General features: G+C 43.9%; 1 protein-coding gene across 1 annotated transcript; it reads right to left on the minus strand.

Moving 5' to 3' along the window:
* Nucleotides 1-44647: 44647 nt before the first annotated feature.
* Nucleotides 44648-49797, minus strand: aqp3b (aquaporin 3b; the record flags this gene model as incomplete). The annotated part of the gene is made up of 6 exons (XM_084457195.1): nt 44648-44843; nt 45555-45772; nt 45967-46085; nt 46239-46376; nt 47961-48087; nt 49690-49797. The coding sequence occupies 6 exons, from the start codon at nt 49795-49797 to the stop codon at nt 44648-44650; spliced, it is 906 nt and encodes a 301-aa protein (XP_084313321.1).
* Between the last annotated feature and the right edge of the window lie 22292 nt (nt 49798-72089).

Here is a 72089-nt window from a genome sequence, read left to right on the forward strand (position 1 = left end):
TCCCTACTACCCAGCGCGGCTGAGGCCACCCTCTGGGCTGGAATGCTGTTGATTCTTGCGTGTGCCCGGAACAGAAAGTGTGAATGAGGAGGCTTAGTGTAATGAGGAGGCTTATTGTACTCACCCTTCCTCGCCGAGCGCCTTCTGACTCGGCCGACTTCTGTCCGGAGCGCTGTCGGCTTGGTGTATTTCCAGCTTTAGATTGTCTGTGTTCCTTTGTAAGACCCATTTTACTATGTTAGTCTATGAGGCGGCAGTGAGATTAACCTTGTTGGCTCAACCTTTTGTGAGCTGGTTATTTAAGATACTGCTGCAAACCTCTCAATGCACAGATAAACATACTGTCTCTTTGAAGTGTCGCCTACACAGGCTGCAGGCCAGCCTACCGAGCTAGTTCAACAGGCCTACCCAGTCATGTCATCAGAGGCTAGTCTCCACCAAGGGGTCAATCAGGCCAAATATATAATACTATGGCACCATTGTTATATAAGTCAGTCACTAAAATGACCAAATAGACCTACTTTGATGCATCTGATTATGAAGGGCCCAGTAACTTGTAGTATAGACAGTAAATGGTAAATGGAGTGCACATAATAGCGCTTTTATCCAAAGTGCTTTACAAAGGCCTCTCTCATTCACCCATTCGCACACACATTCACACACCAATGGTAGCCAGCTGGTGTTAGCTTGGTCATTGGGAGCAATTTGGGGCTTAATGTCTTGCTCAAAGTCATTTTGACAAAACAGAGGAGGTAGCTGGAATCGAACAGGAGGCCTTCTGATTCCCAGATGGCTACTCTACCTCCCAAGCTACTTCTACCCCACATACACACACACACAGTGCAGAGCAGAGGCCTCATTTATAAAACCGTATGGATAATTCACGTTACTAAGGTTGTGTACTTCAGCAAGTTTGAAAAAAAAAAGCCAAAGATATTGCTTGCTAAGAGCCACCCCATTTTCCCTCCAACACGCCACAGACCCCACAACTCAGCCCTTGAGCGGGCTAGATAGTCATCACTGGTGGGTGCATGAAGATTGCCCAGAGGTCACTCTACTGTCCCCGACTGGCTGTGACCCAAGGGGGCGGAGTCTCACCACCATGCCACTATCCACGCCACAGACCCCACAACTAAGCCCCTGAGTGAGCTAGAGACACACAGTCTTCACCGGTGGGTGCATAGAGATTGCCCGGAGGTCACTGCACTACCCCCGACCTGCTCTGACCTGAGGGGGCGGAGTCTCGCCACCACACCACTATGCATGCCACAGACCCCAAAACTCAGGCTCTGAGTGGGCTAGAGACCCACGGTCTTCATTGGTGGGTGTATGGAGATTGCCCGGAGGTCACTGCATTACCCCCGACTTGCTCTGACCTAAGGGGGCGGAGTCTCGCCAACGCGCCACAGACCCTTCAACTCAGCGCCTGAGAGAGCTAGAGACACACTGTCTCTACTGGTGGGGGCAGGTGAGTAGCCCAGAGAGGAGTCCACCGCCTCCGACCCAATGGGTTGTGGTTAAGGCAGAAGGGTGGCAATTGCCGTAGGCTATATAAGACATCCCACAGACGACAGGACAGTGTGTCTTCTCGAAAGCCACCGATTTTACTGCTGTATTCGTTGAAGAAGCAATAAAATCACTTGCATCGGACTCTGCGTGCCTCAACTTGCCTTTCAGATTTGTACTTTGATTATTTTGACTACTGACCAAGAATATAGTGAATTATTTTACACAACAGTAGGCCGACAGGAATCCAATGATGTCCACCACTGGACATATGCTCAATTTTACTGACCGCTTGACCAATGAGAAAATTGAATTCAACAACTGTACATGATGACAGCATACGTCATGGGGTGGGGGACGACTGCTTCACACTGTGCACTTGTTTGCACTCTGTCGCATAGCTCTTCTGAAAAACAAAGTGCCAGTGAGATTGATAATGTGAGAAGAAGGGAAACAGCCTGTCCTGGTGATTAGTCTATTTCTATAGGTAACTGTGTTCTTAAACTCCTAACGTCTTAGCACGGCGGAGCCACAGCCCAATATATGAATGTAGAGTAAGTCACCTCATACAACACACTCATTGTATTCCTCAGGCAGACTGGGAGAACTTGGCTGAGTCATCAGGACAACTTGTGTCTATAGCCATGTCTGAATGTTGAGGCCTGAGGGGACCTGTAACGCCCAACTGTTCTGCATCAGGCTTGATTGTAACTCCCAAAGTCCTCAAAACACCCTTTAAAAGTCCTCAAACACCCTTTAAAAGTCCTCAAAACACCCTTTAAAAGTCCTCTAAACACCCTTTAAAAGTCCTCAAACACCCTTTAAAAGTCCTCAAAACACCCTTTAAAAGTCCTCTAAACACCCTTTAAAAGTCCTCAAACACCCTTTAAAAGTCCTCAAACACCCTTTAAAAGTCCTCAAAACACCGTTAGAGAGCAAGACCTTTTTACCATTTTAGTAACACTGCTAGATAGAAGGTTTGCTAGATAGAAGTTTAGCTAGCTATTCGGAACAATTAATTGCTTCTTCTTAAGTGTCTGTGTATTTAGATCTCTGTATCTAATTTATCGACTATATATTAGATCTATATTTCCCAGTTTAGACTAAGCCTAACGAGGGGACTAAGGTGGAGATTAAATAATTTGCCTACTGTGTATTTGATTGGGTAAATTTATTTTAAACCTCATACTGAGAGAGAGGTGAGAAGCCAGTGACGGTGACTCACCCTTGGTGTCTCTGTTTGTCACTGTGCTGCTAGCTTAAGGAAAGTGGCTCCTGGCATCACATTGTTTAGTCTTGTTACTCATATTCTAGTGTAAAAATAGATCGTCTTTTTCCGTCAAGCTGTCATATTACCTCTTTGGGGACATCTACAGTAGGTTAATTGACGCACTGCTGAATGTGTGCTTGACCTCGGCATGACCTCAGGTGCAACTTGGTCTGTGTGGTCTGTATGGTAGAAGTGAATCTTTGCATGTCAATAAGGGGGGCAAGAAAGAGGAGGGCCATACGTTATACATATTGGTTTGTAAAGTGCACAATGTACAGTATGTTCAACAATGTATTCTCCCTCTGTGTTAGTATGTCCTGCTTTTGACAGATCGTTTGTATGAGTATGCAGGTTGAGGCTGGATAGCTTAGAGCCAGAGTGATTTAGTCTATTGTGTTACTTACCAGTGCAATATCACGCGTATACGCATTACATTAATTCAAGTAAGAAATAGTATCCTTCTTATTCTCCCCCTCCCTCTGACCAGAATCTAATGTGCAACAATGAGCTGTTGTTGTATTGACGTATCATTGGTCACACATCAACAGTGATGCAACCTCTAAAGAACCAGGAAAGAATGGGTCTTTTCTTTCTAAGCGTAGATTAAACACCTGCATATCCTCAATACATTCCTCTACACCAACGATGGCACTGTGACACACACACACACACATACATACACACACACACGTACACACACACACTAGACAACAAAGCAAACTGGGGTTCATTATCACCCTGATGACAAGTTATTTTCAGTGTTTGTTTTATATGATATCCTATCCTCTCAATGACGTCAGGAATACAGTTATTAATTGCTTAAAATAAATTCCGAAGGGATCGATTTCGTTCTAAGAGAATGTCTGCCAATAACAAGCATACGTAACACAGCGTGGCACCTGACCAAACACTCCGCCATTCAGGTTTTACCACTGGTTGTTTGTTTTCATCATGAGTGTTTGTTCTAGACAACACAAATAAAAGCAAAGAAATAGCTGGGTTGTCTGGTGTCTGTTGAGTATGTGTGTGTGTGTGTGTGTGTGTGTGTGTGCGTGCATGTGTTTGCATTTCTAAAATGTGTGAGATGCCATCGACCTCAACACACACACACACAAACGCCCACACACACACATGCCCACACACGCCCACACAGACACCCCCCCCACACACACACACACACACTCAATCTCAACACCAGCACTATCACTGTAATCATGATGGAGATTCAGAGCTAAGGCTTTCGTAAGGGTTGATTTGAGACAAATCAATGTGAAATTATTGTGACAAACCAATAAAGTTGGACAATTCACAAATAAATCAGAAAAAGTGATGCAGGCCAGTGGTGGCAGTGCTGTGATGATCTCATGGAGGTAGAAGCTCCGTCCGCCAGGAAACCCCTCCTGGTGATGACGAAACACAGCTCACTCTACCACCAAATAGGTAACTAAGTCCTGCCACTGTTAATTTCTTTTTTTTTAGATTGATCACTGGATGACACCCCAGTGACCACTCGACCGCTCCCACTCCGGCCACCATCTCTTTGTGCCACTCCCCTCAGGCAGGAGACTGCGGTCCATCAAGACTACATCCGCACGCCATGGAGGCAGCTTCTTCCCCACGGCCATCAGCCTCATCAACATGGCTTGTGTGCCCCTCTGAGTACCCCCCCACACACTTGTAAAAAGTTGAGCCTACTGAAGATCCTGCTGAGACACAAATTCTTTAATCCTTGATATATTCTTCAGGTGACAGTAGGCTGACTTTGTAATTGTCTTAATGTGACTGTTGGAATTCAGGTCTGAGTCCATGACTACACCAAGATTTCTGGCTTTGTTTGTGGTTTTTAGCATTACTGATTGGAGCTGAGCACTGACTTTTAATTGTTCTTCTTTGGCTCCAAAGACAATTACTTCAGTTTTATTTTAGTTTAGTTGAAGAAAGTTCTGGCACATCCAATTGTTGATTTGTTCAATGCTCTTACTCAGCGCTTGTATGGGATTATAGTCCCCTGGTGATACTGTATGGTGATATAAATTTGTGTCATCTGTTTTCCATAATTTGAGCTAATGGGAGCATGTAAATGTTGAATAGAAAGAGGCCCCATAATGGAGCCTTGTGGAACTCCACAGGTAATTTTTGTCCACTCAGATTTGTAATTGCCTATAGACACAAAGTAGTCACTGTCCTTCTAGTAGGATTCAAACCAGCACTGTCTAGCACTGTGCCAGAAATTCCCAGCCAGTTTTCCAGTCGGCCTAGTAATACTGTATGTTGTGGTCAACTGTGTCAAATGCAGCGCTGAAATCCAGTAATACTAAGACTGAAATTATGCCATTTTGTCTCTGTTTAAATGGATGTCATTGAAGACCTTAACAAGAGCAGTCTCAGTGCTGTGGTGTGGTCGAAATCCTGACTGGAAGACATCAAAACAATTATTTAGTGCCAGGAAATTGTTCAGCTGCTGAAAAACTGCTTTTTCAACGATTTTACTTAAGAACGGGAGGTTTGATATGGGCCTATAATTGTTCATTTGTGAGGTGTCTAGATTATTCTTTTCTAAGAGTGGCTTGATGACAGCAGTTTTCAGGGTTTGTGGGAGCACACCTGAAAGAAGAGATGTGTTTACAATTTGTAGTAAATTAGAGGCCATGCAGTTAGATACATTTTTGAAAAAGCCTGTAGGTAGAATATCAAGGCAAATGGAGGAGGATTTCAGATATTGTATAATGTCCTCCAGGGTTTTATGGTTGATAGGATAAAATTGTGTCATGGTATTGATTTTAACACAAACACAAAATTTCTCTCTGTTATGTATCCCCTTCAAGATCCTCGAGAGTCTCATCTACGCCCGCGTCGAACCAATCATCGACCCGCTGCTCCCACAGGAGCAGGCCGGGCTCTGACGCGAGAGATCGACCGCAGATTAAGTCACTTTGATGACTCAAGACATCTAGGATAGCTTTTCGGCTAAAAAGAAGGCTGGAGCCGTCTTTATAGACCTGACGGCTGCCTATGACACCGTATGGCACCGCGGCCTCACCTGCAAGCGGCTCCGCCTGCTGCCAGACAGGCACATGGTCAGCATGATCATGGAGCTTGTCCAAGACCGCAACTTCACCCTCAACACTGGTAGCGGACAGCGAAGCAGGTTGCAACGCCTTAAGAACGGTGTCCCGCAGGGATCTGTCCGGGCCCCCCTTCTTTATAACATCTACACCTACGACCTGCCGATCACAGCCTCCAGGAAGTATGCCTACGCAGACGACCTTGCGCTGGTGTACTCAGCTGGAGACTGGCAGGCCGTGGAGGAGACCTTCCACCTTCACAACAAGGAAGCCAAACGTAAGCTGCACATCGATGGAACACTCCTGCCATGCAGCGCCGAACCAATCTATCTCGTTGTGACATTGGACAGGTCGCTCACGTTCTGCCGATACCTTGAGTCACTGTACAATAAGTTAACAGCTTGTGTGGTGTTGATGAGGTGACTGGTCCAATCAGGCTGGGGTGCCGGCGCAAAAACACTGCGTACGGCAGCCCTAGCCCTGGTCTACTCGACCAGTGAATTCTGCGCACCAGTTTGTTGTCGCAGCACTCACACCCGCCTCATCGACCCGCCTATCAACGAAGCCTTGCGCATCGTGACAGGATGCCTGCGTCCCACTCCTGTGGACAACCTTACCATCCTTGCAGGAATCCAGCCCGCTGGCCTCTGCCGCACAGGAACCACAGCACGTCTCGCCTGCCGGGCCGTGGAGCCTAACCACCTGCTCCTCGACAGGCTCACTGCAACAGCGGAGCCTCCCCGGCGTCTCAAGTCGAGACAACCTTTTGTGCCTGCCGCACGGGATCTCCTGCAGCAATGCAGAGATTGTATTATCAGCGAGGCAGGATGGGCAGACTACACCTCCAGACTCTGATTTCATCCCGGCCGCCTGTCCTTCTCCTCCCGGGATGGACTTACCCAGACCGGCGTGGGTGAGACTTATTTGCCTCCGGACCCGCGTCAGAAGCTTCTGCTCATCGATGCACAGAGGGGGCTTGGTTATCCTGTGCGGCGTACGAGTGTGGCGCCGAGGAACAACACGTATTGTATTGCTACATTGGTTACGCCGAGACCTTTCTGCCAGTCCAACCTGTGTGTCTCTGTGACCTTCCCACATGGGGATAATGGCCATTTCAATCCTGTGGTAGGCTAGAGGTGAAGTGCATGGTCGACCCTACGTAGTATGTCCCCAGACCTGGACACGCCCTGACGCTTTCTGCCATTTAGTAGAGATAGTGAAGAGAAAAAGAATTTAAGGAAATGATGGCAGAAAATGGATGCGGAGTTTCCCATGTTGAATCCACATATCAGGCTCGACCAGCAGTCTATTCTTAGATTTCCACTAGTAACTATATCTGATTTGAAAATATTTCATTTATGCGGAAATCTTCTTTCTCTCTATTTACCTCTAGTTCCTTCTCCTTTTCTTCCTGCTGGAAACTTTTTTATTTTGTCTTTCTAAATATTGTTGTGTCTTACTTTATATAAAATACTATACCTAGACCCTGTAATGCCTCTGCCATTCCTTCTTCAATCTACATTATAAACTATTATAAACAATAATAATAATAATAATAATAATAATACATAGAAATTACACAAACTATACAAATAAAGGTATGGATGAATTATGTACAAACTATAAATATAAATAATCCTGGGGGGATATACTATCTGTACAAATAAGGGTGTGGACATATTGCACATGCTATAGCTATAAATAATCTAATTATATACACTAGATGTAGTGACACTATGTACACTAGATATACTGACACTATGTACATTATGTGTAGGAACACCGTAAACTAGCTAGTTTCATTGAGGTGCCAAATGGCCTAGAGGAAGAAAGGAGGAAGAGTCTCTCTGTGCCCGCCATGCGGGTGCAGTTCCCTTTCCCCAATCGTAGCAGAGTGAACAGTCCACTGCCTGGGTGACTGGGGTCCTTCAGGATTCTATTGTCCTTGGTCATGCATCTCTTGGTGTAGATAGGCTTGTCAACTTTCTCACTCCTAATTAAGGGACAAAAAGTGTCGTGCCACAGGGGTGTGGTGTCTTTCTCAACTGGGAAGGTAAACAATGTGTATATTCCTGTTAGTCTATAGCTTTGCTAAAACTTTACATAACTAACATTATGTATGCGTATGTGAACTGAGAATTCTCTATGGCATAAAGTACAGAAGGTTTTCGTGGAGTCACCGCTGATGGGCTTAACCCACGTCTTTTTCGCTTCCCACTGCTTGTTGTAGCTGCACAGTCTTTTCTTTTTTGCAGGTTTATACATATAGCCACATGCCAAACCAACTGAACAACACCAGACGTTAGCCTAACGAAACTTTGAAGGGATCTGCACGTTTACTTACTGCATACAACTGATGCGCACGAGGGGGGCTGTGATTGGATCAATACGGGACGAGGGAGGTCCAGTATGGGACACAGTTATTTTGCTCAATATGAGGGAGGTCCCAGCTAATATGGGACCGTTGGCAACCCTAGATGTAGATGTCATCGAGGTGCGGTAGTGGCCCCCCTAAGGTACAGTACATTCAGGAGACCTTACCTCTCTCTGTAGGGCCTTGCGGTACGGTCATCTGAACGTACCTTAGGGGGATTAACCAGGGAGCCAGGGCTCTCTCCTGGTCTCCTCTGGTCCCAAACACAGGCGGTGGGAGTAGGCTTGAGCTAATGACTGCATGAACACTCACATTGCCCTCATAACCATGGGTTTATCATGGTTCAACCCCATCCAAAAGGGATAAATCCATGACATAACATAACATAACATCCATGAATGATCTGAGACAACAGAACCAGAAACATTGGGCCTGAATGATTGTCTTACCTCAGACAACCTGCCCTGCCTTTGGCCTAATTTAATACACAATATGTACTTTGGTAGCAGTCATCGGGAACCACCATTAACATCTGTATCATATGGGTGTGTCTTTGAAGAACACACCACACATTCCGAGTAGAGAAAGTTGAACAATGATCAATTGAATGATGTAACTTTGATGAACAGAGCAATACAAAAAAAACAATTCATGAAAAGATGATAGGGGTGAGAGATGTCAGAGATCAGATATAGAGATCAGATCATGTAAGGGGAGAAATGTAGAGAATAGAGAAGAGAACGAATTAAAGGAAATAAAGGCAGAAAATGGATGGGGAGTTCCCCTTGTAAGATCCACAAATCAGGCTCAACCAGAAGTGACTAGACACTCTTTATGTTCTCTTGATTGGAAAATATTCAATCTATGCGGATATCTTTGGTCTCATCATTTAACTCTAGTTCCTTCTCCTTTTGTTCCTGCTGGAAACTTTTTTCTATTGTCTTACTCTTCACTCTTCACCCCCCCCCCCGTGTGATTTGTCTTGTTGTGCTGCTTGTTGATCATGCTATGTGGTATTGCGTGCTATTGTGTTTTGTGGATGTGTACATGTGCCCTGTTGGTGTTTTGATGGTGTGTGCTAATGCTTTGCTGTTTTTAGGTGCTTTTAATGTTTATTTGTTTATTGAAAGGATCCCGATTAGCTGACGCCTGAACGGCAATCTAGTCTTCCTGAGCTCCAAGAACAGATATTAACAAAACATAACAAACCTCATTAACACAAAAATACAAACATCAAGAAATCAATTACTGCATTCAAGAAGTTACAGGTCGAGGAAACTACGCAATAAGAATACTGGCAAAAGAATCAGAAGACACAATATAAAAACAAAAAAGAACTATACAAACAATAAGTAATAATTAAAATCTAAAAAGAAAAGTGTACATTTTGAGTCAGTTTACTGGTACAGTATGGTGTGTGCGTAGATGGAGTGGAAGTTTCTTTTTGAAACATGCCATTCCTATAATAGAGCTGCTGGGCAGACAGTTCCATGACACATTAGCCCTGTATAGAACAGTCTTTTTCAGGTTATTGGTTTTTGGTCTGAGTAGAGTCATCTGCCCTGGCCCCTCTGGTGGAATGTGTGTGAAGATCTGATCTGTAAGTAATGGTATGAGAAATAAATGTTGGTGTCTGCGTTTGAATAGCTTTATGAAAAAATACTAGTTAAGTTAGCCAAAAGCCTTTTTTCAACACTAAGCCACTGCAGACATTCATGCATCTCTGCCACGTTTGACCTAGAAGAGCAGTTACTTGTAGCTTTCACAGAAGACCTATTTGAAGCATGACCATACGGCTGAGCAATAGTCTAGATAACAGAGAACCAAAGAACAAACAATTTGATTTAACATGGATGATTTAAGGAACGGTGCATATTTTCTCGTAGCAGCCACTGCTCCGCCCATCCTAGAAAATATTTTGCTGATGTGATCAGACCATGACAATGCACTATCTAGCCTGAATCCTAAAAGCTTAGTTTTTTTCACGCATGTTGAATGACCGGCCCTGTATGCATGCTGAAACATGGTTGTTAAGCCATTGGATGAAAAATAATCCTGAATTTGCTCAAACACGATTTTTTCAAGTAATTTGCTAAGCACAGGCAGAATGCTGATAGGCCTACTGTTGGGGCCGCTAAAGATTGCTAATTTGCCTTTGGGAAGAGGTCAAATATTTAATATTTCCTTCCTTCCATACTTTTGGACAGACACCACTGATTAGACATCTATTAAAGATATGACAGACTGGTTTAGAAACAAATGATGCAGCTATTTTCAGCAATTTACCATCCAGATGGTCCGTCCCAGCACACGTATCCAGAGCACTCAACAATCTCTCAACCGTCCCAACTTCCACCTGATGGAACTCAAAAACAGTTTGTATCCTTCATGATACTATTTTTTATAATCTCCATATAATCTACATGGTTTGGACTGAATTGTCTGTATTGAAACCCTTTGTGGCTGTTTTGGCCGCCAGGGCTCCTTTGTCTCAATAGGACTTCCCTTGTAAAATAAAGGTTTAATAAAATAAAATAAAAATTAAATTAAAAAATCTGGTCCACCATCAGTTTATCAAGGTTTCAAGATTCAATATCAGTTTATATAGACTTTAAATCTATGGCCCTTAGCCTTTGCACTTCATCCTGCAATTGTTTTTAATGATTCTATCTGTAACACTGTACATTGATCTGTTGTTCTTTATTATTGTTTGTTTATGATTGTGTATGATTGTGTTAGCTCGTCGACACCGCAAATGAGGGAAACCTCAGTGTCTAACGAGTTGAAATAAAGGTTTGAAATTAAATTAAATTAAAAGATCTGCACACACTGCTGTGACCCCACCAGGTCAAGAGCAGCCTGGCTTGGCATGACTCACCTCACCCCCAACATGATTGATACAGTAGTTTACTGTCAAGACATGCTAAGACATGCGCTGTTATTCTAGTGTATGGGAATGTATACAGTATGGATGCATCAAACGTTCAGTGTGCTACAGAGTATTTGACTTCTTCGAAGAGCAAATACAAGAAGTTGCAAACATCATTCAGGGCCTAATCCGCGTCAGTGTGCCACATACTCCACATGTCTGAGTGAAGCGTGGTTTCTCAGAGAGAAAGGCCAGGGATGGGTCAAACGCATGACCATGCAGTCAGGTTAGACTTCAGAGTGTAGTGTGCGGCTTTCGTACATATTTAGCTATTTAATTGGTTACTGTTTTTTTTTTTTTTTAAGCTATACATTGCGATATTTGGACCTTTACAAATATGTCTGGTGCTAATTGGATGTGCGTGCCTTCCCTTGGCTCCACTGGTGCTAATTCTCCAATTAGATTTAGTAAAAGTAAGCGGAATCGTCCAAACAGTCTACTCAGAAAGATAATACATTGACATTTATTACCTTTTAAAACTTGCGGCCCACAGGACGCAGCATTCAGTCGAAGTGCACATGCGCGACGTTGTGCTTAAACAACACAGTAATAGCTAACTATTCCGGCGTCTATGGATATCATGCGTTTTTTAGCTCAATGATATCATGGCGGAGGTAAGAAAACCGAAGCGAAACATCACGGAGGAAGCCAGAAAAAGAAAAAGTCAATCTGATAACTTTACGACAGTACGACAGTGCACTTACTCGCAGAGCCTGTGGGGGCGCATTTCCCAGAAAACCGGAGAATTGTAGAATGTATTGCTTTAAGTGAATGTGCTTTTATCCATGCACTATGAATGTACTTACTAATACATTACTTACTAATTACTATTACTATTACTGACTGACTGACTGACTGACTGACTGACTGACTGACTGACTTACTGACTTACTTACTTACTTACTTACTTACTTACTTACTTACTTATTTACTTACTTACGTACTTACTTACTTACTTACTTACTTACTATTAATACATACTTTATTATCCTGGAGAAGAAAGTGCTATGCGTTTACTCAAGACTCAGACCGTCTTGCTGTTTATGTGTCCTACTGTCCTAACCCTAACCCTAACCCTTCTTATTACTAGCCAATCAACATCCATATTCACTCTAACCATAAAGAGTGTGCCATGAGAGGACAGCAGAGGAATGCTGCCAGTCACACCAAAGGCCCCGGGTTGCGCAACACATGCCCACAGGTCACAGGATGAGTGATGGCGGGTATGTCTTACTGTACTTCACTCCTCTCCCTGGTTTACAGGTTTACATACCACAATATCAGGAATGTGGGGTGTCATGGTGACGCATTACCAAATAATTGTTATTTTAAATGTGAAGTAGTCTATAATGTACAGTATATGCAGAGGACCATAGTTGATAATACATCATATCACGTACTCAACACAATCTTTTTTTATCATTTTGTTGTGCTTCGACCAAACTGAACTCAAGGAATGACTCCTCCTTAATCTCCACTGTAACTGTCCTATGATGCCTTCTTATGTAACAGAGTGTCTGCCATGCCATCTTCATGTTCATACCACAGCTTACCAGTGTAATGGCCTGCTTAGGATTCCAGCTACCTCACCGCAGCACTCAGAGGAATGGATTGCGGGAATACTAATATTACACTGTGATGAGTCATTGTTTGCTACCAAGCAGCTCAAGTGAATGAATCAATGAATGATACTGTAGTTTTAAAAGAAAAATAGTTTCAAAAGAAAGCTAAAAACATATCTCTTCACTTAAGCTTTTAATTAGCATATTGTGCACTTGTGGGCTACTGCCCTTTTTGCACTTTTTTAACGTATATCTCTCCAGTACAGTATTTTATTAAAATTGTCATTTTTACACTGTATTTTACTTGATTCTTATATTGTATTTTGTTTTATCTTCCATCTTACTTTCCTACCTTTTATTTATTTTGTCTTTTTTTATGTGAAGCACTCTTTGCATGTACATTCTCTGTTGTAAAGCACTTTGAGCTGCATTGATTTGTATGAATGGTGCTATACAAATAAAGTTAATAATAATAATAATAATAATAAAAATAATACGTATTATTATTATTATTATTAGTTGTAGTAGTAGTTGTATTAGTAGTAGTAGTAGTAGTATACTATTATTATTATTATTATTATTATTATTATTATTGGAACTAGCAGTCATGCTTTGATGACATGGTGATGACAGCCATCTGTCACTAGACGCCAAGCCTTAAATTCAGTAAGGTTTGAGTGACACTCAAACCAAAAAACCCTAATCCGGCTACCTATGTACTGTATACTGTATCTCAGCTCACATTGTCACAATAGTAGTTATAATAATCAACAATAGCTGTCTGCTGTAAAAACCTTATTAGTGCATCGTTAGTTAGGTAGGTTTGTGGACATTTTAATTTCCGATCTTTTGAGGCTTTTGACAAACCCTACAGTAACTCGTCACATGAAATATTGTTTTTGTTTGTGATACTAGATAGCATGAGACATACCCGTTGTACAGCATTATGCTTCCTCTAATTTTCTCGACAATGTAATTGAGATTAGGTTTTCTGTCCAGGTCTCCATCTTGATGACTTACTGTCATTGTCCATGTTGTGTTCATTTTGTCTCTTTCATCAAGTAACTACAGTAACAGCTTGTGAAAAGAACAAGATGCCCTATCCCATGCCAAGAGTGAGCAAGAGGCCAACCGCCTGGGATAGCATTATTAACTTACTGTACATGTAAACCCCTTATGATGCTCCCACTGTAGCCTTGAGATGGACTCAAGCTTACAGACCAGCTCACACCCATCGTGCCATGTGCCAAGTTCACTCCTTACTGTACATGGGCTGCAAAATTCCTGGTTCTGAGCGGCCGGGGCCTCACAAACGGCAGTTGGAAAGTATATTACCATTAGTACAGATGTACGTGAATGTACATTTTCTATTTCAAAATATGTTTTACTTAGATAGGATATTTACATCAGTATTGTTCTACATTTGATAGTTTCAATTTACTTATTTTACTTATTTTCTAAGAGATGCAATTATTTCCCTATTTTCTGGGCTGATGTTATTATGGATGTACACATGTAACAAACAGCCATATACTGTACATAGGAGACAGGTAGACAGTTGATTGGATGACAAGACCAGGGCGCCAATGGAACAGGTGGACTTGATAGAGGGATGATTAGCAATCACAGATGTATGGATCACGAACACGGGGGTGGTAGACACAAACAGAACAGAGCAAAACAGACCGGGATGTAGAATACAGTAGTTGTAGAATTGACCCTTAGAATGCCAATAAAGACCCAGAGGGAACTCCAAAAGATGTACGATGGCACATCTTTGGTTATTATGACAGAATGTGTTGGGGTTAAGTGCAGACTGTCAGCATTAAGCGTTTGAGGATGTAAATTGCAAGTTGAACAGAGAGAGAGAGAGAGCAACAGGTGGGTTAAAACCGGTTTAACCTGCTGAGAGATTGTATCTAACTGTCCTAGAGGTTGTTTTCTGAAAAAATGCCACTCGATCCTGGAGAAGGAACAAAATAATAAAACTTTTTTTTTTTAATTGATGACTGTACATGCATGGGAAATTTCACATATTAGAAGAATGCTTATCACCAACTTGTGTCATTGTTTCATGTGAAAGTAGATACACTAAGGTAGTCTATGCAGGGGACTGAAGCTGGCAAAAATGTGTGACCTTAACTGCCTGAAAATACAGTTCAAGCTGTGATAGCCTATAGGAATTACAGAATGTAATGTATAACAACATCAGCATACTGGGGAACAAGCCCATACTTTGTGACGTTACATTATGAGGCTCTGTGGAAGATGTAGCATTGGCCACACATCAACAATGATGCGACTCAGTAAGAGAGAACAATGCATCTTTTCTTCCTCCTAAGCTTAGATAAACACCTGCATATCCTCAATACATTCCTCCATGCCAACAATGCCACTGTGATTAGGTACACACACGCACACACACTACAAAAAGCACAGCAGGGGAGAGTGGATTAAATATCTTTATGAGACAAGTTATGTAATAGGGTTATTTTGATAGAGTCCTGCTCTCTCAATGATGGGAGTACAATTATGAACTGCTTAAAATACATTCCTAAGAGATCAGTGTCTGAGAGAATGTCTGCCAAAACCAAACATACTGTAGCTCCAATCAGCATGCCACTTGACTAAAGACATCAAGATTCAGTCGCCAGCTCTGTGCTCACTCCACTAAATCCCTCCTGCAATCTTCGATCAGGAAACAGCTTGCTTCCTCATAGCCCCAGGACTAAGTCTGCTTGCTCTATGGTGACCCTGCTTCTTCATACCCCCTGCAGGACTAAGCTCTGCTCTATGGTGACCCTGCTTCTTCATACCCCCAGGACTAATGTCTGCTCTATGGGAGACCCTGCTTCTTCATACCCCCAGGACTAAGTCTGCTCTAGGAGAGACCCTGCTTCTTCATACCCCCAGGACTAAAGTCTGCTCTATGGGAGACCCTGCTTCTTCATACCCCCAGGACTAAGTCTGCTCTATGGGAGACCGGGCCTTTTGCTCAGCTGCCATTAAATAAAATATATACACATTACATGCAATAAAAGCTTTTCTAAATAAGTGCTGTATAATAGACCAGTCTTAAAAGAACATTGTCTCAAATTGTCTGGGAGGGCATTCCAAAGGCAATATATTTTATAATAAAATATATACACATTACATGCAAAAATAAGTAGTTATATACTTTACAGTATTGACATTATATATTAATTTGTGTCTGTTTTCATAATGACTTGTGTGTGATTGTTTCAGCACTTTGAGATTTTCACAAGGAAAAGTGTTTTATAAATAAAATTATATATTATTTATTACTATTATTACAAAAGCAAAACGCTCACGAATCCTCCCAAACCAACCTTCTTCTGTTCTGCCACTCATTATAAAGCTTAGAAGCTGATGTACAGTATCACCTAGTGCCGCAAGCGCTATCTAAGCTCCGTAAACAAGTTGTTTTTGTTTTTTTGTTTTTCCATGCGATCAAACTGTTTTTTCCATCCACAATGTTAACAATGTAGCTCACCTTATATTACAATAACTTGAATAAAACTCTGGACCATCAAATTGAAAATGTATCTTACCTCTTTATTTAAAATAATATTAACATACATGCTGGACTCTGTTGATTCCAGCGATGGAAATTAGAAAATTAAACTGTTCACAATGCAAAACATGTCATGAATATTTTGAGCATCTTCAACTTCTTTGATTCAACTGATTTTGAGCAAATTAAATGTAATATTTTTCAGCCCTTTAATAGGCCTAAACATTACTGGTAATGCAATGCTTAAGATCTGTATTCCCAGGCTATATTGCTTGTTAAAATTAAAGAGCTACTGTATAAACCACATAATTTATATAATAGTACTATATACAGTCTGCATGGGTAAACTGGGGGAACACATAACCTTCATATGAAGCTTTCAGTATAGATATCAAACAGCACACAGCTCAAATAATCCAAATGACATTCAACTGCTACTCTATGTTTAGAACCGTGAGAATTAAATACTTAATTTAAGACAGCATCTTAATGCATACACAATATTTACTCAATAGTCACTGTATTTGTAGCATTTGTAATTTGCTCACAAAGTGTTTGTAAACAGATAGGCTACATTGTCTCATAGTCAGTGTATAACAAGTCAATAGTACATAATTTATCTGATATGTGTCTTGTGTTCTTGTATTCTTGTGCTTTCAGATAATTGTCCAACATGCTGCACCCGATGATGTGAGGGAAAGATGTTCATTCCCAGATAGCAAGCGGATCTGGGCCATATATGGGCCGGAACTAAGCCACAAGTGCCAGATCTGGCCTGTATATGGCCCTGATCGGATTGCTGTCTGGGTTCAGTGTTCATGTCTGTTTTGTCGAGGCGTTGACGCCGTCGCCCGCTCACGAGCTGGAGATAAGCCTCTTGAGCTTCATGAACTCCTCCAGGGTTAGAGAGGGAGCGGGCGGGTTCACCATCAGCACCGCGGGGCCTCCCATCCCAGACCTGTCCACCCTTCCCGGGCCGGAGTCGGGACCGTAGCCCGGGGGTGTGGGGCCTAGGCCGTCTTGCTCCAGATCCCGGGGGCTGGAGTGAATCTTCAGTGGGATGGGCTGGACCTGGCCTCTGTCTTGTGGGTCCTGGTCATGCATGGCGTTGGGGTGGTACGGTCTCCTGGCCTCCTGCTCCTCCCAGGGATATGCGTCCCTGCTGACCGGGTCCCGGAGGACCCCCCTGGGTGGCAGTTGCTTAAAGCTGGAGAAGAGGTAGGGGGTAGTGGGGGGTTGATCACTGATAGTGGGGCTTTGCATATTGCTGTGCCTGTCTAGACCCCTCTCTCCTGGGGTCCGATACCCCATAGCAGAGCTCCTATCCTGGGCCCCCAGGTTGGTGGGGTAAGCCCTGGAGTGGAGGTTGCCAGACCTGGCCAGCGCCTGCTCCCTGGACTCCAGAGTGGGAGGCGAGACCGGACCCGCTGTGGCGGTCTGGGACGATGGATTCCGCGGCCTGAGTTTGCCTCTTTTGATCCATTCTTGGATCAGCACCAGAGGAATCTCGATCTCCATCCTGCCCGGATCCCCTCCGAACCGGGGCGGGCTGCTGCTGGGTAGGACGCGGCTGAGGTTGAGAGGTCCCGACGGGGCGGGTCTGGGGCTCTCCTCCCCCCCCTGCCTCCGCATGTCCAGGTGCTCCGTCTTGTAGGGCCTGGGGACGTGCGGTGTGGCGGCGGGGGCCCTGGGCCTGCGGCCGAGCGGGGACGTGGCGCCGGCGGAGTCCGCCATCGGGGTCGCGGCGGCGGTGGCGGGGCCGTTGGAGGCTTCGGCGGAGGTGAGGTCGATGACGTAGCTCCCCCTGGCTGCCGGAGGAGGGAAGGCGTATGGCGGGGGGGGGCAGGGCTTGGCCGGGTGGGGCGCCTCTCTCTCAGGCGCCTCGCAGCCATCCTCCTTAACCAGCCCCTGGGCCGGGTAGAGGGGCGACGCCTTGTTCAGGAACTTCGGGGCCTTGTTGGACGAAGGAGGCGTGAAGGATGAGGCCAGGTGGCTGGACGACTCCGGACCGGAGACCTTACAGCTGAGGTTGAGGGGCTCCGCAGCCCAGCCCGAAGACGACTTGTATCTGTCCGCCAGGTAGCGCAGGCGCTCCAGGGGCTGCTTGACCCTCTCTACAGGGCCCTGGGGGGCCGGAGGGGATGGGTAGGACCCCTGGGGGTGGGGAGGGGCTGGCTGGGGTACTGTCTGGGGGGCTGGGTGAGGCACGGGGTGGCCGTTGGGGTGCAGCATAGGCACGTAGGGTGGCAACATTGGCTGGCCGGGGTGATAGTATTGACCGTACTGTGCAGCCATAGGGATGATTCTCACATGAGAGTCTATCATGTAGTTCTGCAGAGAAAGGCCAAGAATTAGAAGCCATTAGTAATTGTGTGTGTGTATGTGTGTGTGTGTGTGTGCGTGCGTGTGTGTGTGCATGCCTGCGTGTGTGTGTGCGTGCGTGTGTGTGTGTAATAAGCCACTAATAATTGTGTGTGTGTGTGTGTGTGTGTGTGTGTGTGTGTGTGCGTGTGTGTGTGTGTGTGTGCGTGCGTGTGTGTGAGTGAATCTAAGTGTACCTGATGCAGGTGGGGTCTGTAGTTCATGCTGCGTTTGGGGGTCCTGGGGCAGTCGTCCTCCTCACACAGGCCGTTGTAGTGGAAGCGCTTGCTCTGTCGAGGGGGCAGTAGCTCCCGGTAGTCCCTGCCCTTCACATGACACTCATACGGCAGAAGCAGCCTGCAGTGACACAGAAAATCACCCTCAGACACTGAGCAGATGAGCAAAGAATCCCAGACTGTATAACCTTGCACTCCGCCCCAGCCAATGCCAACCAACTCAACATTATATAATATATAAATAAAGCTTTGATTGATTGATTGAACATTCTAAAGTTGCCATTGTTCATAGAATGTTGGAAGTTGGAACATTCAGCTGCACCTATTGCAAAAAGTCCATCCAACCAACGCCAGCAGTCACCAACAAACATGGCACACCAATCCGACGTTGGTGCTGGTTGTTGTTGGTTGGCGTTGGTTGGGGCGGTGTCGCAAGCACCTTTAGACACGCAGGCAATTTCCCTCGATAACAAATTCCTCTATGACACTGTCTCCCATCTCTTCCATCCTGGACGAGCGTGTGTGTGTGTGTGTGTGTGTGTGTGTGTGTGTGTTCAGACTCACTTCTCGTAGTGTCTGCGAGTGCAGGTGGCGGCGCTGGTGCTGCGTGGGTTGCCTCCCAGGGCGTTGTACACCTGCTTCCACAGCTGCTGGGACGTCACCTGGACAGAGGGCGGTGGGACACGGTGACAAGCTGCTCTCAAGGTGAGAAGTTATGTACTGTGGCCACTTTATTTCCAGTATACTTAAGTATTGTCTTACTCTTAGTAATCTATTGAGTGTTCCCAATAATTGCAGTATTGTGTGCATGTGAATGAGGTCCTTATTTATGTATGTGTTGTTATCATATCCTATTACTGTACGGTAGCTAGTAGTAAGTAAGTAGATACCAGTACAGTACCATCAGATGTATTGACATTTTGCTTGTAATCAAGCGTACAGTATAAACTATTTTTCAACTATTTTGACTGCAATTTGATACTTGTTAGCAAGTGTAGTCCTCTACCCCAGTGTTGACTCAATCATGTCAATCAAGTTAATGTCATCAAATTAGCTTAGGAGTCGTGCCAATAACAAATGTTCGGCGTGTTTCTGCTGACAGATGTTGAATACACAGTAATCATGCATAACCACACCTTATCTCCACATTTCATTTATGCTGTGCCCGTGCTGGAGAAAGTTCTGGCTACACTCATTACCATTCGGGGATAGGGGGCAAAAAAACGCTGTATTTCTTTAAACCAATCACAATCGTCTTGGGCGGAGCTGTTGCTAGGTTAATGTTGTTTCACGTAGTCTGGATTGAATCTGATTGGGCCAGGAGAATCTCCCATCGCCACTGATTGGGCAGTAATAAACTAATGACAAGGCTTATGCGTCAACCTCCATTTTCTTAACAAGCAACACATTGGTCAATTGTCTTCATGCACTAATCCGTGTCACTATATTGACATTTTACTTGTAATCGAGCGTACAGACAATATAAAGTGTCAGGCGTGCAGGTATACCTGGTGGTAGCCGCCCAAGCCTCTCACGGTCTTGTACATCACAAATAGGTCGACTACAAACACAAGAGAAGAAACAGAATATCAGCTTCTCAGTTTCAAGTGAACGTGTATGTTTTAACGCCCATGATTGTGTGTGTGTGTGTATATGTGCGTGTGTGTGTACTCACTCTGTTTGAAGCCTAAGTGGGGGATTCTCTCTATGGGCGTATCTCTCTTCTTCATGTACAGGTAGAGGTCTTTGTGGAATGTCTCCTCTCTCATCTCTTCCTCCTGATCAACAGTCCTCTCTTCCTGTGCTTCTTCGTTAGCCATGTTGTCTACCTGACCACACATATGTGCACACGGTCACACACCATGACTGCAACACTTACACAATGTTTTGACAATATTCTGTAGTGTAGACATCTCATATTGTGCACCCATACACTCTTTCTATCTCTCTCTCTCTCTGTCTCTCTCTCTTTGCTAATGTCTCACCGATTATGACAGATGGATTTTCCGTTTAACTTTTTTTCATCTTGACCAGAAGCCAACAACTCATTTGTCAGTTAAAATTAACTACAAAGGACTTCACGCCAACAAGAGTTGTGACTCAGTGTTCTAAATCCAGGGTTTTGACGTATGATAGTTAAACATGGTGATGCTGATGAAACTTGATGTTTGTCCAGGTCACAGCGGGACCAGTGTAAACAACGCCTGGTCACACCAGCAAACAGGCTGAGCTGACTGTTCCATAGGACTTATCAATGCAGACACTGTTTTCTCAATCTATTACCGATTTCAGCTCGGCATCTGTTCTTTATTGTCTTGGTTGAAATATCCACTCTCCACAACAAAGTTGTGGTGGGAAGTTCTGATCTTTTTACTGACTCGGATCTTTGAATCCCGTTCAGTCAAATGAACAGATCTTTTTTGGGTAGAATCATTTTGTTAATTTGGGCTAGTGTGGTAGTAGGCTACGGTGTTACTTTTGTGCCAAAAGTATGTGTGCGTAAAGGGAGCGCATGCATGTATCGTTGCACATATAATTATTAATTTTGAGCAAAGGGAAATCTATTTCGTACTCAAAAAGTTTCTTTGCATGTCTGCTAAAGTCCATATAAACACACACACAACTCCTGAAATGCTCATGCCATATCTTTGCTCCCTGCGCGCTCAAAAGCTTTGCTTCTGCGCTCTCAACACAACATTTTGTCACAAGGAAATAAACCACATCAGCGTTAGAAATGAGCCAAAATTTCTGACTGGCCGGCCTGGTCTTCAATCACAATATTGCCCGACCAATGGTAATTTGAGGAGATGAGCAGTTTCTGGTGAATGACCGTCAAAGGGGACCCCTCCGTACCCAATGACCCCCATTCGGCTTACCCATTTCTTTATTCGCGTAACGCCCCTGTCTATAAGTTCTATTCAACTGACCACATTGACTGTTATCACTGCTGGTTTTGAAACCCACTAAATGACGAGCTTTCATCAGATCCAAAATCAGACCTTGATACTCTAATGTCCCTTTCATGACTGGAATATGAGTTTCCCTCTATCAATCATAAGAAGAAATGTGTTGCACCTGATGGAGACTTTTTAGGTCAAAACACTACCAATAAATCACTGTGGGATCATGGGAAACTGTGTATATTATTATTTTTATTCTACATGATTATCTTTCTATCCTGCACCTGTTGGATTAACTAGCAGGTGCGTGCTCTCTCTCGTACTACTATAGGAAATCAGTTTTACACTCTTTTTGTTTTTCTTACACACTTTTACACATCTGAAACATGCTGGTGTAGGCTGTCTATATCCGCTGCTCACCTGTGTTTCCACTGACAGGACTCTGCTGGATGGGTCTCTGTCTCAGACCTCCAGGTCAGGCTGCAGCTCGTCCTCACGGTCTATAGATCTGTGATCTCTCCAGCCTGGCTCGGGAGCTACTCAGGGGTTTGCTCCACACTTCTCACGTTCGCCACAACAAGATGGCACCGTTAACCTCTGTCTCTCACTCACACACACACATACACACACCTTCACACAAACACACAGCTGTCCCATGTACCTGAGTGATATTGCAGGCAACTGATCTCAGTGGAGGCGTACACCCTGTGTTCTTCCTGCTACAAGTTTAAAGTCAGACCAGTCCAACCTGCTTGTGGCTGCATGCCACAGGCTTGGCATTTGTACATCATACATAATTAGACTGAATACCGAAAATTACATATTATTAAAGATGAACAGATCTAATATGTTAAGATGCTTTGTTTTGTGCTGATGACAGCAACCAACAATCCCCTCTGGGATAAATCAAGGATCTTTTACACCATTCACCTGTGCATAGTTGTATTTGTTAGAGACTTGCTATCTCTAAAGCCTGTCTCTGAGAGATTCATAACAATACATTCTGGTGACAGTTGAATCTACAGTACAGCAGGGGTTAACGCTGGCAAAGGCCAGAGGGCTAAAATGCATTTGTTGTAGGGCTGGGTATTGGCAAGGACCTCACGATACGATACATATCACGATACATGGGTCACAATATGATACGAATCACAATAGACTGTGATATGATATGATACAATACATATTGCGATACATTGCAATATAAAATTTGCTAAACATTTTAAAATACAACTGAAAATACAACTCCATCCCCCACTCCCTGGAGGTGATCCTGAGGGCAGAGGGAATGTAAGGACATTTTAAATCCATTCAAAACACAAATGTATCTATGACTTAATTCTATCCTTGATTTTCAATATCTACTGTATATCTTTTCTGTGTCTTGTTCTGTATATTATCCTTGTGCAAAAAAAGTTTAAAAAAAAGTTTTTTTTTACTGCATCGATAATGTACCACGTATTATTTGAAATGTAAATCCTATTTATATATATATATATATATATATATATATAGGTGTCCCAATACTTTTTTCCATATAGCATATAATGTATATATGAGGAGAAAATAAATAAATAATTATATATATATATATATAAAGAGAGAGAGAGAGAGAGAGAGAGAGAGAGAGAGATATTTAGAGTATATACTGTAGGCCATATATCTCCCTTACTCTAAACCGGGTTCTTATCCACTTGGTCAACCCCCCCACCATATCCTTTACCCTAAACTGGGTTGGCTTCAACTGGGCCAGCCCCCAACACCATATATAGTACAGTACACGGTATGTTCCTGACAATGACTGGGACGTACAGTACTGTACAGTTGATTCACTTACTTAAAACACATTTGTTTATTGTTTTTTTTTGTTTTTTTAAGTCACTTGGATAAAAGCATCTGCTAAATGACCAAAATGTAAATGTAAAATCTAAATCTGACAACAGAACTGAATTTTGCATTTGTCAAAGTCATTGCAAATAATAATGTGTTCTTAATTGACCTGAAACAAAATGTCATTGCCAGAAACAAATGCCCTTACAGATTGTATTTGTTAACTAATGTGTAATTTAATTGCTATGTATATACCTCGAGCAATCAATATTAAATAGTTTTCATAGTTGACACGGCCCAAAAAGCTGGGTAACATATCAAATGGCCAAATTATGTACTCAAATAAGGAATGATAATGCATGTATTATTAATTCCTGCTTAGATAATTGCTATTTGTTTTGTTAATGATAGGGGATATACAATTTTGACATCCCCCATAATTAACAAAACAAATAACAATTATGTTCAAAGCAGCCGTTGAAAATAATTGTTGAGTTACATGTTTTCACTTCTCTTCTGACAAAACGTTGGAATTACTGTAGATGTTATCAGACCTGTTTAACCCATGGCCACTGCCAAGGCGTTGATTGACAGAATAATATTGACGTCACTGAACTTGGGTTTCAGGTGCCCAGGTGTGCCATGTCTCAGTTGTAGGCCTGTGGCTGAGCACTTTTGACTTATGGTAGGCTAATGATCATAAATTATTTTTGAAAAGTCACAGTATTTCCTCATATTTGTAGTCTGCCTGAGGCTAAGGCCCTGGTCAAACTAGTCCTTTGTTTTTTCCGTTTCCGTCAATTTCAATTCATTCTCCAGCAAAGAGTTTTGTCAATATATGTCCACTTATTCTCTATAGAAACAATCCAACTAACATATGCAGCAGTCGACTAACAGTATGGCGGTCCAGGTAGGCCTCTAGTTAATTTTTTTCCTTTTCTGTTTAATGTGTTTTATAATATGTTATGTATAATAAAAATAATTACATAAAAATGTCGAAAAAATAAAAATGTACCGTATATTTTATAACTCTAGGCCTCTAGCTAGTGAAACATTACCAGGAGGTTGCTGTTTTTTGTTTAATGTGTTTTATAATGTGTTATGTGCCTTATAATATGTGTGTTGTGTTTCATCATTTATTACTATGATAATCAGAATCAGATTCAGATTTTTTTTCATCACATGTATAAAAGTCACAGTATTTCCTCATATTTGTAGTCTGCCTGAGGCTAAGGCCCTGGTCAAACTAGTCCTTTGTTTTTTCCGTATCCGTCAATTTCAATTCATTCTCCAGCAAAGAGTTTTGTCAATATATGTCCACTTATTCTCTATAGAAACCATCCAACTAACATATGCAGCAGTCGACTAACAGTATGGCGGTCCAGGTAGGCCATGTGTTTTATAATGTGTTATTTGCCTTATAATATGTGTGTTGTGTTTCATCATTTATTACTATGATAATCAGAATCAGATTCAGATTTTTTTAATCATATGTATATAGTGTACAATGTACAGTGAAATGTTACTGCCAGCTCTGTGACGTGCTGATATAGCTAACATATAGTCAGAATTTTCCAGGAGTTTGCTTGTCTTGTTAAGATAGTTTAGGGAAGAATCTTTATTGTTTTGTTTTTTTCTTCTTCCCTCTGGAACATGAGTGGCAGGGTTATATTAACGTTCTCTTCTTTTCTGTGAGGCACATTGTTTGCACCTCTGTATGAAATATATAAATAAAGTTTGATTAATCGGTACAGTCCAACACCAGCCCCTACTGAGGAAGCTGTTAATTCTGCCTTTATTACCTCAGCCCAGAAAGAAGCTGGGGGAGGAGGTTATGTTTTCGGCAACACAGTATCACAGCTAAACGTGTAATAGACGAGTAGAGTCACATACACTAAAAATGTGTAATAGACCCGCTGCTTAAACGTTTAACAGAGAGATTTCTCTTATCGCATATATAGATTATATAATAACAATCGTGTGGCAGCCAGGAGGCGTGAGGGCAACGAGCATTGTGCCAACATTACCTAACATCACCTGTCTTTCCATTGTGGCAAATTGTCAACTGATGATGTTAGGTAGCTAGTAAACCGTTATCTCGTTAGCTAGCTGGCTTCTATCATCCTACAGTGTAACATTAGGATAGCAGACAGATTATTATATTATTATACAGATTAGCATTAGCTATGAGCTGCATGTTTGATATTGTCATAAGGCCAAGACGTGACTGGCCAGAATCGAGTTTTAAGACCACCTTACACCTAACGTCTGTGATCACGGGAGAGCGCAGCAACTCCAGCAAGACTCTCAAGATTTTATTCCGACTTTGGAATTTTGTCTGAAACTTTGAAATCGGGGGGAAAGTCAGTAGGTGTAAGGCCGGCATTAGTCACAGACCCCCACCCATCCAATCAGTTTGCTCTTTTTTAACGTAATAATCATTGTACAATAAAAACAGATTGTATTAATATTATTCAATTTCATAAATATATCAATATTTAAGAGGTTTAACCTCCTGTCCCCAGCAAAAAATATTGTGTGCAGGCTGCATTATTATATGGTCCCTACCAATGTTGAGACCAAACCTACGCCCTTGTATTGATGTCCCTTGGGGCAGACAGATTTTTCACAGTCTGGGAATGGAGGCACAAAAGCACATTGTTCTATATGCTACACTGACAGAATACCTCATTAATTACTCATCCGCTAACCTAAGACGTCCAACCAGTTTGTCCTCCATTTCCCAAAATACACAGGGGCAGTGCATCAATACACCTGCACAAAGCTTAATCCCCAAGGGATGAATAGGGTTCAATTCTAGTGCAAAGCTAAAATCACAAACAGGAGCTCTTTTGTATCCAGGGCATTCAATCCTAACAGACCTAAACCCAAGCAGACTGATAAACCAACCACAGACACATATTGTACCAACATGCTGTCACATTGGCCCTGTTTTCACGCCTCAATCCACTACACACAGTTGTAGCTCCATCAGCCTTATCAACAAGGCTCCCCTCTGACTCTCTCCTCCACCCCCTGCAATTTTTGCACTAAGCTGACTATTGCTGACTCTTTGTACAGCGTTGCAAAAAAATCCTAAGTATGTACTGTATAGTACAAAGAAACAACAAGCAATAAACTCTGATTCTGATCACACTCTGGTTAACACATGCCGCACAGTCTGTGACGTAAATGAACATCTACTGTAAATGGATATTCATAGATGAAACAGATCAGTGTCTGAGGATTAGTTACTGTTTACACTGCATTATATCTGAGAATGCAGTGGTGTCCTTTGTAAAACCTGCAGGAGTGGTCCACAGTCACTGTTAAATCTGCTCTCAGATTTCGGGCTAGTGTCAACTGTCAGCTAAACAGAGATTAATAGAAGACAAACACACTGACATCACCTGTGGAAAATGTGTGCTATCCTCTTTCTGTCGCCAGATATTGTTTGTGTCTAGAAATGGTCATAAAGCACTCGCCTCTCTGGAACCACTACAAAGGAACGCAGGGCGACCATTGCCACCTCACAATAACAGACTTGTGACGTGTGTCACATTGCTCAGTAAGTCTAGTAATAAAGTGATGAATACTTAGTGGAACGCAATGGAATCACCTTCTGGTTCAAAAAGCGAATTACAATAATTAAGAGATTGCGTTTCTCGTTACTTGTGTTATTCAGTTGTATTGTGTTCTTCTTGTGTGAAACGGGTATCCAGAATGCTGTACAGATATGCCAGACGGAATGTGATGGAATGTGAAGATGGGACGTGATGATGACATATACCCTGACTGGTCACGGCAGATGGGGTTACTAGCCGTCTGCTGTCACTCCCGCAAAGGTACAAAAGAGGACTACTAACATTTTTTACCACATTGTATTCATTATCTGAGGTATGGCCCTTCTCATCACAAATTAATTTTGTTATCGCCATGGGAAGGTACTGTAATCCTAAACCTATCATTATTGGAACTTGTTGATGGCATGCACATTGCCCAATGCACATTGCACAATGCATTTCAGTATACAATTTGACAGTGCGTGGGTGTGTTGGCGGCATACAGAATAGACATGCAGTAGACAACAAAAGCATTATTCAGAGCATAACCTTTTCACCTGCATGAATAGATATATAAATATATTTGAAAGTGCAGATAGTTCATCTTTTCAAGTTTGGAATGAGATGTTGAAAGGGCTTTTCAAGCACAACAAAGGAGAGATAACAGCCTGTTTGGTAGTGACTGAGGGGATGGGACTTCCTTTTGCACCTTGCCCTATGCAAAGGCAAGGAAGAGAACCCACATTGTGTGTGTGTGTGTGTGTGTCTAACTGTGTTTGTGACTGTGCTACACCTCAATGTCATTTGCTGCTCTCCTCCAGCCGTCTCATCGTATGGTCATCCCCTTCCATCCCACATTCAGCAATGCCATGGTCAGTTTGTGTATAGTTCTGCAAACATGGAACAAAGTGATTGATAAATGGAACAATGTAATTGATTAAATTTCTCATTTCATGCAGTTTTCACAATTGTTGATATCCTAAATCTCAATCCATTGCATTATAATATTGGCAACAAATTGGCACACATTTATTTCCCATATCTGCACTTTTCAACTTCTCCTATTTTCGGTTCTCAAGCATCAAATTGTCTGAATGCGGTTCTGATCCCTTCATCTGGCTGGCTGACTGAAATTTTGAAATAGTTTTAATCATCTTCTCCTCGTCTCCAATGTAGAGAGGTCATGGTTTATATTGGATGCCTGTAACATCAGACCCCTCTCTTCCATAGCTAGCATAGCATGGGTGGGTAAGTATGGGAACCTGGGAACATTTACTAATGCCAATGTATCTGCTTCCTGTTTCCTACTGTATCTCTCCACTTCTCTTCTGTCTCCCTTTCCTTTTCCGTAGTCATGTATCACTCCCTCTTTCTTTCCCCCTCTTCCTCTTCTGTCGACTCTCCTTCTGTCCCCTCTCCTTCTTTCTTTTTCCACCGCCATTCATGTCTTTTAAAATGCATCGATTAATCTTCATCGTCCGCAAGTTCTTCCACTGCACATCCCTCTTCATTCTCCTCCTCGCTCCCCTCCATCACAGTACACAGACACACCCACCTCCTCCTCTGTAGGCTAGTTGCCTGTGTTCTGAGCTGTGTTGCTTATATTGTATAAAAGAAAGCCAGTCTTGGGTATCCCCTGTGCATCTGGCACGGGACCAGGCACAGTTCCTATCATTAAACAAGTTAGACAGCTCACTAGAGAACCATGGTGCAAGTCTATCTTTAATCCTCGTCCCCTTAAAAGGGGCGTGTTTATCTACAAAGTAATTGAATGTTTTTTAAAAAGAGTCAAGGGAAAGTTGCACGTCATTAGACTCAACCGAGCATAGACAAATACAGTCAGTGATGTCATCTAAGAAGGACTGGACATTGAAAGATCTAAGATTTCTCCTCAAGACAATGCGTGGCCTTGTTTTCACCAGCTTTGTAGATCTAACGCAAGCCGTAGGACAGTGGTCACTTATACCCAAATAAAAAACACTGCAGGAAGAAATCCTGTCACGTATATTGGAAAAGCAGAAGCCAGAAGCAACACTCTTCCAGTCCAGATTAAAGTCACCCGACATTGATATTAGCTTCAGATTCTGTCAATAGCACTGACCTAATCCTAAACCAGATAATGAGTTTCTAGGCCCCAACTCAACCTTCAGTACAAGTAGTTCAAAACACTTTGGGATGGTAATGGCATTCACAACAGAGACCGACAGGCATGAATTTACATACATAGCAACCCCACCACTCCTGCCTAATCTATCAATACACACTACATTATAGTGCTGCACAGCTATGGAAGAGTCATTATCAGACTTCTTTAACCAGGACTCAGACAGTACCAGGACATCAGGGTCAGCCTGAGAGACTAGGATTTTCAGATGATTTAATTTATGTTGCTGAAGGAGATTTCTTATGTTTAAATTAATCAGCCCAAGCCCTTTCCTTTCCTTAAAGGCAGTTGGATTATTTAGACAAGCTGGAGTGGACTCTAAGTCAGGAGGGACAGAGTTTACAATGACAGGGGCCTGGGGCAAGGGATGTAGGTATCTAATAACTGGACCACAATGGACAACAGTGCGATTCACCTGAGGCCTAGACCTAATAGATTGACCAATTTGAATGGCGGACAGGGAATCTAACAGTGATTCTAGAGGGTATGTGTTGAGGGCTAGCTGTCACAGACAATCACCAGAAAGCCCTGATGTAGACCGATCCGTAGGAACAGGAGGTCTATATTCATGCAGTACACAGTCATTAAAATGGATCGGACTTACCCCACATCAGAGCCAGGTCAATACTCATTGCCAACAGGCGAGAGCCTTACCTGCTGGGATAGAGACCGTCCCAAGCAAAGAGGTCCTGTCGGTTCCAGAATGTGGTGAAGTTCTCAATGAAAGGAACCCTCAGCTGGCAGCAGTAGCCTTTCAACCAGTTGTGGAGCTGGCGGATCCTGTTGTATTTGGCGTCACCATATTGGGGAGAGGAGAAGGGACCGGAGATGATGCAGGTCCTGCCCAACCCCAGAACAGTACCAATCAGGGCCTTGAAGTCCTCCTTCAGCCGTTCAGACTGCTGGAGCCTGATGTCGTTAGACCCAACATGGATGACGACAGATGAGACCAGGGGATGATCATTGATGAGTGGCGTGATGACGGAATTGATGTCTGAGACCTTGACCCCTGGGAAGCAGTAGGTCTGCGCTTTCGGAACTGCAACATGACGCACCATAGAGGAGCCTACTATGAGCACGGATGCAGAGGGCTTGATGTGTACAGGAGGCACTGGAGACCGCCACTGGAGACAGGGCACCTCCCATTTACCCTCTTGTGGAGAAAGGATTCTCCGATGCTGGCCAGGTAGAGGACCAGGCTGACTGGCCAAGTCGGGGGGCCGCTCCGAGGACGGGGGGTGAAGAGAATGGAGCCTGGACGCCGAAGAGGGCAGCTGGGGGGGCGCAGGAAGGGACTCAGCAGGATCCAGGGACGAAGGGGGGATGGGGCAGCTCACGCTTCCAGTCCTCTTGTGCCCAGGAGTGCCCAGGTGGGGATCCTCATTCCTCAGACCCGCGTAGATGTTCTTCAGGTGGATAGCCAAAGGAGGTGGAGAGACTACACAGGAAGTATTCCTCCCTCGCTTCCTGTCCTTGCGCCGGATGACAGTCCAGGGATACAGTGACTTGGGGGTGGAGCAGCTTAGGCCATGCTCCAAGCATAGGCCAGAGGACCTCCCCAGGGCCCATATCCCCACTCAAGGGCTTCAGCTCTGCCACCATCAGTGGTTCATAGCGAGGCGGGCATCCGCCGTCCAAATCAGGCACCTGCGCTTGGTCAGGCACCAGCGTGTCTAAGAGTTGCTCAGTCTGATGAATAGAGTGGAAGGTGGAGATTCTACCTTCCAATTCCACAATTTTATGGCTGAGCTCGAGACATCCAGTGCACAATCTGGGACGTTGGGGTGCGGTCTCATCTCGTCCAGTGGGGTCACTAAGAAGAGAAGAACAGCCAGTACAGGAGTAACCAAAGTAGCTGTGGAAAAAGTGACAGATGAACTGTGGCAAATAGGCTAGCTCTGGCACAGAGTGAAATTTATACACGGGGCCTCACAAGGAGGTGAGGCAGCGGTGGTGAGGAGATGAGACAGCTAGCACGGCTTGGCTACGGCGAAGAGTAGATTTAATACAAGCCCCCAGGATTCGAAATCTAAAGTGAAGGCCTATTGAACCGCGCCATCTTGGCTAGATTTGTAGTCTTTTGGCTATTTCCGGTGACTTTTGTACTTGCGCAGTTGAGCTTTTCTGTCCGACGCGCGTCCACGAAAAAGTTCACGTTTATGTGAAATGTAGACGCACGTTCCCGGCTCTCTCGGCTCTCCCCGCTTTGATTTAGCAATGAAAACCGGCTTGCATATTAACATGTTTTTGTCAAATATATCCATTGGAGAAATTATTTTTTCATCCAGGCATCTTAGTTTTAACAGGTTAAATATAACTGAACATGTTTTGTTTGCTAGTAGATGGTATTCATTCCGTTCGCGATAACGTTATTGCAGCCAGGCTAAATTCCTCCAGGGAGCCAGTGACCGGCGAGTTGAAGAGCTTCACTCCCCGCCAGCAGGAGCTTTGGCCGCTGCTACCGCATCTCGGATAACCCGCTGAGTTCGTGGCTGCTATTTCACATTCGCCCTTGATCAATCCCAATACCGATCCATGGTAATAATGAATCAATCGTTCAGATCAGATCGGCAGTGCTGCATGCATGTTACAACATCATTGTTAGCTTTATTAACATAACCATAGCCTACATTTATCACTCTAACGTTAGGCTATCCATCTTACACCAGTCGGCCATTCGATAGCTAGAAGCGGTCAACGCCAACGTTCACTGAAAACACCCAAACATGTCATTTATCCACTTTGGGAAATGACCTTTTTTTAAGAAACATCTTGCGGTCCCTTGAAGCAACAATCCGGAGTGGGTGAAGTTGCTTTGGCCTACACCTCCTCTGGATTGCAACTTCAACTGACAAAGCATTATTTTTTAATAAGAACAGCTCAAATAAATCAGTGTGTTATTTTTATGTGATGATGAACATACTGCTGTTGCTCTTTTTTTTGTTAGTTTAGTATACATAGGCTAAGTACATTTTTGCACCAAGACATATTTGTTGCCATCACATTGTTCATTAATTTCACTATTCTTCCTCATCCCTTTCCCACCCCCTCCTCCTCTCCCTCTTCTCATCCTCCCCAGCCAAACCACTCAGTGGGTCTGTTCTGTGCTCTCATTTTACATATTGTGGATGTAGCTGTCCCAGTGTATGACACACATGTGCTCCATGGCCATGCGTCCCACATTGTTTTTTTTTTAAATTATATTTTTATTATCATCTGTTTTATTATTATAAATAAATACTTTAAAACTACCACTGAAGCTGTCTGTGCAAATTACAGTGTGCCTCCTCTTATCCTCACAGCTCAAGCCATTTTTAGGAGACCAGTTCACACCTCAACCAGACCTGCTGCTGTTTTGGACCTGCTTTAAGCCCTTTTTTTGTGGTGTCTGTTTTCTGTGTGCACTGTCAAGTAAGCCAACCCACCTTCAATGCAGTGTAGCCTCCACACTTGAATGGTTACAGCAGTCTTGTCGTCTACAAGCAACAGTCTCTGGCTTTGCATGGCAATTTATGTAGTATCACCCGAGTTCTACAAATGCCGTACTTTTTTTGTACTGTAAGTAACCCCTCAATTATTCAATTTTACTGGGGAGCAGTGACCATAGCCTACTTGCCAACCCTCCTGACTTCCGCGGGAGATTCATACATTTGAACTAGGTTGTGTAGTAGATAGGCTACAATAAATTAGGACAGATGCACATTTACTGAACACGACAGACAAAAGTCGGACATTAAAAACAATTGCTCCATACACACACACATACACACATATATATATATATATATATATATATATATATATAATGTGAGTATGGCAAGCTATAAGCTATTAATGCATCCATGATGGCAAGCCAGCAACGCAGACACAAGTTCAAGTACCACAAATCCAAATACCACAGGTCTCTCTCTCCCTCTCTCTTTCTCCCTAGGCTACCAGAGCCCATTTAGTAAGCCTAGTGTACAACAAAGCCTCAAAAACAGATACCCTATACATTTTGACACTTTTATTAAACTATTACAACAAACAAAAAAGAAAATATCAGAGGTTTCTGTCAGTCTCCTCCTATTGGCCAGTCTGCACCTCCTCAGTCCCCTCCATGCTGCCCCAGTTTACCTGGAGGACTGGCCCTAATGAATTCCTCTCAGAAGGCATAACATTGCTGCTCCTAGGAACGTAACTCCCACAGCAAGGAATATTTTAGCCGAGGTCTTAGCTGAGAAGTCCCAGAACCCGCCGGTCTTCTTCTGTGCACCGCTGTCCAAAGCGCTGACCCTTGTCGGTGTTTCGATCATGGGGATGACCAGGGCTACTCTCGTCTTCTGCTGGGCGTTGGTGTTCTTTGTCGCAAAGGTCTTAGCTAACAGGTCCCAGACCCAGAACATGCTGGTCTCCATCTGCTGGGCGTCGGGCGTCTCTGTCCCCGTTTGAAGACCAGCAAAGCGGCCGTCGTCATGGTCCAGTAAGTGGCAGTCGTGGGTGATGAAGACGCGGTCCGTTCTAGTGGGCGGAGAGGCAGCCCACTGGCCAGGCACAGTGAGAGACATCAGGGTGTCTCTGAAGGCCTTGATGTCCGAAGGATCGATCTTGGCCGCAGCCACCAAGAGAGCAACTCCAATGAGAAGCTTTAAATGCCGAAAAGCCATCAGGAAAGTCTGAAATGTTCACAGGAAATTAATGGTGAATGCACTCCAGGAGGAGACGGAATGTGTGATGGATCTTTACTTATTTGCTGTCTTTTATATGGCTATGATTGTTCTATGATGTCATAGATGAAAGCTGTGGAATCATCATTGAATGATCATCAGCATTAATTGTGCGTGTGTTCTATTAATACATCCATGGCTATGAAGCACAGCTTAAGCAGCTGCATTGGTTTCCACGGTGACGTGTCTCCTGAGGCGTGACTTGACCAATCAGGGGCCTCATTTATCATTGAGGTACGCCTTTTTTTACACAGGCTGCGTTCCGAATCGCATACTTCTACTTCTTACTACCAGTACCTACTACAGCTGCCCTTAGAAAGTATGTACTTTGCAAGCAGTAGGCATCCAATTGGGACATACTACCTTGTCATAACATTGCGCCTTGAAATTTGCCCACATCCGTCGCTGTCCATAACGCGACATTCGTCTACAGCTGTCATGACTTGCACATGTGATGCACATTTCCGCTGCGCACAGGATTGTGGGTCAGAATAGCCAGAAAAGCCTGCTGGCTTGCATACTGCAAAATACGACCGGATGTAGTAGGACATCCTGGTATTTTTGCAATACTGCATGTGGCATACTATGTATTGGGACATACTACATCCTGTTTTGGCATACTATATAGTAGGGTAGTATGCGATTCGGAACGCAGCCACGGTCTTTTCCGAGATTTCTGGCGTACGCACTCTTCCGCCCCAACAACGCGATCTATCAACCAAAAAGGGCGTATATTTAGTCGCCCTTTTACCAAGCCCCCAGGATTCGAAATCTAAAGTGAAGTTTACGACTAACGTTAACGACGTTGGCGTTGACCGCTTCTAGCTATCGAATGGCCGACTGGTGTAAGATGGATAGCCTAACGTTAGAGAGATAAATGTAGGCTATGGTTATGTTAATAAAGCTAACAATGATGTTGTAACATGCATGCAGCACTGCCGATCTGATCTGAACGATTGATTCATTATTACCATGGATCGGTATTGGGATTGATCAAGGGCGAATGTGAAATAGCAGCCACGAACTCAGCGGGTTATCCGAGATGCGGTAGCAGCGGCCAAAGCTCCTGCTGGCGGGGAGTGAAGCTCTTCAACTCGCCGGTCACTGGCTCCCTGGAGGAATTTAGCCTGGCTGCAATAACGTTATCGCGAACGGAATGAATACCATCTACTAGCAAACAAAACATGTTCAGTTATATTTAACCTGTTAAAACTAAGATGCCTGGATGAAAAAATAATTTCTCCAATGGATATATTTGACAAAAACAGGTTAATATGCAAGCTAAATCAAAGCGGGGAGAGCCGAGAGAGCCGGGAACGTGCGTCTACATTTCACATAAAAGTGAACTTTTTCGTGGACGCGCGTCGGACAGAAAAGCTCAACTGCGCAAGTACAAAAGTCACAGGAAGACCAGAAAAGCACAACTGCGCAAGTACAAAAGTCACCGGAAATAGTCAAATGACTACAAATTTGCCAAGATGGCGCGGTTCGATAGGGCTTCATTGTTGATAGCGGTCAGTGAATGGAGTGACTGTATCCAGTTCTATTAATACATCCATGATTTAATAGCTACACACACAGGTCCAGCTATAGCTATAGGAACGAGAACGAGACTTGCCGACAAAGGCCCATTGACTGTAGCCTGGTACGACCATCCCGTTCTCGCGAGCACACATTCTGTTTCACAACGGTCTGGCCTTCGCCTCCTCCAGAGGGGCTGCTTTCCACTGTGGTACGGAACAGCAGTTAAAACGCAGTCCCTGATTGGCCCGGTATGGTCTGGATTTTGTGTTAATCGCTCTGGAGGAGGCGAAGGCCAGACCGTTCTGCGTTAGTGAAACAGAATGTGAGCTCGCGAGAACGGGATGGTTGTACCAGGCTACATTGACTGGGCCTGTTGAAATGGAATAGCCTCCGGTAAGCACGTTAAACAGAGATAACAGCTTGTTAGCATTCCCAGCTGGGAATTCAAGTGTCAATCAAGAATCAGGCATCCGATCGTTAAAATAATTGCTGACTTAAAATAAGAAGATAAAAACCACTAATCTGCGAAAAACTCTATCGCAAATAAAAAATCGCTTAAATCGCTCATTTTCATTGAACATCCTGGAAAGCCAATGGGGAACACTGAACTAGGGGAGAGGACAAATGGACAACCAACAAACAAAGGGAAACAAACAAAGACGTGTCAATAAGACAAACCAGACTTACACACAGGAAGACTGGAGCATGGCGGAACAAGGAACAGAAGCACAGAGGAACCACAGGGACTGGACAAACACAGGGACTAAAATACTGGAGAAAGCTGGGGATCACAAAAAGCATGGAGCAAAAAAGGACCGGGCAAAGACACAGGGAAACATGGAAGCTTCAAAAGGAGAACAATCAAGGAGTGAGGGGGAGAAGGCCACCCGGGCACGAGGGGAGTGGACGTCAGCGCAGGACACGGATAATATGAGCTAGGGACCGCCGGACTTAGGCACTGGGGAGATATTCTAGGGGCTGCCGGACTGAGGCACTGGGGAGATAGGCTACTCTAGGGGCCAGACTGAGGCACTGGGGAGATACTCTAGGGGCCAGACTGAGGCACTGGGGAGATACTCTAGGGGCCACCGGACAGAGGCACTGGGGACATACTTTAGCATCAGGCTGGAGTAGTAGCATTTGCTCCACACTCACACAAACACACGCACACACACACATACTTTATTTTATGCATCTGTTCTATTTTTGTATGGTATGTTCTTGGTTCTGATTTAAATTGATTATTTCAATAAAAATTATTCGACCTACACATTGGATCTTTTTGTTTGTAATTTTAGTTAAGCTTTATTGGGTTATACACTCACACGCTGACTGTTTGGTGTAGCCTACAGCACCTGGCCCTTCCCTCTCCAAATATGAGCATTTTGTAATCATCTAATTTGTTTGGTTCAGAGAAGTAGTAGGTCTTAAGGTCACCTTGTTTGCAAGAAAAAACTAAATATATATCCGCACAACCATTTGGTTTTAGTTCAATGGCACACTAGGCCAACCAGTAACAGTATATCCAATGGGAATCTATGTTTTCCCGATGAATAAGAGAAAAGTTCAGGAGTGCTCTTGTCCTATCCACAAAAATAAAAATTTCGCCTAAGTTAAAGCTATGTTTACATGAGCTTATATCAGTATTTATTTATATATAAATACATATTTGACTCTCTGGTTATATTGGGCAGGTACCTACTTCATACCACAGCAAATTTGATGAAAATCTGAGTGAGCATTATCAAATTATGGGCTTTTTTGTCACCTCACCCCTAATCGGACAAGCTTAATTTGGCTCTTTTTCAGATATTAGGGTAGGTCTAAAGAATAACCCAAAAAACTAATTTCCCACAAAACTAAAGTTCCACAACCATCCATTTCATTAATGGGACACATAGGGGATATGAAAAAACATGGTTGTGTTTTGTTCTAACTCGGGTAGGGGTATCTCGAAAACTAAAGCCTTTTTTGAGGACTTGCTGCTAGCCTAAATAGAGTGGATAGGGTAACAAATTTAAAACAGCAAACTTTGACGGAGCTTTTCGGCAGCAAATATCCCGCTATAGCCTACTTCTTACTTCTGCGTTTCGAGAGAATCACCCATATTGACCATTAGCCTACTAGGTGTGATTATCATAAATTAAATAAGGCTATATTGTGAGCCTTTCATTAAAGAAATATCAATGTTTAATATGAGTAGCCTATGATTGTGCTCTCCACCCGTATCTTCTAGGCTAGGCTACATGTGATAAATAAACTTGAACTTTGCCGTCAGATAGAGAAAGGCTAGTTAATTAACAAGATTAATATAAGCAATAGCCTACAAACACAATGTAGGCCTATTTGCGATTAACATCAGGAAACAACTTTGGCGCCATCACCTGGTTGATAGTTTATATCACAGATGGGTAAGCCTGTTGCTCAGCAACCGCACGCGTCGCAGACTAGGGGGATACAACGTTACCAAAGCAGGAAGAGAAAGTATGGGTTTCTAGAACGGGTCATATCATGGCATTATTTCACGGTAAGTTTTCTACGTGGCCACATTGTTTGTTTGTCAAGAAAACGAGCTCATTTGGACCCACAGACTAATCGTTCAAAGCAATTTCCTATGAATGAGTGTGATGATGCACAGAGTTGGGCTCCACAAATGCATTATCCTGTGGAATGAAGTCTCACTCTCAACTGTAAAACTCTTTGTGAAATATTTACATTGCTGCATGCCAATTTGCCAGCAAAAGGATATGATGCCACACACACCATACATAGCCTACTTTATTATAGGAAGTCACTCAAAGTAGGCTAGTCACAGACACACTAGACTAAAGTGATGGGTGTTGATGTGAACCAGCAGATGTCCCGTCCGTGTGAGCATGTCGCGCTCGTCGACCAAGTCGCGGTTGGAGAGGAGTCGGGCCGGCTCGGTGGTCCCTCCTCTGCCTCCGGCGCCAGAGATCCTGGAAACGCCGGATATCATCCCTGGCCGCCTCACGGAGAACGCCTGGGTGACTATGGTGGCCCGGGAGGAAGGGGAGGAGGCGGTGGCGGAGCTTGTAGCACAGCTCGAATCTAGAGTCTTGGACAAGTGCTACGAGGTGCACCTGCAAAAACAGGTGTGTGGCTGACACATGGGATTCACTGAAACAGCTTATTTCATTGCTGTCTAATCAATGTTTCACTCCTGTCTGCGCTCTCTCTCTCTCTCCCTCTCTCTCTCTCTCTCTCTCTCTCTCTCCCTCCCTCTCTCTCATTCTCGTTCTCTCTCTCTGGCCAGCTGGTGCCCTTCACGGTGTCCTGGGCCTGGGACAGCCTGGTTCAGACAGTGGACTGGTTGTTCCTTTTGAGGGATGAGGGTGAGGGGGCAGAGAGCGCCCCCCTGTGGGAGGAGGACCAAGAGGCGGCGCCCTCTACCTGCGACTCATGGGCTGAAGGCTGTGTGCCGGTGCACTACTACTGTGTCACCTCGCACACACCCCTACTACAGGTAGCTCAACACGCGCGCACACACACACACACACACACACACACACACACACACACACACACACACACACACACGCTCATAGTTGTGTCTTTATGCCCTGCAGAAGTTACTGGATCTGTATTCAGTTGAGTCAGATTCACGGAGCAAGGCTGAGCCACCAACCAATCAAGAGCTATTAGACAGAAAGAGACAGACCGTGTCGAAGACAACCCCACCGGAGAACACGGAACCTGACATCTCAGAGAAGACAGAGCCAGCGGTGCCCTCTTTCCGCTGTGGGAGACAGCAGCCCCGACCGCCCCCTCACAAAGCCTCAGCACCTCCATTTAGGCCCTCCGAGCCCCCGCCGGCGGCTCCCAAACACATGACCCGAGGGCCGGTTGCGGTGAGGCAGGGACAGGCCTCTTGTATACTGCCACTGCGTAGACTAAGAAACGTTGCTGTCCCTAAAAGGATAGACCCGGCCCATCTTCCTCTGCGCTATGTCTGGCCCGAGGTTGTCATTCTGGAGCCTAGCCCCTCGCGGCGAAGCAGAGGCGGGCTCCGCCCCCTTCCCAACCGGGACCACCTCAACACAGGCAGGCGAGAGCCCTTCATCCCCCTCACCTGCTACCAGGGTTTATCCGATACCCAGAAGAGGCGTAACGTCCGTAGGACCCAGGGACACATCCTCCAAGTTAGTTCCCAGAAAAGGGGCTCGGAGCCGGACTTCACCCCTCTGTCCACCGGCCTCCTGCTGGACGCCATGCTTGTCCCGGGAGTGAGCTTTGGGGGCCCAGTTGTGGGTAAGCCGTTCTCTGGCAGGGAGGAGGAACCAGGCTGGGTTCCCCGGCTGCCCAAGCTCAAGCCCATCAGGAGCAGCTTGCCAACCCCGCTGTGGTCCCTGGACCAAGTTGTGGCGGGGAAGTCCCCCAGGGTGACATCTCCCACTAGCACACACAAGGCATGAGGACTGTCTGTCCTCTCTAAGGCTCAAACACACTGGTGTCCATTCTAGGGCCTATTCATCATTCTTGAAGCATTGGGTGCTCATTTTTAAGCGGTACAGACATTTATATATGTGACCTGTGTGTGTGTGTGTGCGTATGTGTGTGTGTCTTTAGACCAATCAGGAATCGCCAATACCGTAGCACACCAGCAGTAGATGGCAAACACGAGGAAAGCATGGCCAGCTACAGACAGCTCTATATCAAGAAGTAAATGTCACAACTTAGATATTTACACTGTGGGAATCCTGGGTACCAGATGAACATTTTGAGATAGGCTACTGTATGACTGTATGTGTATCTTAAAAACTGTAGGAGTACTGACAAGTTAGAAAACGGGTAGGAATTTGAAATCACCAACTGCCGCTAGAGTGGAGCACTAAACATTCCACCATTTGTGGTTGAGGCATGCATGATGAACAACAATGAAAATTTCAAAAACTACAAATGGCATCACTTTGATATTTGAATGTGAGGGAAAGTGTAGATATCTGAACATGTTGGTGTATAATATGTGAAAGTACTGTGAAAACTAGTAGTGGCAGCTCGCAAAATGTGTATGAGACATTTTCAAATCACCATGACTGCCACCACTCTAACATCTATCTTCCATATGTGACGTGTGTCCATTTGTGTCTGTTCATAGCATGAGATTTAGACCAATCAGGAGTCGCCAGTACCGTTGCACACCAGCACTAGAGGGCAGTAGAGATTGCTCATAAACCTTCTTCACTACCTGGGTGTGATTTTTATAGAATAAATTGGGACTTCTGTTACACATTTTGAAATTCATAATTATGCCTTTAAAACCATAGACAGAAATCTCCTTGCAGTTGTGAGGGAGAGATGCTTATGTAAGATCAATATATCATCAATCATCATCAGCTTCAGTTTTTGTTGTGTCATCATACACAAAGGATCCCAGTATGACAGTATGACATTTCTACAGTATGACATTCAATCATGTGTTGATGTAATGTAGGTTCAGAGCTTGACCACAAAGCTGTGCTGTGGATCATATTTTCACGTTTCCTATCATGACGATCAAATTCAGGAGATGAGTGCTGGCAAACTGAGGCTGTGCTATGACAAGATTTTTATGGCATGGCAGTACAAAACGGGACTGAATTATTCACTGTTTATTCCAGCTATGCTAGAATGTGATCCAAATTGCCATTCCATCTCCACATCTTTCTCTACACATCTTGTGATTGGCTGCTGTGTTGGTTGCTCCCCAGCGACAGTGCAGGGCGAGAGGTAATGTTTTCGGTGGCGTTTGTTTGGTGTTTGTTTGTCTGTTGGCAGGATTATGCAAAAACTACTACAGATTTTCACGAAACCCGGTGGAAGGGTGTAGCATGAGTCAGCTAATTCAATTCTGGAGCAGATCCGAATCACGGGGCGGGTCCATAAGCCGCCCAAACCCTCCATTCATGTTTTGGACCCTTCCCCATTGATGATGAATGGGGTGATACATGAATTGAAATGGCCATATCTCGACATGGGAAGGTCAAAGACACAGGGTTTAGAATGGCATGAAACGCTTACGATTGCAGCAAATCGTGCCCAGCGCCCAGAGCCACAAAATGCATCCACGGGCGGAGGTCTGTGCTCTCTGAGCACCATTTCTACAGTTTACTTTGTCTACTGTACTTGTGATTTTAATTTAAATATTTCATTGCATAGGGAAAGTAAACTTGAACCTTAAACCACAATAAGAAAACAAACAAATAAAAACATAGACTGATCATATTAAATCACTGTTTTGCATTTAGAGACAGAGTGTGCATTTTATCTTTTTATTATATGACTTTGACTTGGTGACATTTTATCTGCAGCTACATACCCAATGAGATCATTTCAAGTTATTACTCAAACTTCTGCTCCATTTACATTCCATATACGAGAGTGTAGACAGATTAATCATTCAATCTCAGAGGTGATGATGGTTTTGATTGACACCAGATGTGTGTGTGTTTATCTCCAACGGCAAAGGTCACACCCAAGAGTGATTCCAAATGTCACCCCCCCCATATCTGAGGTTCAGACTGAGCTGGGGCCAGACCACTCCAATTGATATTTCTTCTAAGCCTGAGAATTTTACTGATGACATTTAGTCTCCCTTAGAAAGATGTTCCCTTGTAGTTTTTGTCTGACAACAATCCATATAGTGGTTTTCTGACTTGAGATAATTCAGGGTAAAAGTTCATTATAGCAAAAGTATTGCTGTGTGAATCTGACTCTATATATCTACAATACTGGCAGTGTGGTTTCAGGGGAACATACTATAGATAGCGTTGAACATTAACACTATTCCAGTCAGCCACCCAATTCCAAGAGCAATACATAATTCACAAACAATGTCATTATTTTATTTGATTTAGTCTGAATAGACAGGGGACAGAGTGTTGAAGTGTGTTCTGGTGAAACGATGAGATCAATATCTGTTCAGAAAAGAGGTCTTTTTTTGATTCCCCCTGAGGAAAGTGCTCTTTATGTTACTATTTCTATGTACGGTATTGCTTTATTTGCTTTATGTGTTGCATCATGTGCATGACGCGGCTACTCATGCAAAGGTGGTGTTTTGCTGTTTGTTTTGGTAAGGGCATAATAAGCTCAGAGAGTTCCTCATTGCAGAGTGGGTGCCCTTCACTTCATACAAAAAGAGCGGTTGAACATAAAAAGCCAGTAAAACCTGCAACAGTTCATCTTTCAAGTTTGACAACTTTCTGTAGAGCTTTATTGTCCATTTTGATTTATGGGCTAGGATTCCTCAGGCCTCTGTCTGTCTGTCTGTCTGCCTGTCTGTCTGTCTGTCTGTCTGTCTCTCTCTCTCTCTTTCTCTCTCTCTCTCTCTCTCTCTCTCTCTCTCTCTCTCTCTTTCTCTCTTCGGAGAGTTGTCCCAGTTCCAGTAGAAAAGACAGGTCCCTGAACATTAAAGCTTTACACAAAGGTTAATTGTGTTCTGTTTTTCTGCTGCGTGTGTGCGTGTGTGTGTGAGCGAGAGAGGGAGAAAGCAAGAGAGATAGAAAGAGAGAGAGACAGAGGAAGGATAGAGAGAGAGAGTAAGATGTGTTATATCACTGTCATTATTAATCGCTGTACAGTATATCGATGGCATGTGTGAGCCTTTAGCCACACCCAGTTTACATGAGCCCAGTGACATGGAGCTTGAATCATAAAGTTGCACTAAAACCTTTTTTGGGCATTTTTGGGGTTTGTGAGTGATGTTTTTTTATGAGGTTACAGCATGGTTTATCTTGTCCGACAGCTTTGGTGCTGCTCCTCACTGTGTACCACATGTGGTCCAGTTACCTGTGGCTCTCCGCCCAAAACCACAAGCACATACTGCAGGCTTCACATCTGGGAGAGCTTATCAGGTGGAAAAACAAATCTTGCGCACAGCACCTGCGGGGCTGCTGCCAGAGCCTAAACATTGAGGATTCAGACGAGTTGTCCGTTCACAATTGGGATTCTGTGTCTACCCATGCTTAGCATTTCATCATCTCGCATGCATTCATTCTATTTTGATTGTAGTTCATTCCCATAGGGTATGTGCAGCTTCTTTTTTTTTTTTCTTTTTTTTTTTTTTACTTATACTCCAAACGTACAAAAATTATTAAATCATATTATTATACACGTTAATTAGATGTATTTCAGATGAAAGGACGGAAAAGCTTACAAAGACTGTCATGGAACGTGAGTGAAATACTATAAGAGCTTAAGAGTTGACTGGCAAGTAGGAGGCTGGTGTAAATGAGTGTGTAATCAATGCCACTCGGGTTCAAGACCGGTGCACGCTGACAGTGGAGGGAAGCTCGTTCCAAAACAATACATTTGTCTAGAATAAGTGAACCTACTAAACAGAGTGCTAAAGAAAAAAAGAAAGAGAAGTCAGTTTTTTCTTCTTTTTTTATATATATATATATGTGTGTGTGTGTGTGTGTGGAGGGGAGGTGACCGTTGGATAGTGTGTGAGGTAGAGAGGTCAGTGGAGGAGCAGCACAGGTGTAGGCCTACTTTAAGGATGGGTATGAGTCCGCCCTCCTGACAGTGGAGGGAAGCTCATTCCATCATCGTGACCCCATTGAAGAGTGACCCCTGCAAACGTGTAGAAATGGCCGTGACGGGCGGGCGGCAGAGGTTAAAGAAATAAATACATGGAGTGCTCATGCTGGGATTTGGAAACTGACTATGGTCTGCAAATAGGGAGGGGCTGTGCCCTTTACTGGCCTGTAGGTGAGCCCCAGTGAGCTGCAATTGGAAGCCAATGAAGGATGTTTACAGTAAGTGTTTTCCGTATTATGTAAAAAAAAAAAAAATCCTACTTTTAGGAATATCTCTGCCTATAAATAAGGGAATATGAACGAGAGCTCCCAATCCAGTTTCATCAGATAGGAAGCATAAAGAAGGAATATTTTGTGTCAGGCGGAGGTATAACGATAATGTGCTATGAGATGAATATGGCTTAAGGTTATCAGCGTTTGATTGGTTTAATGAATCATACTTTCTTAGTCCTTGAAGGGAGGTTAGTCTTCCACAAAGGCAATATATAAAACATATGAGATAACTGACAGAGAATGGACGAATGTACACATAATAAATGTATGGCTTATAATAGGTCAAGATTAGTAGCCCCAGAGGAAAGCTCATGCGCTCTCCTTGGTGGTGATGCTGGATAGCTTGAGCCTCTCCTCTTCCTCCTCCTTCTTCTCCTCTTCCTCCTTCTTCTCTCGAGCCTCTCCCTCTACATGGTATCCCACCATCAGTTGGTACACCATCACCCCCACCATGGCACCCAAGAAGGGGGCAAAGATGGGCACAAAGAACCAATAGGATTTGGCTCTGTGGAAGACATAAGGCACCGATAATATTGGATCACTGTCCGCTTCTATGGCCCTTGTATATTGTGGTAGACCGGCATGGGTAAGTGGTTGATGCATAGCAACAGCACTGATTTATATAGAGGCTGGGCATAGGATTGAGATGCCGCAATGAGGAGAGAGAGAGAAAGAGAAGCAAACGTAAAAGGTTCAAGCATTTTAGACATAAATACTGTACCTTATGTTTCGGTTATGGTTAGATTTGGGGTTAGGATTAGAGTCGGTTAGGTTTTGAAAGCAGAATTCCCCAACGTAAGATTCTGCGCCGTAAGAATAGCGGCCGCATCTATTCTTGCAGCCGCCGAGATTGTGAGGCAGTAGATGGTAAATGGTAAATGGACTGCACTTATATAGCACTTTTATCCAAAGCGCTTTACAATGAAGGCCTCTCACTCACCCATTCACACACACACCAGTGGCAGCAGCATGCAAGGTGCTAGCTTGATCATTGGGAGCAATTTGGGGTTCAGTGTCTTGCCCGAAGACACTTCGACATGTCAGGAGGAGCCGGGATTCGAACCTCCGACCCTAAACTCATTGGACGACCCGCTCTACCTCCTGAACTACAGCCGGCCCAGATAGGGCGGCGTAAGAATAGACCGTGCCAAAGGTCAAAGTGTCAGAGCAGATGGAGGGGAGAGGGAGAGTAGAAGTGAAACCTGGAGACACTCACGTGAAGACGCCACTGCCCCAGCCTGCCAGCGCGGTGAACAGCCGCGGTCCCAGGTCCCTGGCGGGGTTGACGGCGTAGCCCGAGTTGAAGCCCATAGACAGGCCAATGACCAGCACCACAAAGCCCACCGTGAAGGCCTCCAGGCCCCTGGGGATGGGGTTGTTGTAGGGGTCCACGATGGCCAGTATACACACGATCAGCGCTGCTGTGCCGATCATCTGCAGCACAGAGTCTGGGTCAATTGTGTATTGTTGTGGTTCAGACAGTATGGCAAAGCCAGTGGTCAAGTACAATATTATGGTAAATGTTTTGCTGTATAAACTGTTATTACAATGGCCGGACATAATATTTTAGATACCAGTGCTACCGGTGTAATCATGCATGGAGAACCAATGGGTGCCTCTATGGTTACCTGATCAAAGAATCCGTTAATCAGGGTGAGATGTTTGGAGGGGTAAGTGGCAAAAATCCCAGCCGTCGCATTCTTCCCCTCCACAATGAGCGTGCCCTGGCCGTAATCCCACAATGCATCTAGAGAAACAATGGACAGAGGGAATAGGAAGCAAATCACATTTGTGTGCAGGGAAAACAGTCGTACTGTAGATTAAGCGTCTTTGCTGAGTCTTGGAAGCTGCCATTAGCTGCTAAATGTTTGATCTATTAATTTCTCCAACTCTCACTCACCAAAATACATTCCAAATATGATCCCAGATCCTAGAAAGGCACCCAGAGTCTGGAAGAAAAAGAATACTGGGAACTTCCTCCAAGGCTCTCTCCCCAGTAAACACAGTGCAAAGGTCACAGTTGGGTTCAGGTGGCCACCTAGGAAAAAAATAAAATAATAATATATAACATACAGTATTATGCTAAATAGTTATATAAATTATGCTTCATTCAAGCCCTCAGCAATTGCAGCATCTGTAAATGTCTGTTAGAATGGGGGGTCTCTGTACACGCCTGTTAGGATGGCAGGTCTCTGTACATGCCTGTTAGGATGGCAGGTCTCTGTACACGCCTGTAAGGATGGCAGGTCTCTGTAAATGCCTGTAAGGATGGCAGGTCTCTGTAAATGCCTGTTAGGATGGCAGGTCTCTGTAAATGCCTGTTAGGATGGCAGGTCTCTGTAAATGCCTGTTAGGATGGCAGGTCTCTGTAAATGCCTGTTAGGATGGCAGGTCTCTGTAAATGCCTGTAAGGATGTCAGGTCTCTGTACATGCCTGTAAGGATGGCAGGTCTCTGCAAATGCCTGTTAAGATGTCAGGTCTCTGCAAATGCCTGTTAGGATGTCAGGTCTCTGCAAATGCCTGTTAGGATGTCAGGTCTCTGTACATGCCTGTTAGGATGGCAGGTCTCTGTAAATGCCTGTAAGGATGGCAGGTCTCTGTAAATGCCTGTTAGGATGGCAGGTCTCTGTAAATGCCTGTAAGGATGGCAGGTCTCTGGAGGGATGAAAAGACCCAGGAAATTATCTCATGAAGTTCGCATTTTTCTCTTCATATTATGAAAGGGGAAATCTAATGAACTGCTGAGATACATCTTCACGTAGGTGTCCCTCTCCTCCACTTTGCATTTGCAGCTCGTTCCTGTCAGGGTAGGAGTCACCTAATTATGCGTCTTAGGTTCTCCAGTGCAATGTTTTGCTGGGTGACAGTCTCATTATAAAGGCACTGAGGAGGTGGGCACGAGGGAGCTGCAGAACTCTCCCCGCTGGCTCTCTGACAGAAGATCCTTGTGAATTATCTAATAAAATACTGTCCCACTTACCTTTCAAAGCGGATACCAAATGGCCTTATCATTTAAGCGGTAAGTGACTGTCTCTCTCTCACTCACTCTCTACATTCCGGTCTTACTCAGGCCCACTGTGTGTTGATCACTTTGCTGTCAGTATACCTTCTCCTTGTGATACATTTCATACCCAGTACCACTCACCTGTCAACATATTACTTACCTCAGCCCTATCAATCCCTCTTACTATAAAGTATACCGATGGAAGATGATAGGAATGCACTGACTGAATGCACAAACATCTAAGACTTAAGGTTTCTGTGAATAATACCTTACCTGAGGTGTTTTCTCATCTAGTAACATTGTCAATGTCATCTTATTTATATATTGTAGCACCATTCATACAAATCAATGTAGCACATGTGGCTTTACATAAAAAGAGATGGATAAAAACATAAATCATGTAAACACGAGAACAGAAACAATGAAATTAAAATAATTAAAAAAATTCAGAGAAAAGAAAAAGAAAAAGATAATACAAATTAAGAACAGTTTAAGATATTAACACCAGTAAAGCTATGTGGTAAAAGCAATATTAAAAAGGTTTGTTTTAAGATCTTGCTTAAGTCAAAGTAACAGAGCCCTGATTCAAGACAAGGTGAACGCGCGTCGCCCCTCACCTGAGACCTGTCCGCTCACGAGGATGCCCAGGGTGGCGGCGAAGCCGAACGCAAAGTTGACCGTGAGGAACATGCCGTGGGAGCCGCCGCTAAGCACCAGCTGTGCCACCGCGCCGCAGCCAAACATCTTCAGGGAGGACAGGAACACACCTCAGAGAAGTGATTCATCACTCGCACCGACAGCTGAATATTCAAAATATGTAACGTAAGAAAACCCAGACCAAAATCTTATGGGAGGATGGCAGCTAATGTTTCAGCTGTCTACAAAAGACTAACAGCGTTGGTTAATTTACTATCGCCTTACTAAAATGAGGCACGTAAAATAATACGGAGAAAGTGTTTTATTGTAGACCTATTGCGGCGAGTAGAAAAAGAGAAAAAAAATAGTTACAAAAACACCATAGACAGCTTGACCCCAGAGTCTGGTCTCACACCGAGACATATCTGTGGTCCCCACCCAGGTGTGGCTGCCTCCCCCAGAGGTTGTGTGTGTGTGTGTGTGTGTGTGTGTGTGTGTGTGTGTATATGTGTGTGTGTGTGTGTGTGTGTGTGTGTGTGTGTGTGTGTGTGTATGTGTGTGTGTGTGTGTGTGTGTGTGTGTGTGTGTGTATGTGTTATGGGCGGTGTTATGTAGCCTATTGATGGTCAGAGTTATCTGTCTCCTCCTGTGGAGCTCTCCTCAGCAGAGTCCTGGCCCAGACCCAGGGAGACTGTCCGGCTGCCAGCAGGGAGCAAGGCTTCACTCAATAGTGGAGCCAAACACGGGCTTAGGCACCAGCCGACCACTGACTGTAGTCCAGGAGAATAACAGATGGCCAGCCTCTCTCACTTCATATCTGCTCCACGTATAGTGTTTATTCTGTGAGGGTAACCATAGGAAACAGAGGATCCCATCCCAGGTTGTTGTTTATGTTTGAACCCTTTGTTTATTTTGAAGAAGAATACCAGCAGGGTGGTCCTCAAGTAGGGCTGCTGCTTACACTTGACTGTAGACCTTATCAAGGTTTAGCATGCAGGTGAGTACACTGAACACCTGACCATACTGCCTGCTGATGAAATTACTCTAGATGGAGGCCGATGGAATGAAACCATCTTCATCAGAAAAGATATCTTGGTATCTGGATAATAATTTCTAGGACATTGACTTTGTAGTGTCTTTGCTAAATAGGCATTCATAAGTGTAGTATAAAAATAATCAAGAAATAACAGTTAACACAGTGACAGGTCAAGCTATTAAGCATAGGAGAAAAATACATTTCAATTTCATGTCTAACCAAATAATGATGTCTGAATTAGAGTATGATCCCGCAATACAGCGACGTGTATGCATTTCACAAATGGATATTTTTCTAAAAGTAATTTCCACAAGCAGCTAATTACTGTAAAAACAACTTGACTTAGGTTGAACACTTTAAATGACACATTATGGAGATCATCACGCCCCCCCATCATCTGCTGCTGCTTAACCAAACAAGAAGTAAACATGCTGCAGGAAATCTGCACCAGGTATTTAGAAAATGAGAAAACGTGTCAATTTATGATCTATACTTGTTTCTAAAACATGTGTATCTTAATATCCAACAATATCACCATTGCACATATTATGTTTTCTGTTCACTAGTAGCTTGCTGAGTTTATCAGTGACAGATAGTACTGGTAATGCTATAAGATGTCTGCCCATTCCCCCACACGACTCCTGTCATGCCTAGCCAGCGGCCCCTGTACTCACCACCAGGATCAGGGTCCCCAAACACTCTGCCAGGGCCTGGCGGAGGAGTGTGTGACGGATCTGGAAGGTCCGTGCCAGCTTGTCCATGAGTGCCTTCTGTCTTCCCATGATGCAGCTGTGTCAGGGTGGTCCAGGGAGAACGAGGTCGGAAGAGGTGGTCGGAGAACGAGTGTTTGTGTCGGCGAGGGCTGTGTATCGACTCTTAAAGCGCTCCCAAGGATCCCTCCCTCATCGAGGAAAAAAAAACACAACACATAGAACACAGCTCACTCTGACTCTTAAGCCATCCTCCTTCTCTACCATCTCCACCCGTAACCCCCACCTCCCTCCCTTTATATTTCATGTCCAGGCTCCTGCTCTCCCACTGTTTTCACCTTTCCTCCCAATTGAATTTCCAACAGCTGGCTGGAACCTTTGTACTTTATGTCAGCACATAACTTATTTTACCACAGGAAAAAAAAGCTGGTACAAGCACTCCCTGACTGTAACTATGTCAAATTATGAAGAATAATTATTGTGTTCTGATGGGAATGTTTCTGAAACTCACAACAAAACAGAATGGTTCTCTGAGAGGATAAGTGGATTTTTCTAATCAGAAGAATCCAATTAATCACCCATTTTGCGAAAACCACAACTTCAGAGCTCTGGGGAAATGGTGCTTTGGAGCCAAATGAGACGCACTGTGGGCTTCCTGCAGAGGTTGGCACAGATACTGGCCTTCTGAAATGGACACAGTGGGGTTCCAGGCCCTTGGTTTGAATAATTCATCTGTTCTCTGTTGACTGGACAGTTTCTTTCCTTCTACGATTATGTTAGCCCTAGCTATGATCTACAGCCTTTGCTAGTCTACAATCCAGCATAGGTAGATGTGATATAACTGGTTGTAACTGATATGGCAAGTCTTTGTTTCTGCCCTCGTTCAGTGGTCTCACTTTTGCCATTCTCTCAAGGGTTTTGTCCCTTGTGAGAAAGTAGCCTACCACCCCTTTTTAAAGTAGCCTACCACCCCTTTTTAAAGGGAAGTCTGAGTCTTTTGTTCATATGCCATTCCTGCTGAATGACTTGGAAAGCAAGGCCAGGTGAGCTGGGTTTTAGTGAATACTACCAGTCAAAGTGGTCCAAGTATGTTCCTGGAAAAATGTCTGACACCACTGATAGGAAGCAGAAGAATGGTTAGTCATCACTAAATCCCACACACAGTAGTTGATATAGAGCGTAAACTTCAAACAGCATGAGACCTTATTGTTCCTGCGGCCGGGATGTACTGTAGCCAACAGTTGGTATGTGATGTGATGTGAGGTAAAAGTGCAGTATGCGGTTTGTGATTTCCTGTTAGACTTAGGAAACATTTTGAAAAATGCAACTGACAAAATCTGCGCTTCTCGCTTCAGGCCTCCCTGCAAGGTTACTCCTCCAAACTGGGGTAAAACGAATGACACTCGCTAGGCAGGTAGGTAGGTTGACAGGCAGGTAATCCATCCAATCATTTCCAGTTGACAATTCAAAATAATTAGACACATTTATTACAGTCCTGCGACTTCTGCGATTATGTATTTATTTCATTTTAACGTCAAAGCACTTTTTTATTGATTACTTTCGGGATGTATTGAGAGGTGCAAAAAATAGAACAAAAAGGTGCTTCTGAGCCAAACCGCATACTACACCTTTAAGTCATAGCTCCATGTTGGAGAAGAGCTAAGTGTTTAATCACATCTCAGATGAACTGTTCGGTGCTGCCTCTAATTCCCTCCTCCTGGTCCTGGACCAGTCCCAGAGCTGTCTGTCAAAGTGGTTACTACTGGCGAACTCCATTCCTCCCTCGTCTTTCATCCAGGCATACTGGCTGGTCAGACAACGACAGAAGGGATGGAAACACTTTTCACTCCATCCAAACTGATCCAGACATGATATTACGGGTGGATGGATGGATGGATGGATGGATGGATGGATGGATGGATGGATGGATGGATGGATGGATGGATGGATGGATGGATAGATAGATAAATAGATAGATGGATGGATGGATGGATGGATGGATGGATGGATGGATGGATGGATGGATGGATGGATGGATTGATGGATGGATGGATGGATGGAAGGATAGATAGAAAACAAATGTTGATTATGTCTACATACATATATACTGTACATACATATATATATATATACAACTTGAGAGTTGCAACTGACTTGAGTTCTGCTATTGAAATGGAAGTGGTGAGGAATTTGATTTGTGCAAATGAAGTTCTGCAACCTTTCAAGGTCTTGAATTATCATTCCAAGAAAGACAAGCTATCAGATCATACTGTACATTCATGTAAACAGCATTGTAAAAAAACAATGACAATACGCACCCACGCAATAAATAAGTTGTTCAGTTCTCAACAGAGAAAGTTGACAGAAATAATTAACTGGGGTGGAGAGAGGTCCGAGTGATTGATGATACACACAAAGCTCTTCATGTGGCTGCCAAGTTTGTGCAAAACTTCCACGCTGAGTGGTCCACTTCACATACAAAAGCGCTCTATGTTACGTAATGATCTAATGATCTCTACCACACACATTATGTACACACACACACAGACATGCGCACACACACAAACTCACAATTTTTTCAAATTCAAAAATACAACCAGAAATGTGCGTTTTCTGGAGAAAATGCATGTGGGCTGCCAGCGGTCGCAGCCTCAGATGCCATTCAGAAAGGACGCAACCGCGGCACCACTGCGCTCTGAAGCCCATTATTTCCAATGGCTTGCGCCGCGCCACGGCGGATTGTTTCTGCATGGAGCCGGCGCAGCTCAGCGTCTGGCTCGGAGAATACTAGGCGCAAACTAGATTGAGCTTTCCGCACTAGATTGAGCTTTCCGCACTGCACCGCATGTCTGAATGGTCCTTCAGTCTCCCAGCCTCTCCCTACCCTACTCAGCTGTTTGGCAGCCAATTTGGCCTACATGGATGGCCTATGCCCTACGACCCTTGATATTATGCATAAATAATAGGTAGCCTGTCAGGTAGGAAATGAATTAATCAGAATGCCCTACTACAGTGCACATTATACTGTGCTTAATTCATTATTATCCACAATAAAATGGGTAGTAGGACATTCTGATTGACATGCCCAACCTGACCGGATGTGCTACCCATGAATTAAGCATGTGCGTGCGCACAGAGCCAAAACAAAACTTTGAGTGAAGCCAGCTCCCCGTGTCGGGGCGCCAGAGACACAGGATTTGGATGGGGGTGTGTAGTGGTGTATATTGTAGAGCCCCGAGTGCACCGAACTGCCCTCCGTCGGCTCTGACCTGAGGGGGGTGACACAGAGTCACCCCGAACACGGCCGCCCATTCACCTCCATTCATTTGGACTTGGGCTCAGGAGTCCAAAATTCCTTTATCCATTGTTAATGAGGGGAGGGGATTGAAACAGCCATATCTCGACGTGGAAAGGTCACAGTGACATGGGGTTTGGACTAGCAGAAAGCTCTCGACGTAACTAACCCAGCAATACCTAAATGGGGGGCACCACAGAGCCAGCCATTCACCTCCATTCATTTGGACCAAGTCAAATGTCAGTTTTAGATAGGCCTAGACAGATCGATTGATAGACCACGATGGCTCCACGGGCACTGTGCACTAGTTTAGTCAATTTGGCACACATGGTTAATAGGTCTCCCGGGACCCTTTCTTGTAAAGTATATGATGCAAAATGGAATTAACACATTAACCTATTCATATAGGCCATATTAGGTTTCATTATAACGTTAAGCATATAATTTGTATAAGGCCAAATATGATTTATTCCTTTGTCTATCTGTATGTTCTCAACTGGTGTTCTGAATGGGTCATCGCACTATTGGTAAGGGCATATAAATAGGCAGCCATCTTAGCCGACAGAAACCGAGTGCCCCTGGCATGGGTGTGGTGTCCGGAGGCATTGCAGATCCCCATTCAAATTATATGGTGCATTTTCAATGCAAATAAACATTTGTTAAAAAATATTTTAAAAAAAGCGACACAAACCACAAAGAATAAAAACAGACCCAGAGCCAAGAGACATGGCGGGCACACATTCTGTTGGAGGAGGCTCAAATTATTCAGCAGCACAGTGAGGTGGTGAGAGGCTTTGTGCAGGTGAGGAATAAGGTCCCTGTCTGACACAGCAGAGGGGAAGCTAATGGGCTCTGGGACCGATGGGGCACAAGCTCACTGGTGTCATCATGAAATGCTTCCCTGCCTGTATGCTAATGAACATTATGAACAATGAGGCATTCTGCGAAACACTGCGGCCTTAACCCTTTCAATACGACCACGTCACCAGCAACATTTTAAAAAATATCTAACAAATATTTAATAATATTTAAAAAATATCTAACAAATAAAAAAAAATCCTCACTCCAACACTTGCTGAAAGATGAGAAACTGCGCTACCATTAATGTTATGGAAGCTGCTGCTAGTTGTTATGAGCTCATGAGCTAAGTGGCTATTCCGCTCTTATTGTGCTGGATTAGCATTGGAAGCATTGGAACTGATGTGTCCAGGCGACAAGACCTATCTTAATTTATCAGCCATAATTTAATGTCATTTCAATTCACAGCTATTTCAGTGGCATGACTAGCTTCCATCCTACCAGTCCTGAACATAAACAAGCCAGCCACGCACATAAGCCAGGCTGGACCTGGCCTGGTTCTGTTGTGCTTAACTTAGGCCTATCCATGTCGGCGCAGAGTGGAAAATGTTCTCTCAGGTGAAGTAACTGAGATTTGTTTTGGAGTTTAGACATACTTGCAGCTAACGTTATCCATCTTCATTAATTTGCCCCTTTTCCACCGCATTGACACGTGTAGATACCATAAGTGTCTGACTGAACTTTGCCGGGACTTGTGCTCTCGGAGGTCAAACTCTAGGGGGAGCTAGAAGGTTGTCTACTGGTGACCGGGGCAGCCAGGCCAGCGCGTGACGAAGTTTTTTTGGGGGGGGAACAGTGTTGCCAGATTGGGCGGGTTCACGCCCAATTGGGCTTCTTTTGATCACGTTTGGCCGGAAAAAATAGCATTGGGCGGTTGGGCTGGAAAAAATGGCCGGAAAAAATAGCATTGGGCGGTTGGGCTGGAAAAAATAGCATTGGGCGGGCGTTTAAAAATATATATATATATATTTTAAAACTGGCGGGACAGACGTTTCAATTTTATCCAATGATGTTAGTAATAGGGTGGGAGATGTGCACCTGTCCAATAGGGGCGAGGGAGCTCTCCCTGTTCAATGCATTTGATTCACACGGTCAAGGAGAAGGTCGAGGTCGGAGTCAAATCTAGCTAGCTACCCCTGAAGAAACCTAAAGATGCCAACGTGGGGATGTGGGATCAGCAGGTTTCTGTCATGATCACCGCATCGATGCCTTTTGGCTGGAGGTAGAGGCCTTTAAAGATGCCGGAGGAAATCAGTGCTTTCAGGATGTGGCACTTGGCGCAATCAGATTGCTCACTCTGCCCATATCAAATGCTCATGTGGAGAGAGCATTTTCCCAAGTGACGCTAAAGATGATCAGAAATCGCATGGGATTACCGCTGCTTTCTGCTCTCATGCACGCGCTCTGGTCTAACACGGAGCGGTTTGACGTCTGTTCCAGCCTCCCCGACAGCTTTGACTCAACCATCTATTAATACTTGCTAATTAGCAAGTTCACCACATGTAGGCTACATAGTTTTACATTGACGAGTTACGTTAGAAGTTGGAATGGACTCCTGGCCTATTCGGCGTGACGGTAAGACATTTTTACTTAATAGCCTACTATACAGCAGGTGTTTCTGGATGTCGCATTATTGAGTGATGCATTACTTGTGTCTCTGCCTGCTTGCCTGCCTGAGTGTCACACTCCTGACTCCGTTATTGCAGGCGAGCAGGCAGGGTATTCATGGGTGGTTATACAGGTGGTTATATAGGCCTACCATTGGAAGTTGTGTAGCCTAGTCCACTTGTCACATTCTGCGGTTTCTTGTCACCACTAAAGCTTGTTATCTAGCTTGTCATCTTATCTTGAGTTGCTCTCGTTTATGACCGCAGCACCGCCGTTCCTCTATTCATGATATAGCCATGCTTCTCATGTGTTATTATAATTTGTTGCCTGCATTATCATTTCTTTGACTATTTGATGGGATTACGCATCTTTCTCTCTGTCGCTGTGTGACATGTGTGTAGGCGTGTGTTGCAGTTTACCACGAGTTATTATTATTTTCGGTATTTCAACTGAAAGGCATTTTTCTTAACATGCACTGCTATATATTATATACTATAATATTTGGGCGGTTTTTTATCACATTGGGCGGATTTTGAGCACTCATTGGGCTGGAAAACATCACACCAATCTGGCAACCCTGGGGGGGAAAAACGTTGGCGCGCGAGGGGAATAGAGTGAGGAGCGGCTCCATGTTTTTCACCCTACGGTCGACAAGAACGGTGTAGTGTGCGGACAAGTAATCTGTAATTTATGTGAATAGTTCTGTGTATGGTGCGGTGGAAGGAGAAGAGGACAATACACTGGTTTCGGAGGATCAACAACATTGACTCTGCCTCAAGTTCAAGTAATGTTTCGAGTTCGCTAGCTAGGTGCCCATCGAGGCTATAGTTAGCTCCAGTGTTTTGTGAGACCGTTTAGGGAGTTTAGGGCTGCGCGAGGAAACTTTTGTCTGCGGGTGGAGAGCGAGAGAGAACAGCAACGCAGACTGGACGGATGCCTTCTACCAGGGACATTCTTTCATCTCTCTCTTTCTTCTTCAAGTTCCTGAGAAGCAGGTGACTTGTTTTGAATTGTTAAAATTGACGGCCATCGTGTTTCATGCTCGGGTGAGTGAAGGGGCCATTTTGCCTCTCGTGGCCACCCCATACTCTAGCCTCGATACAGGGCTGCAACGGTGGGATTGTTAAAGGAGTAGTAAAGGGAAAATGCATGTTTAGCCCTGTTTTAAGGTTACTTATGATCATATATAATGGTTCAGATCAAAACGTTGACAAAGCTAGCATTTTCGAGAAAGTTGATAATTGCTCTACCACCGTTTTGGTCATACAATGGATGTGGATGGGCATCTTGAAAAATCATTCAAAAACATGTAAAACTCGATTTCGGTGTAGTGTAAGTCTCATTAATTAGACTTTATTAATTAGACTTTTCTCTACCGCTTTGACACAGCTAAAACAGTCAACACAAACCAAATAGGCTAGGCTACTCAATATAATGCAGACATCCCCATTTGTTGATCCAGCTTGCATTGAATGAACAACATTGAATATGAACTTGAATTATCTTTTTCAAATTGCTCGCTGGCACGTTGGCTTTCGGCCTTCTGGCCACTCCAAATTAGTTATTTTCAGTGTCTATTCGCCAGGAGAAAACACGAGTTGTGGGGTTGTTTCTACACAGTTCTGATGATCACAAAGGAGACAAGCCAACTAATATTGCGGTCGTTCTATTACCGTTATACCTGAAGTTGGCATTCTCGCCCAAAAACATTTAATTGAAAATGAGGGTCGGGGGACACTTCTTCTTTGAAAGTGGGGGGACAAAAAGTCCCGGTGTCCCCCTTATTTCGGCCCCTATGCTCCACTGGTCTTTGAGTTAGAATAGAGTGAGCCGGGCTGGTGGGGTGTGTAACAGCAGGCCTGGCAAAGGCAGATGAATTGTAGAGCCTAATAGCACCTGGCACGAATTACCTTCTGTATCGCTCCTTTACACACCGGGGTTGAATGAGCCCGTTGCTAAAGGTGCTCTTTAGTTTAGTTGGCATGCTGTGTAGGGAGGCTGCAGATTTGCCAGCATTCTGTTCTCTGCCACCTCCATTGTTGTCCTTGGATTCCATGACACACAGCCTTCTTTGCGAGTTTATTCAGTCTGTTGGTATCCTTTGCTTTGATGCCTTGGCCCCAGCACACCACATCATACAGTAGAAGATGGTGCTTGCCACCATGGAAATAATTCCAATGCACATTTACTCAGATGCTCACACAATCCCATGAGATGATGGCAAAGTACTGCAGGGTCTCATCGTCTCTGAAATTCACAAGGGAAAGATGAGTTTCTGAGTGCTCTGAATGGCTTGAGGGTCCACTGTTTTCAAACCAACATCTGGGCTCTGAAACTGATGTATATAGACCATCTCAAACACACACAAATACCCCTTCTAGAACATTAAAAACAAGAATATTCTCTTCACATGAAATGCAGAAGACACAGCCAAACTAATCAATATGAGATAGGGAGATGACTCGGGTGGCTGGAAATTCTGTTCAGAGCAAATTTGTATTTGGTTCACAGCTATGCTACACAGTCCAGCGTGCTGTGCTCGCCTCACCGTGTCCAGCCAGAGCAGCCAGACTCCCTTCCAGAGCTGAGTGAGGCCGATCTTTATTCAAGCTTCGCCTCTAATCCCCCTGGGAGCCAGTGTGGTTATAGGATATCAGCTTTCCAATCTCAGTCCATTCTCTCCCTCTGATAAGGTACTGTTAGATGCGATCCTGAATATGAGATCACCCCGTCTGGATTAGCATAGAAAACACACACACACACACAAGTAGGCTATGTACACACATGCACAGCAAGCATGCACTGTACATGCACCCACGCATGGACCACACAAACACACGCGCACACACACACACACACACACACACACACACACACAAAGCAGAGATTTTGAATACTCAGACTTGACTAGGCTTACTTTTCATGTCAAGTCCAAAATCGGAGGTGGACACGAGGTGCTGCTGACTAGTAATACTAGTCTAATAGTACTGCGCTATAAGGCTCTGAACTCTCCTCTCCTACCATCAGCCTTGCCCTGGCTGCTAATGGTTTCCCTGCAAAATTGACCAGTAGAAGGCAGTATTTGACCACAGTTTTACTTGGTCTCTAGACCAGTGGTTCGGTTGGCAGCGACTGGCCTTTGTAACATAGACAGATGAGCTGTACCTTGGGGAACAACAGGCGGAACAGGTGATGTGTGGCCAACTGCAGAGACCTGCAGAGGCATGACTGTTTGAGAGTCACAAATTGAAATTCGTCTACCATTGCCACGACAGCCTTAGTTTGAATTTGACACTTATTTCTATGCCGGAACAACTACATTTCTCATTTCCCAGCTCAGACAGCCTACAATGCAGAGAAAACCTTTTGGAAAAGTGAAAGATGACCTTGCAGCATTATGTTCGGTGACAGAGGAGGTGATGAGTGTTGTACTGTTAGTAGGAGCGAGGGAGAGAGAGAGTAAGAAGGCAGAAATCTGTAGTCAGGAAACTGAGGCATCCAGTTGCAGTGCACACTTTAAAATGTTTGACTGTAAATTCACAGTAAATTACTGGCTACTAGTTGTATTATTTTCACAGTAATTTACCTTAAATATTTCAATAAAACTACAACTGTATGCTGCGCCTTCACAGCTTCCATACCCATGGGATTACTGTGATATACTGTAGCAGTATGTAGCTGTGTAATTTCAGTATCTTACGGTACATAAATCACAGTAAATCACAATAAAACTAATATACTGTAACTTCACAGCAGCCATACCCATGGAATTACTGTGCAGCCATACGGCCATCTGATCCATCTACTGTGAGAGCCACTGTTACCATGGTGACACCTTTACCAAAGCAGAAATGTTACCTTGACTTTTCCACAGGCGTTAACTCCGGCTATTGGAAAATGTCTACTTGTGTTGGCAGTTCTGAAGATCATAATGGTTTTGGTTTTCTGATGACTCCACCACCAACAGTCAAACCAGACTTATTCTACAATAGATTGAGTTCATTTTTTCTCTGAAAATTCTACACAAAATAGCCCATAATGACAAAGAGCACAGTGACAACCATCACTAGTAAATGGAAGAAGTTTGGAACCACCAAGACTCTTCCTAGACCTGGCCGCCTGAGCAATCAGGAAAGATGGGCCTTGGCCAGGGAGGTGAGCAGGAACCTGAGATTGGAGAACCTTTCAGAAGATCAACCATCCAGGCAGCACTCCACCAATCAGGCCTTTATGGTAGAGTGGCCAGACGGAAGCCACTCTTTAGTAAAAGGCACATGACAGCACGCTTGGAGTTTGTCAAAAGGCACCTTGAGGACTCTTAAACCATGAGAATCAAGATTATCTGGGCTGATGAAACCAAAATGTAACTTTTTGGCCTGAATACCAAGTGTCACGTCTGGAGGCACCGCTCATCACTGGGCTAATACCATCCCTACAGTGAATCATGGTGGTGGCAGCATTATTATGTGGGGATGTTTTTCAGCAGTGGGAAAGGGGCTACTAGTCCTGATAAAGGGAAAGATGAATACAGCTAAGTACACAGAGATCCTTGAAGAAAACCTGCTCCAGAGCGCTCTGGACCTCAGACTGGGGTGAAGGTTTAACTTCCAACATGACAACGACCTGAAGCACACAGCCAAGAGAACATAGGAGTGGCTTTGGAGAAAGTCTGTGAATGCCCTTGAGTGACCCAGCCAGAGCCCAAACCTGAATACAATTGAACATTTGCGGAAAGAGCTGAAAATGACTGTGTACTGATGCTCCCCATCCAACCTGGTGGACCTTTCAAGGATACAGTATATGCCAAGAGGAATGGGCAAAATTTACCACAGGTGAACTCCAATGAAGTTGTAGAAACATCTCAAGCAGTATCAGTGGAAACAAAATGCACCTCAGGTCACTTTTGAGTGTCATATCAAACGGTGCACACTTGTGTACATATGATATTTTACCTTTTGATTTTTAAATTAATTAGCACAAATGTCTAAATCTATTTTCACTTTGTCATTATGTGTAGAATTCTGAGACAAAAAATCAACTCAATCTATTGGAGAATAAGTCATAAGTAATAAAACATGGAGAAGGTGCAAGAGGTGTGGATACTTCCCAGCTTGACTGTAACTAACTGTACTCCACCTGCATATCTGAATCTGTCTTAAGAGCTGCAAGGAGACGTGAAGTCTGTGTGGTGTAGTGTGATGTGTGTAGTGGCTGTGTGTCTTGCCGATGAGAAGCGTACAGAGTTGCACTAATTTCTGTGCTAATCAGTGTTAGTGGCTTTTTACACTTACCCCTCATCATATTCCATGGTGATGTACGTTGAACATGATTTCCCTTTTTACCCTTGCCCTCACACCTGCACCCTCTTTCTCTCTACACTATACAGTATCATGGTCTCCAGAGAAGCATGGTCTCCAGAGAAGGGGTTTCCATTATGCATTATTGCTATGCATTTGTTCCAATCCAGATACTGATAATTGTATCATTATCCACTATGCCTGTTGCTCTTAAGATTAATAGACTTAAAATGGATGTGAATGACAACTATCTGTCATGGACAAGATGGGTAGCTGAGTTATTGACCATCTATCATGATGTGTGTGTTCTTGACATACATTGGTGAGTTACTGGCACATTGTAGCGCTACAGTACTTGGTGGGAATAGGTCACAGCCCGACTTCATAATACAATGGAGGATGACAGGAAGGCGAGGGATTATTGATAGCCCTTTGTGGCTTGCTTTTGATTCCAAGACCTTCAGAAGTGTTTTAGGACAGTCTCCTCCTACACAGAAAGAGTGATGGGGTGAAGTCTTAGCAGGGAATCAATAGACCTCGATGGATGGAATACTCCAATTACTGGTTTTCTGTGGACAGTACAAGCTGTGCAGTATTCCTCGTGTGGCTTCTTGAGTACAAAAAGTATGAGTTTGATCGCAGTCAAGTCCAGGGATAAGGAGGACGATTTTTTGGCAGCCAACACTAGATTCCCTAATGACTGGGTTTGTATGGACACCATCTTACCATATCACATGAATACAGTGGGCCTGTATCCTCACTGAGAATCTCACCTCACAGAAGTGAGAATCTGAGAATCTAGAGCTATGCTAATGCTTTTATCACACATGTGGGTGGTAAATAATCACGTCAAATACTAATATTATTCAACGCAACCTTATAGAGCTTATGTTGTACTCTTTACTGTGGATTTGGTGCCTTCCTGTTTCAGGTTTGTGTAGCCTACAATGTGCTTGTTCTCTACTGAAAGGTGGAGTGCCTGGATTTTTATGGTCACTGTGTAATTCAAGTGCTGTGGCATTGCCACCCATGAATAATAGTTCATTTGTGTGGTGATTGTCCTTTATCCGAGGCTTCTAACTCCTGCTACAGTATTCCCCTCTGCGCTATTATTTGATTCTGCCATTCAGTCGAAGAGCTATTAACAGAGGCTGTTATTTACTGGATAGAAATGCAGGCTTAGCAGGCACCACAGCCATCGATTTACAACACTCATAGCATAAAGAGTGTCTAAGATGACTGAGATGTACATAAGAGTCCACACAGGTAACAGGCTTATTGTGATGAAATATGGCTCCATTAGAGACGGCCTCTGGTTGGTTTAATAGGACCTATGTCCCGGGGTGAATAAAATAACTATTGGTCTGAAGCATTTGGTTTGGTTTTTTCCAGCACTCCTTAAAAGAGAAGGATGCAGGAGAGGGCAACACCATGATAAGAGTGCCAAAATCCAGTCATGTGGTCGCCATGTTATTTTCAGTCCAGAAGTACTTGCTATTCAAGCCGTATTACTCTAACGAATCACATCATTATCAACGGTGGACAGAACAGTCCCTCAGCCCTCTCTTAACCTATCTCAGAGGTCAAGTGCGCTTTAGCTAATTAGCGTCTCCGAGTACAGCTCCACCACAGCAAAACATCAGCGGCGGGCGCCCAGACACCTGAGCCTCATTAGGGATGCAGGAGTAAAGTTTTCCATTGACCTGCGGCGTGTCAGAGCGCGGCTCTTTAATCTGGCAAGGGACGAGGTGTCCCCTGGCCCCGGCGTGTTGACAGATATTCCCTTGTTACTCTTCATTGATCCACGAGAGCCAACATCTGAAGTGGCGCCACCCTCTCTGTCCTCCCCACTGCTCAATATTGTGTTCATGGCTTACAATTCACTTTTAATTAACCTGGCGTACCCAGCCATCAGTCGATATGTAGATCAGGGCAGGGAGTGAAAACAACAGCGTGAACTGTCCCTGTTTGATAGCATTGTGTTTTTAGGACCACAGCTACAACCTTCATTCATGTACAACCTCCATTTAAACAATACGTTGGTGGTGATTGTGAAAGAGATGAATCTGCCACAGGCTATCAGAAATGTTTTTCAGACATCATTTTCTCATCAAGGGACCAATAATGATACTGTCAGTGATTTGTTTCTAGCCAATAGGGAGCTCTCTCCCTGCTCCCCCTCAGGTAAATGGCATGATTGCAGGTGATGAGATGTAAATTTGAATAGAATGATTGTGCTTTCATAGCTCCAAGACACGTAGTAGGTGTGGACAAGATGAAAATAGAAGTAGCAGTGTAGAAACACATAATGGAAACAGCTTCTTCAGTCACTATGTGGAAGCATCCCACAAGTCTGACAGCTGTTATCCATGATGTAACTTATATATTGTTTAATATAATAATAAGTATAGTGTATAATACAGCTAGTAGCCTACTGTATATGGTCACCCACACATGCACACCCACCACCAATATGCATTCTACACAGTCTGTCTTGCATGCTGAAATGATTCAAAGGAAATTGAGCTTCAGACAACAGCTCAATAACAGATATGCAATATTGAGCAGGAGTCAGGTGAAGTCATGCATTTCTATAAAAAAAAAGAAAAGGAAAAAAAAAAATGTTATTAGAATCAGTTGACATTTTTACATGTATCAGGTAGTGAGGGTCTTAATTGATATTGGAGAATGTCTTATTTTCTCTCTAATCGACTGGGGGAATCAGTGTGTGCTTGTGTACGTGATTATTGAACTTTATAGTCACTGATGAAATGAGCTGTGGAATAGCTTGGTGCAGCTAGTGATTTTCCAAGTTCGTACCCAACCTTGCTGAGCATGACACTGTATTTGCCATTTCTCGATTATGTATGAATGGTAAAAACAGTTAACAATATTATGTTATTTTTTAAAGTTTTCGCTGAGAAACATGTATGTCTATTTGTCATACATATGTACAGGATACAGGTACCATGTACAATGAAAATATTATCAGGGCTCAAAAAATTAACACCTGCCACCAGCCAAATGCAGGTAAAATTTCTTCATCTACAGTCCCCTTGGCAGGTGACTCACCGTGAGCCAAAAAGTTAATTTTCACCCCTGATTACTGTACTGAGGCCATCTCATATAGACAAAAGAGCAAGTGGGAGGAGAGGAACGTGACAATATTTTAAATTTCAAAGTCTCTCAATGAAAGATTATTTTTTTTGCCCCATAATGGCTCTTCTGATAGTAAAGGCCCAGGCCTTTACCATCCAGCCCCCTCCTACCACCAGGCCATGGTCAAATCCTATACCCCCTCCTGACTGCTACGTTCTGCATTGCTACCTGGGGGCGACTGGTTGCCCCGTCGGTCCGAAGCTCCTGTGGTCGATCGACACAGTCACGTCTCTTCTATATCCTGGCCCCACAGTGGTGGAACGAACTGCCAACTGACGTCAGGACAACAGAATCCCTGCCCATCTTTTCTATATCCTGGCCCCACAGTGGTGGAACGAACTGCCAACTGACGTCAGGACAACAGAATCCCTGCCCATCTTTTGCCACAGGCTCAAACTCCTCTCTTCAAGAAGTACTACCACGATCTTCCCTCTTAAGCACCTATTGTATTTTAGATTGCTATTCTTGCACTTTGCCTTCAGAACTAGATTATGCTGTCACTTGTTTTAGAAAGGAGATGCACTTGTGAGTTCTGGCAAGTAGTAAGTACATTGGCTTTTCCTATGTTAAATGCAATTATTGTAAGTCGCTTTGGATAAAAGCATCAGCTAAATGACTGTAATGTAAATGTGAAGGTTGCTGACCCCTGGTCCAGAAGATAGGTGGAAGACTAGATTTTTAGCACCGATGGGTGTTAGCCATTATGTTACTGTAAATACTGTATAGAGTGAAATAGATTCCGTAGATAAATGTCTCAACTTAGTCCTTGACATTTTTCTGTTCTCCCAGTCAATAACATCCTGCAGTTTAGGGCCTACATACGTAGCCTACATACACAGATATACAGACGTGGATAAAATGGTTGGTACCCTTCTGTTAAAGAAAGAAAAACCCACAATGGTCACTCAAATAACTTGAAACTGACACAAGTAATAATAAATAAAAATTAACAGAAAATTAACTAATGAAAATCAGCCATTGCTTTTGAATTGTGGTTCAACCCGTCACTTACACAGGAGGAATAGTAGTATTGGCCGGGTTTCCCGAAACCTTCTTAGCACTAAGAAGCTCTTTGAGTCTTCTTAAGGCTCCCGAAACAAGCAAACGGGAGCCTTAAGAAGAATCAAAGAGCTTCTTAGCGCTAAGAAGGTTTCAGGAAACCCGGCCATTATTATTAGTAGCAGTAGTAGGTGCTTTATTGATCCTCGGGGGGAAATTGACTGAGACCGTACTCAGGAAGTAAAGGTGGCTCTGTCCCTTCTTGTACATGGCCTCAGTGTTTCTGGCCCATCCCAGCCTGTTGTCCAGGGGCACTCCTAAATACTTGTATGACTGGACCACATCACCATCAAACTCTTGGATGGAAACAGGAGACAGCAGCGGACTTCAGCCACCTCAGGGTTGCAATATCCAATAGAGTCAGAGCCCTGATACTTGCTCCTTGTTGGTGATAAACAATACAGTGCCAACATCCCCTTGAGGAAATATCTGATGGAGTGTATTGTCATTTTTCAAAGTTGTTGATTTTAGATAACAACATTTTTTATCTGTGGACATTATTGTTTGCTTTCTGCATTTGCTTCTGAAAATGAAACATGTTTGGTAAGCCTTTCAAGTTTAATTCAAAAACATCTCATTCAAAACATTTGTGAGTGATATACTAAAAATACAATTTCGTAGTTCTTAAAATTATGCTTTGAAAAATATGAAGAAAAGTTAAAGAAAAGAGTTCAAAATGTACTCCAGCAAAAAAAAATATAATTATGAAGAGATTTTCAACCCTAACATGGCTGGGCCGTGCGTAATGGGATTACAGGAGCTTGGTCCACAGACCAGTGCACCTGGCACTGTATGAGACCCAAGGCAGTTCATTACAGATTAGAGAGAGAGAAGCAGAGAGAGGGAGAGAGAGAGGGAGAGAGAGAAAGAGAGAAGGAGAGAGAGAGAGAGGTTGATACCTATCAAAGGGCTCTATTTGCATTCAGATGTGTTCTGGGGTTGATAATAACAAGCCGGACCATGGTTGGTCCTCAGTGGTACTCTACAGTTAGTTCTGGCCAGTGCCTCAGGGGTCTTCAACTCGCCTACTACTGCACCATTTCCCAACACTGAACAGCCTCTCAGGTCAGACTGGGGCATGTGGGGTTCAGACAGAAATGCTCTGAGGTCTGAGGTCCCAGTCGGAGGATAGACAGGCTGGTGGGTGGACAGAGGCAGGCGGTCAGTGGTTCAGATAGTTCAGGTCGGCTTTTGGGTTTTGATGTTGGAATAAACATGAGTTACAGCACGTTCCAATATGGAGATTACAGCTCCTGCTAGTTAGATCACGCAGAATGTAGTATCCAGAAAGTGCATGTCTGACTGAAACTATCTATATATATTTTTAAAACATCCATGACATCATGCAACCAGATGAACTAGGTTCAATACCTGCAGTTACACATACTGTTCAGCCTTTTCTTAAACTTAAAATTATGCACGAAGTAACACGCGAGTGGTGGTATAAGAAGAGAGTGTAGGAGCCATTTATGAGTTTGGTATTTCATCCTTTGAGTTTGTATTATGAAATGATGAAATATGAAATTACTATGAAAGTATGAAATATGAAATGGCAAACAAATTATTATTGGTGATCTGATTGACTAGTAATTATATTTTTACATTTTTATGATTTGCATCATGATGTGTACTTCCCCTTTAAAGGACAATGCTCGTTTTTGACAACCTGGACCTTATTTACGACATATTATAAGACGTTTGACTCACCGAGCTCACTTTGGTGTAGTTCGGAGGCCTGTAGAAGAAATGTAAAATCCAGCGCGAGCCAGTATATGCATGCAGGGCCGGCCCTAGCATTTCAGCAGCTCTAGGCGAGATTATGGAACACCTTCAGTTTCGTTTTGCTGACGGGGGGGGGGGGGTGCTGCTGCGCGATTTGTTAACGGGGGAGGCGCCCGGCGCTGGGCGGAGGCGCCGCACCGCATTGCGAAGCGTAATAGAGACAGTAGGGATTACGGAATGAAATTATTTTAATAAAAATAAAAAAATAATTTTTTTTTTTTTTTTTTTGGTGCTCCTTGGCCAGGCGCCCCTTGGCCATTTGGCGCCCTAGGCGACCGCCTATTTCGCCTATGCCTCGGGCCGGCCCTGTATGCATGTAATGGCGGTGATCGGGGCAACGAGAATGCAGCTTCTAAAAATCTATTTTCTGCTGCGAAACGGTTGTTTTCATCAATCTGTCTGGATAAATCGCTAGTTGTGCTTACATAGAGCATAACTGTTGTGGTTTTCACATGCCATGATCTTTAGAAACGTCTCTCGAAACGAAATAGCTTCCTCACTTGCTCCAGCACTAATGCGCACAGCGCGCAATCGTTGCTCCAGCACGCTGTGCGCATGCGTGCTGGAGCAAGTGAGGAAGCTATTTCGTGTCTAACGACGTTTCTAAAGATCATATTACAGAGGCATGGGAAATACCACAACAGGCCTATGCTCTCTATGTAAGCACAACTAGCGATTCATCCAGACAGATTGATGAAAACAACCGTTTCGCGGCAGAAAATAGATTTTTAGAAGCTGCATTCTCGTTGCCCCGATCACCACCATTACATGGATATACTGGCTCGCGCTGGATTTTACATTTCTTCTACAGGCCTCCGAACTACACCAAAGTGATCTCGGTGAGTCAAACGTCTTATAATATGTCGTAAATAAGGTCCAGGTTGTCAAAAACGAGCATTGTCCTTTAAGAGGCCTGCTGCCCAAGTTGAATTACCTGAATCAATGGTTTACCTTGATAAGGAGTGGTTGCTTGGGTGGGAGGGACAAGGACCGGGAAGGCAAACAGTTTTTCTACCGCACGCATGCACTCAGGTATAGACAGACCGCATGATGTTTGTTTTTGTAAAATGGAAAATAAATGATTGATTCAGTTTATACAGCGACCGAATGGATCAGAACTCTTTATTTGTGCGCGTAGACTTATTGGCTATGCCGGAGTGGAAGTGGCTATCATAGCGAGTTTGATATTGTTGAAAAATACAAAGCCATTATAGAGAGGTCTCAGGGATCTCCTCCCCTAAGATCTGGAGCCTATTGTGTTCCAGGGATAGTGATTCTCTGAATTCAGGCAGTGGTCACTGAAATGATTGTGCCCTGCAAGTAAAACACAGCAAGCCTGGTCTAAACCAGCTCTGATTTGTATTTCTGAAATTGCTTTTCTTCTCTGATGACCTTGTGGATGACAATATGGCTTTTATGCTTTCACTCACATGTGTTCAGACTCATGGAGGGTGGCGTCCATGTTTCATGTCTTCAGCAGGCTGTTGTGTTTAAAATATACCTTCAGGATTCTAAGGCCACATCTACACAAACACAGATATTCCCAAAAATTGGAAAAACTCTGTGTAAGTGTGGACGGGAGGCCAAAACCCAGAGGAAAAAAAAAAGTTTCCATAAATATCTGTGTACGTGGGGTCGGGTCGTCCAGAACTTCCTTGGAATGACGAAAAGATTTACTGCAGTAGCCTACGCCGCAGACAAGACGAAGAATAATTTAAATATGATTTAAATATGATCGTTATATATTGTCAAAAGTAACGTTACTAGTAAGACATATGTAATTACCTAATCGGTGGCCATCGTTCCATCTTCAAAACACCCGGCTCAGGTAGCTAAGGTTTACGACATTGCGCGGGGAGGCTCATGGGAAATGTGGTCTTTTTGGGCGGAAAATACTTCTGCTTCCCGAAACTCCTCGTAGGGCCTTTAAATCAGCTATCTCAACAAGCAAACAGAAATGTGTATTTTTCCATGTGAATGTGAAATGTAGTGCATAGAGCTCACCCCTATAGCTTTCTTGAATATATGTTAAATGTACTCATTAAGCTTATTTCTCCAGAAGGTCAACATATACTAACTGGAGTCTGTCAGCCTTGATGAAAATGAAAAACTGAGATTGAAATGTCTTTAATATCAGACTGTGTCACGGTTGCCTTAGAGCGAACTTTGATAGCAGTGTCTCAATGTATTTTGTGGCTTTGAACAGCAGATAAGTTTAAAAGCGATAGGTCTGGGGCATCATCCCCCCCCCCCCCCCATATCAAGAATTCGGATGTAATCAGAAAATTGCTCTTCTATCCTGCCCTTTCATTTGCTGTATACATGTGTAAGCTGTGCCCCAATCAAACCAGCTATCAGAGACAGAGATTATTTATCATATTTAAAAGCCATATAAATTGTCAGCCATCTGCTGAACATTGTTTAAAGCTGTCAAAATAATATTTCATTTGTCAGATACATGCCAGCTTTTCTCCCTGTTACAGACAGTGCAAAGACATAGATATTCACAATCATCAGCAACTCGTGGTGTTTCATACTGTAGCTAGCTCACATGTGAGCCATTGCTTTTCAAGTCATGTTTGATACAGTTTTGCATCTGTTAGAGACTCAAATGTGTGTGTGTGTGTATACATATATATATATATACAGTATATATACATATACTGTATATGTGTGTGTGTGTGTGATTATAAACAATAGGCCTAAGTGTGTACCTGTCATTGTATGGTATTACTGTGTGCCGCTTTTTGTCCAATGTACAGTGCTGTGGAAAATAATTTCCCCTTGGAGACAATGAAGGCTAAACTATGTAAACAATGTGGATGAGTAAGAATGTTGATTAGTCCAATGTGTACGTGTGGAAATGTCATTGTGTGTCTGTGTGGACCATTAGGTCAGGATACAGCAAGAGCAAACGTTCTGAGGCAACACCTACAAATACCATCTCTTAAAGACATGGTGATTACTTTGAAACTGTTCTGTGTTTCGTAACTCACCTCGTCAAGAAGTACTACCAGGATCCTCCCTTTTTAGCACCTATTATATTTTTATTTTGCTACTCTTGCACTTTGGCTTTAGCACTATATGCTCTTAGTCACTTATTTAGAAAGGAGATGCACTTACAGAGTATGAGTTCTGGCGAGTAGTAGTACACTGACTACCTACATTAAATGCAATTATTGTAAGTCGCTTTGGATGTTGCTCTTCCCCAACACAAATGCTCTGCCCTATTCTGAAAGGGGATTCAGGGTAATATAGGAAGAGTATGTATTTCTGCCTGACTAATTTACACAATTTACCTATCACATGCAGTAATGCCCATAGCCCAGTGTCATATTACAGCGGTCACACATGAAATGTATCTGGCTGTATTGCATGACTCTTATATCGCAGGCTGACTGTATGTCAAATAATCAAAATCTTTCAGGATTAAGATATTCCTCCCCAATGTCCTATCTTCTTGTCTGGACACTGGGAGATGTCCTCATTCCCCGGTCGGATTACATCGAATGTCTTATCACATGCCACATGACACGTTTGTTCCTCACGCTTTATCGTCTGGTTACCAAGCCCAAGGTCAATGGAGAGAGCTTGTATTGTCATTTTATCTCTGTGCCAAGTCCTCCTCACTGAAATATGCATCATTTGTTCTCCCTCGCGTAGATCTGTGCCGCTATCTCTCCAGGTTAAAATGACTGATGGCTCCACCAAACTGTGTTATTGAGGGAGCCTTTGAGATGGGGGGGGGGGGGGGTTATCCACTTCCATTGGGTTCTGTGGACAGAAGTAGAACCAGAGCACACCTGCGACCCCCGATAGACAGATAGAAGATGTAGAGTTTTCAGGGAAGGACGCCCTCCTTTGGCGCACAGAGCAACCACATGGATGTTTTGGGAGAGATGGAGGAGGAGGAGGAGGGTGACGCCGTAACGTCCGTCCGTCTGTCTGCTCCCCGTCTGGGGTGGCCGCCTGGGCGTCTCCAAAGCAGAGTGACAGGCAGAGCCCGTCTGGATTGCGGATCACGCCCGCCTGGTTGTCCTTCCTGTACCTTGGGTTCATGACAGTCTCTCAGACTGGGCCCCACGGACACTAATTGGGCTCCTGCACTCAGGGCACACATCCGTTCTCAGGCAAAAGGGGCTCCACACGTGCTGACAGCATGACTGATACGCCTGAGCTCATAGAAGGTCCTACAGCCTAGCAGGTCCTGACATGGCTTTGAGCTCTCTGAAGGACATCTGCTCTCAGGGTGAGACTCTGCGTGTTATTGAGAGGCTTCCCTCTGGAGGGAAAGCAAGGCTGTTTTTCCACAGACCTGCTTTTATGTGAAGCTTTTACGTGGATGTTGCGTAAGGTGGATTGAAACCTCCCGTTTGATATGAAGTAACCATATGTCTGACTCTGAGATAAATGTTGCCCACTGACCTCAAGGATGCCCTCTTCTAATATTAGATGCTTTATGACGTTGTGAGGTCTGGTTCCAGTGACATGAATATGGAGCTCATTGTGGCTTGTGTTATGGACATTCTGTATTATTAATTCTTAGTTGAACCCCTTAACATATTAGACCTTAGTTGAAGTAATTTAACAGACTGCATTGTTTTGGCCAGTTAGAGCTGGCCTCTCATTCCTTCCATAGACAGAATATTGTGCATCTACTATCTTACAGTATGTTTGTAGAACTAAGCACCCTTGATTGTCTTCGCTCAGATGGTCCTCGCCACCAACCCTCTCTGTCAACAAAACAAAACAGGAGTGCAGCTGGGCTGGGGGGTGGGGAGTGAGGGCCGGGAAGTAGCTCAGACACCAATGGCTGCTCCCTTTGAATGTATAAATATTGACTGTAACCGCAGATCTGGGCTGTCATTTCTCACATTGCAGACTGCTGTGTGCATGAAGCAACTGAGATTTGACGGTCCCCTTCTCGATACGGGTTATTGGGGGTGTTTGTATGTTATTGTGCTGTTTGTATGTATTGTGTGTGGCTATTGTGCTGCTTGCATGCTTGCATGTAATAAACTTTGTTAAACTTAGAACGTTAGGCATTCAACTCTCTCCTGAACAATACTTTGTCACAGAAATTCCACGACACTTGTCATTGGCAATGTTTACTGGAATTGAACACGGTGCAAACCAATCATGGCATGTGCTCGGATGGAGAATAAACACCTATACAGATAGGCTAGTAATTACAGATTATGGTGGCCTGGGGTGGATAGTCCTTTGTAGTGAACACGTTAATGTGTGACGGACTTAATTTCGCTATGTGTTGTGTTTTGGTTGTGTCACTCGTTTGTTTGACCCAT

This window comes from Borostomias antarcticus (assembly GCF_949987555.1).
Source record: "Borostomias antarcticus genome assembly, chromosome: 2".
NCBI classification, from domain to species: domain Eukaryota; kingdom Metazoa; phylum Chordata; class Actinopteri; order Stomiiformes; family Stomiidae; genus Borostomias; species Borostomias antarcticus.